We start from the raw sequence: 71644 nt of genomic DNA, 5'->3' as shown, positions 1-71644 counted from the left end.
CCAAACTAGACAGTTGGGTACACCTTCTATCACAGATCCAAAGGCAAGACATTTGTTGCTAAGAATGGATCCTTTCTAGAGAAGGAGTTTCTCTCGAAATAAGTGAGTGGGAGGAAAGTAGAAACTGATGAGGTAACTATACCTGCTCCCTTATTGGAAAGTAGTTCACCACAGAAATTTGTTCCTGTGACTCCTACACCAATTAGTGAGGAAGCTAATGATGATGATCATGTAACTTCAGATCAAGTTACTACCGAACCTCGTAGGTCAACCAGAGTGAGATCAGCACCAGAGTGGTACGGTAATCCTGTTATGGAGGTCATGTTACTTGACCATGACGAACCTACGAACTATGAGGAAGCGATGATGAGCCCAGATTCCGCGAAACGGCTTGAGGCCATGAAATCTGAGATGGGATCCATGTATGAGAACAAAGTGTGGACTTTGATTGACTTGCCCGATGATCGGCAAGCCATAGAAAATAAATGGATCTTCCAGAGTAAGACGGACGCTGATAGTAGTGTTACTATCTGCAAATCTAGACTTGTCGAAAAAGGTTTTGACAAAGTTCAAGATGTTGACTACGATGAGATTTTCTCACTCGTAGCGATGCTTAAGTCTGTCCGAATCATGTTAGCAAATTGCCACATTTTATGAAATCTGGCAAATGGATGTCAAAACTACATTCCTTAATGGATTTCTTAAAGAAGAGTTCTATATGATGCAACCAGAAGGTTTTGTCGATCCTAAAGGTGCTAACAAAAAGTGCAAGCTCCAGCGATCCATCTGTGGACTAGTGCAAGCATCTCGGAGTTGGAATATATGCTTTGATGAGTTGATCAAAGCATATAGTTTTATACAGACTTGCGGTGAAGCCTGTATTTGCAAGAAAGTGAGTGGGAGCACTACAGCATTTCTGATAAGTATATGTGAATGACATATTGTTGATTGGAAATAATGTAGAATTTTCTGGAAAGCATAAAGGAGTATTTGAAAGGAGTTTTTCAAAGAAAGACCTCGGTAAAGCTGCTTACATATTGAGCATCAAGATCTATAAAGACAGATCAAGACGCTTGATAAGTTCTTTCAATGAGTACATACCTTGACAAGATTTTGAAGTAGCTCAATATGGAACAGTCAAAGAAGGAGTTGTTGCCTGTGTTGCAAGGTGTGAAGTTGAGTAAGACTCAAAACCCGACCACTGCAGAAAATAGAAAGAGAATGAAAAGTCATTCCCTATGCCTCAGTCATAGGTTCTATAAAGTATGCTATGCTGTGTACCAGACCTATTGTGTACCTCACCAGGAGTTTGGCAAGAGGGTACAATAGTGATCTAGGAGTAGATCACTGGACAGCGGTCAAAATTATCCTTAGTGGAATAAGGAAATATTTCTCGGTTATGGAGGTGATAAAAAGTTCATCGTAAAGAGTTATGTCGATGCAAGCTTTTGACACCGATCTGGATGACTCTAAGTCTCGATCTAGATACATATTGAAAGTCGGAGCTATTAGCTAGAGTAGCTCCGTGCAGAGCATTGTAGACATAGAAATTTGCAAAATACATACGGATCTGAATGTGACAGACCCGTTGATTAAAATTATCTCACAAGCAAAACATGATCACACCTTAATATTCTTTGGGTGTTAATCACATAGCAATGTGAACTAGATTACTGACTCTAGTAAACCCTTTGGGTGTTGGTTACATGTTGATGTGAACTATGGGTGTTAACCACATAAAGATGTGAACTACGGGTGTTAAATCACATGGTGATATGAACTAGATTATTGACTCTAGTGCAAGTGGGAGACGGAAGGAAATATTCCCTAGAGGCAATAATAAAGTTATTATTTATTTCCTTAATTCATGATAAATGTTTATTATTCATGCTAGAATTGTATTAACCGGAAACATAATACATGTGTGAATACATAGACAAACAAAGTGTCACTAGTATGCCTCTACTTGACTAGCTCGTTGATCACAGATGGTTATGTTTCCTAACCATAGACATGAGTTGTCATTTGATAAACGGGATCACATCATTAGGAGAATGATGTGATTGACTTGACCCATTCCGTTAGCTTAGCACTTGATCGTTTTAGTTCACTGCTATTGCTTTCTTCATGACTTATACATGTTCCTATGACTATGAGATTATGCAACTCCCGATTACCGAAGGAACACTTTGTGTGCTACCAAATGTCACAACGTAACTGGGTGATTATAAAGGTGCTCTACAGGTGTCTCTGCTGGTACTTGTTGAGTTGGCATAGATCAAGGTTAGGATTTGTCACTCTGATTGTCGGAGAGGTATCTCTGGGCCCTCTCGGTAATGCACATCACTATAAGCCTTGCAAGCAATGTGACTAATGAGTTAGTTGCGGGATGATGCATTACGGAACGAGTAAAGAGACTTGTCGGTAACGAGATTGAGCTAGGTATTGAGATACCGATGATCGAATCTCGGGCAAGTAACATATCGATGACAAAAGGAACAACGTATGTTGTTATGCGGTTTGACCGATAAAGATCTTCGTAGAATATGTAGGAGCCAATATGAGCATCCAGGTTCCGCTATTGGTTAGTGACTGGAGACGTGTCTCGGTCATGTCTACATAGTTCTCGAACCCGTAGGGTCCGCACGCTTAACGTTCGGTGACGATTTGTATTATGAGTTTATGTGTTTTGATGTACCGAAGGTAGTTCGGAGTCCCGGATGAGATCGGGACATGACGAGGAGTCTCGAAATGGTCGAGACGTAAAGCTCGATATATTGTACGACTATATTCGGACATCGGAAAGGTTCCGAGTGATCCGGGTATTTTTCGGAGTACCGGAGAGTTACGGGAATTCGCCGGGGAGTATATGGGCCTTATTGGGCTTTAGGGGAAAGAGAGATGGGAGGCTGCGCGCCCCCCCAAGGCCTAGTCCGAATTTGACTAGGGGGAGGGGCGGCTCCCCCTCCTTCTTTCTCTTCTCTTTTCCCTTTCCTTCCCTCCTACTCCTACTACATGGAAGGGGGGAATCCTACTCCCGGAGGGAGTAGGACTCCCCAAGGAGCGCCATAGAGAGGGTCGGCCCCTCCCCTCCTCCACTCCTTTATATAAGGGGGAGGGGGGCACCCCATAGACACAACAATTGATCATTGATCTCTTAGCCGTGTGCGGTGCCCCCCTCCACCATAATCCACCTCGGTCATATCGTAGCGGTGCTTAGGCGAAGCCCTGCGTCGATAGCATCATCATCACTGTCATCACGCTGTCGTGCTGACGGAACTCTCCCTCGAAGCTCTGCTGGATCGAAGAACGCGGGACGTCACCGAGCTGAATGTGTGCTGAACGCGGAGGTGCCGTACGTTCGGTACTGAGGATCGGTCGATCGGGAAGACGTACGACTACAACAACCGTGTTGTCATAACGCTTCCGCTTACGGTCTACGAGGGTACGTAGACGACACTATCCCCTCTCGTTGCTATGCATTACCATGATCTTGTGTGTGCGTAGGAAATTTTTTGAAAGTACTACGTTCCCCAACAGCTAAGGTAGGTATTTCCCCTTAGTGATGAGACCAAGGTTATCGAACCAGTAGGAGAACCACGCAACACCACCTACACAGCTCCTGCACACAAAGAATAAATACTTGCAACCCAACATAAGAGAGGGGTTTTCAATCCCTCACGGGTAAAAACATAAGTAAAATTGTAGTAGATTGGATAAATAGATCTCGTGGGAACGCGAGATAAAATAAATAAATAAAAATTGCAGCAAGGTATTTTTGTATTTTTGGTTTAATAGATCTGAAAATAAAAGCAAATGAAAATAGATCGCAAAACCAAATATAATAGAGAAGAGACCCGGGGGCCGTAGATATCACTAGTGGCTTCTCTCGAGAAAAATAGCATACGGTGGGTAAACAAATTACTGTTGGGCAATTGATAGAACTTCAAATAATTATGACGATATCCAGACAATGATCATTATATAGGCATCACGTCTAAGATTAGTAGACCGACTCCTGCCTGCATCTACTACTATTACTCCACACATCGACTGCTATCCAGCATGCATCTAGTGTATTAAGTTCAGGGAGAAACGGAGTAATGCAATAAGAACGATGAAATAATGTAGACAAGATCTATTTATGTAGAAATAGACCCCATCTTGTTATACTTAATAGCAACGACACATACGTGTCGGTTCCCCTTCTGTCACTGGGATCAAGCACCGTAAGATCGATACCCATCACAAAGCACCTCTTCCCATGGCACGAAAATTCGATCTAGTTTGCCTAACTAAACCAAAGATTCGAAGAAGAAATACGAGGCTCTAAGAAATCATGCATATAAGAGATGAAAAGACTCAAATAACTTTCATGGATAAAAACATAGATCTGATCATAAACTCAAAGTTCATCGGATCCCAACAAACACACCACAAAAAGAGTTACATCAAATAGATCTTCAAGAGACCATTGTATTGAGAATCAAATGAGAGAGCGGAAGCTATCTAGCTACTAACTACTGACCCGTAGGTCCACAATGAACTACTCACACATCATCGGAGAGGCACCAATAAGGATGATGAACCCCTCCTTGATGGTGTCTAGATTGGATCTGTGGTTTCTGGAACTTGCAGCGGCTGGAATTGATTTTCGTCGAATCCCCTAGGGTTTCTAGAATATTGGGGTATTTATAGAGCAAAGAGGCGGTGCGGGAGGCCACCGAGGTGGGAACAACCCACCTGGGCGCGCCTGGGCCCCCTGGCGCGCCCTAGTGGGTGGTGCTCCCCTTGGAGCTCCCCTCGGGTACTTCTTTGGCCCACCGGATGTCTTCTGCTCCAAAAAAATCTCCAAAAAGTTTCGCTACGTTTGGACTCTGTTTGATATGGATTTCTTGCGATGTAAAAGACAAGCAAAAAACAACAACTGACACTAGGCACTATGTCAATAGGTTAGTCCCAAAAAATGATATAAAATGATTGTAAAACATCCAAGAATGATAATATAACAGCATGAAACAATAAAAAAATTATAGATACGTTGGAGATGTATCAGCGTCCCCAAGCTTAATTCATGCTCGTCCTCGAGTAGGTAAATGATAAAAACAGAATTATTTATGTGGAATGATGCCTAACATGTTCATCACATATTCTTTTCTTTATAGCATGGACGTTTGGACTTTTATATGGTTCAAAGCAATAGTCTAGTTTTCACATGAGGACTTTAATACTCAAGCATATCAACAAGCAACCATGTCTTTCAAAATATCTATACCTACTAATAAAGCAAGGTGCGCTTCTCCGATTTTTTTCATCCGTTCACCAATATTAATTTTTTCTAAGATTTATTCTATCCGATGTGGTACTAATTTATGGTTGCTAGAACAAAAATAATTTTGTGGGAGACAGCTGGGCCGAACTGGTCCTGTGCTCATTTTTTTCGAGCTGGGCCGCAGTGGTACTAATCCACTTTGTCGCTTGTCAACCACGTTGGCCAAACTGGGCCTGATCCGCACTTCTTTTAAAGAACATCAATTGGAGTAGTAGCAAAAATATGTCTTGTGAGGGTTCGAACTCATGACCAGACCGTCCGTTCAAAAGGCTTCGGCCAACTGAGCTACAATAGTTGTGTTGTCAAAAAGAGTTCGATAATGTTTAAATAGTACCACCTCACATATTTTATTCAATCACATCAATTTATATACGTTGGCGACTTTCACAGGAATCAAGGAGCAACATTGATAATCAACAAATGGGCGGTTGACAATAAACGAATGGCATCATAGACTTTATGGATGGCAGGTCATATTAAACTAAATGGAAGAAGAATACGAAGAAAGGTCATGTGATGAAGGGAGAGACACTCTATATATATGGTGGGCTGATCAAAGGAATTCATTTAGACATAATGAGGGTAATTAAGGAGGGAAGAGAAATAGGAAGGCCACGTTGATGGGGGAGACAAGATCGGCCGATTAATGAGGCTAATTAAGGAGGGGAGGAAGAGGACTAGGAAGGCCAAAAAATGGGAAGACCACCTTGACATGGAAGGACATACCGCGATCAATAATGAAGGGGAAAAAAGCCCTAAAAACCCTTAAAAGCCCGTTAATAAAAATATGTATTTGTCTTCACGCAAAAATTGCTACAAGTAAAGCTAACTTCGAGCACCACTATGTTCAAAATAAATAAATTGGAGCACCACTATTACCTGCCCTTAAACCACAAATATCGTGGCAAAAGCCCCAACTGTCCAAGGAGGAGAGAGCCACGGCTCCTTATATACTGCTTGGCTAATTAACCTTTAATAGGGAGAGCTAATTAAAAGGATTCTTGTGACATGCATATACATAATTAAAGGAGGCACACACATGATGCTCATTTAAACGGGATTACCTGTGTCAATAAAATTCCCTGATCCGGCATACGTGATTTTGTTTTTGCATCTTGATCAGTTCTCTTCAACCAACAAAGGTACATATACATTGAATTGGACTTTAACTGGCTAGCCCTCATTTTGGTGTTCACTCAGTAGTAAAGCACGGCTGAAATGTCAAACAATGGATACATTAATTACAGTTTTTACAAAGATGGTTTACTTGAAAGAACAACAATTCTTCATGTTAGTTATGTGGGTCATAAATAAAATCATCACTTATATTTTAGTCCATACATTTGTTCAAGAGAAATCATAATGATTGGATTACGACTGCTCGAGTGTGATAAATTTTTCTCCCGTTGCAACGCACGGGCCATTTTCCTAGTCAACACTAAAGCAAGTTATCCCTAGCCCATTATGCTCAATCATTGATCCATTCATGAAACACACTCGCATATTAGCTACACCCAATGCTCAAGTATGATCATAGTGCCCATTAGTTGGTGCTTTATAAGAGAAGATGGAGACTCAAAATAAAAATAATAATTGCATAAAGTAAAAGAAAGGCCCTTCGCAGAGGGAAGTAGGGACTTGTAGAGGTGCCAGAGGTCAAAACGAAAAATATAGAGATAAAACATTTTGGGTGGCATGCTTTTCCTGTCAACGAAAACAATCGAGTAGTTCCCAATACTTTCCATGTTAGGGATATATCATAGGCGGTTCCCAAACAGAAAATAAAGTTTATTCCTTTTTCCACCATACTTTCACTTTCCATGGCTAGCCGTATCCACGGGTGCCTTCCATACCAACACTTTTCCAAGGAATTTATTATTTCACAACATAAAGTAAATTCTTTTTTTTTCATTTCGGGACTGGGATCCCTAATACCTTTGTCGTACTCTCGTGCAATGACAAGTGAATAAACACTCATCTTGAGAATAACACATCTAGCATGGAAATATATTAGCCACCCCCTACCATTTCATGAGCGGTACGAACACAAAAGAGAAGTTATTTTGAAAATTAGAGATGACACATACAAATTTGCTTAGAACGGCACGGAAATACCTCATATAGGTAGCTATGGTGGAATCATATGGCAAAACTGGGTTTAAGGATATTGGATGCACAAGTAGTGATCATACTTAGTGCAAATGAAGGCTAGCAAAAGATTGAGAAGCATCCAACCAAGAAACGAAAAATCTCGTAAGCGAGCATTAAGCATAACTAACACCGAATAATGCACCACAAGTAGGATGTAATTTCAATGCATAACTATTGACTTTCGTGCTTGCATAGGGAATCACAAACCTTAACACCAATATTCTTACTAAAGCATAATTACTCATCAACATGACTCACATATCACTATCATCATATATCAAAACTATTACAAAGAATCAAGTTTATTTTGTCCAATGATCTTCATGAAAGTTTTTATTATATCCTCCTTGGATATCTATCACTTTGGAACTAGTTTCATATGTTGCTTTTGATAATCTCAAACAAATATAAGTGAAGAACATGAGCATCATATGTCTTTCTCTCAAATTAATTTAAGTGAAGCATGAGAGCATTTCTTCAAAAACAATAAAGCACACCATGCTCAAAAAGATATAAGTGAAGCACTAGAGCAATTCCATGGCTCTAAAAAAATTTAAGTGAAGCACAGAGAGCAATTCTAACAAGTCATGGAATAATTTTGGTTCTCTCAAATAGGTGTGTCCAGCAAGGATTTGACTAAAAATAAAAAGAAAACCAAGAAAAGACTCATATCATACAAGACGCTCCAGGAAAAATTCATAATATGTGACGAATAAAAATATAGCTCCGAGTAAAATACCGATGGTCGTTAGAAGAAAGAGGGGATGCCTCTCGGGGGCATCCCCAAGCTTAGTTGCTTGATACTTCTTGGTTATTATCTTGGGGTGCCATGGGCATCCCCAAGCTTAGCCTTTTGCTAATCCTTATTCCTTCATCCATCGCGATCTCACCAAAAACATGAAAACTTCAATCACACAAAACTCAACAAAACCTTCGTGAGATCCGTTAGTATAAGAAAGCAAATCACTACTATAAGTATTATTGCAAACCCATTCATATTTTATTTTTGCATTATATCTACTGTATTCCAACTTTTCTATGGAAAAAACTCTTCAAAGGGAACCATAGAATCATCAAAACAAGCACACAACGCAAAGAAACAGAATTTGTCAAAAACAGAACAGTCTGTAGCAATCTGAAAATTTCGAATACTTCTGTAACTCAAAAAATTCTGAAATTAGGACAAAGTGAGCAATTTGTATATTAATATTCTGAAAAAAATATTCAGTATTTTATCACGCTTCTGTAAAAAAATAAGAATTATTTTCGTGAGCGTAAAAGTTTATGTTTTTCAGCGAGATCAAATCAACTATCACTCAACATGATCCCAAAGGCTTTGCTTGGCAGAAACACTAACTAAAACATGAAAAACACAATCATGACAGTGGCATAATTTCACAAACACTCAATAAAAGAAATAAAAATAAAAAAAATAAATTTTATTCATTGGGTTGCCTCCCAACAAGCGCTATCGTTTTATGCCCCTAGCTAGGCATAATGCAAAGGATCTAAGTATTGTCATCTTTATTTTCCAACTCTTTAATCAAACACTTGGAATTCTTACAAGATTTAGCCTAAAAATTTTCAATGACAATACCCCTAGGGAGAAGTTTAAGGAACTCATTCTTGCACAAAGGATCTCTTATAACTTCAACAAAATCTGGGTGAATACTAATCATCTTAAGATCTCCTTTATTACTACTAGAAGTTGCACCTTTGTTCTTAGTAACTTGAGTAATTTTGCCAATTTTTATGGGAGTTTTTTCAATAGTTTTAGTGGAAACAAAAGCCATGCTTATATTACTAAAGATCTCTTCCAATTTATCAATCCGAGACGGGCTTTCTTCAAATCTTTCATGAATCACAGTTCCTTTTTCTGTTAGCAAGTTAAAAACCTCTCCCGCTTTTGACCCAATTTCAGTAGCAAAATTATCCATCTTTTTATCCAAGTTTTCAATGTTCCTCGGTAAGCATTTTCTTTTCAATAGCGTCTAATCTTTCCATAACATGCTCAAGGGTCAGAGTTGTTTCATTAATCATAAGAGGCGGTGAACCCACTAAATTTCTCATGGCATTAAAAGCATCAAGAGAGGGACACATCAAGAAATTCCCACCGGTAATCGTATCAAGGACGAATCTATACCAAGTGGTGATGCCCACATAAAAACAGCGAAGAAGAACAATGGTAGATTGCTTACGGGTAGATCTATTATGAGCATTGCAAATCCTATACCAAGCATCTTTTAAAGTCTCCCCTCCCCTTTGTTTAAAGTTAAGAACCTCGTTCTCGGGAGTGCATGAAATAGCGGAAGAACTATCCATAACGACAAAGAGTAGCAAACAAAATTGCACACAAAAACAAATCTGACGAGAAAAACGACGAACGAAAAAGAGGGCGAATAAAATGACAAATTTTCGTGAAGTGGGGGAGTGGCAAATGAGAGGCAAATGGAAAATAGTGTAAATTGCAAGGAGATGAGATTTGTGATTAGGAACTTGGTAGATGTTGATGATGTCTCCCTGGCAGCGGCGCCAGAAATTCCTTTTGATTGCGGCCTGAACTATACGTCGGTATTTCCCCAAAGAGAAAGGGATGATGCAACAAAGCTACGGTAGGTATTTCCCTCAGTGATGAGACCAAGGTTATCGAACCAGTTGGAGAAACACGCAATACCACATAAACAGCTCCTGCACACAAAGAACAAATACTTGCAACCCGACATAAGAGAGGGGCGTTGTCAATCCCTCACGGGTAAAAAGATAGGTAAAATTGTAGTAGATTGGACAAATAGATCTCACGGGAACGCGGGATAAAATAAATAAATAAAAATTGGAGCAAGGTATTTATGTATTTTTTGATTAATAGATCTGAAAATAAAAGCAAATGAAAATAGATCGCAAAGGAAAATATAATAAAAAAGAGACCCGGGGGCCGTAGATTTTACTAGTGGCTTCTCTCGAGAAAAATAGCATACGATGGGTAAACAAATTATTGTTGGGCAATTGATAGAATTTCAAATAATCATGACGATATCTAGGAAATGATCATTATATAGGCATCACGTCCAAGATTAGTAGACCGACTCCTGCCTGCATCTACTACTATTACTCCACACATCGACCGCTATCCAGCATGCATCGAGTGTATTAAGTTCATGGAGAAATGGAGTAATGCAATAAGAACGATGACATGATGTAGACAAGATCTATTTATGTAGAAATAGACCCCATCTTGTTATCCTTAATATCAATGATACATACGTGTCGGTTCCCCTTCTTTCACTGGGATCAAGCATGTAAGATCGAACCCATCACAAAGCACCTCTTCCCATGGCAAGAAAAATCAATCTAGTTGGCCTAACTATCCCAAATATTCGAAGAAGAAATACGAGGCTATAAGAAATCATGCATATAAGTTATCAAAAGACTCAAATAACTTTCATGGATAAAAAACATAGATCTGATCATAAACTCAAAGTTCATCGGATCCCAACAAACACACCGCAAAAAGAGTTACATCAAATAGATCTCCAAGAGACCATTGTATTGAGAATCAAATGAGAGAGAGAGGAAGCAATCTGGCTACTAACTACGGAGAAGCACCAATGAGGATGATGAACCCCTCCGTGATGGTGTCTAGATTGGATCTGTGGTTTTTGGAACTTGCGGCGGCTGGAATTGATTTTCGTCGACTCCCCTAGGGTTTCTGGAATATTGGGGTATTTATATAGCAAAGAGGTTGTGCGGGAGGCCACTGAGGTGGGCACAACCCACCTCGGCGCGCCTGGGCCCCCAGGAGCACCCTGGTGGGTTGTTCCCCCATAGGAGCTCCCCTCAAGTACTTCTTTGGCCCACTGGATGTCTTCTGGTACAAAAAAACTCCAAAAAGTTTCGGTGCGTTTGGACTGCGTTTGATATTGATTTCCTAAAAACAAGCAGAAAACAACTGGCACTGGGCACTATGTCAATAGGTTAGTCCCAAAAAATGACATAAAATGATTGTAAAACATCCAAGAATGATAATATAACAGCATGGAACAATAAAAAATTATAGATACGTTGGAGACGTATCAAGGAGCTATCTGAAACCCGCAAGATATGTGCTTCAGTATGTAGCATTGTCTGCTCTCAAGACCTTATTTTCACTCCAAATTTTCCATCACCAATTCAAATGGCTGATGTACAGGAAGATTAGTTGAATATAAGAACATTGTTGACAAATGGAATACGTGATACAAAAAAGGATGGCATGATATAATTCACATATATGATGCTTGGCTAAACAGCATGGCATTGCATAATTCACATACATAATGCCTTGCAATAAGATAGAATTGCATAATGCACATATATAATGCCTTGCAACAAGATGGCATTGCATAATTCACATATATATGGTAATTAGACACTAAACAGGTGGCATTCATACAAAGAATGTCTAAACTAAGCAAATGACATAGCAAGGCAAGACACCATATGCACGATATGAGCAAGATAATCATGCCAAGTTAAGAGCATACACCTTAGGGGGGGAATAGGACTGGTCATCTGTCTCTGAATCCTCCTCTGAGGAGCTATCTGTAACCACCAAGATATGTGTTTCGTGAGATAGCATTGTCTGCTCTGAAGACCTTGTTTTCACTCCAGATTTTTCCATCACCGTGTCAAATGGCTGATGCACAGGAAGAGTAGTTGAATGTACTTACATTGTTGACAAATGTACTACGTAATGAAAAAAGGATGGCATGATATAATTCACATATAAGATGACTGGCTAAGTAGGATGGCATTGCAAAATTCACATATATGATGTCGGGCTAAACAAGATGGTATTGCATAATTCACATATATGATATAGAAAGTAAACAGATGGCATTCACACAAAGCATGTCTAAACTAAGCAGATGACATTTTTAATGTATAAAGTAAGCAATCACTACAAAAAAAGACACAACCGTGACATTTTGGCCCGAACAAAAAGAAAATTATGTCATGCTTATGACACTTCTATGACAATAATTGTGACAAAACATGGTATCATCATAGATGTGGTGGGCTCCTACTTCTATGACAAAAAATGGGTTTTCGTCCTGGGCGGGCCGGAGACGCAGCTGCATGACATTCTTTGGGCCGTCCATGACGGAAAAAATCATGGTAGAAGCAAGGGCGAGGAAAATATCGGGGAGTTCCCGGTTACGGTGGGTGGGTGGTCGGGGCTGAGCGATGCACTGTGGTTTGCGCGTTTCTCTCATGTACGCGCGTGTGTGCGAGGCGTTGGGCTCTAACTGAGCCCGAGCGATCGCACTGCTAGCTACGTTACTAAACCAGAGCGATCGATCCCTAGGTTGTTAACTGAACCCAAGCGATTGATCCCTCGGCTGCTGACTGAGCCTGAGTGATTCCTTCGCTGCTGCTGCTAACTGAACCGAGCGATCGATCACTCCTGCTGCTTACTGAAGTCGATTGAGCCCGAGTGCGAGACGTAGCCAGCCGGTGTTGGGTTGCCTCTCGATGAGTAGTGAAAGTTGCTACCGTGCGCGTGGTACGTAGAACGAGTCGAGACATGGTGAGTTGAGCAGGTTGGTTGGCTATGGATGAACAGTTCTCGGTGGGGGTTGGATAAACAGGACCCCGTGGTAGTAGAGGCCATTGCATCTGGATGAACAGGACCCCGAGGAGGCCGCCGCACCCCAGTCGGTTGCGGTGGATGAACAGGACCCCATGGAGGCTGGATGAACAGTAGCCCGTGGATGAACAGTAGCTGGTGGAGGTTGGAGGAAGTCGACGGTGGATGAACAGTAGCAGGTGGAGGCTGGAGCGAGGCAGTAGACGGTGGATGAACAGGACCCCGTTTCGACCGTAGGCGCTCCAACAGAAGTCCGTTTCCTCCGTTTCGCGGTACGCCACACCCCTCCCGATCAACATGACCCTGTTTTGATCATAGGAAATCTAACAGAAGTTCGTTTCCTCCATTTTGCGGTATGCCAGACCCCTCCCGATGAACAAGATCTCGTTTCGACCGTGGCCGGTCGAACAAAAGGCCGTTTCCTCCATTCTGTGGTACGCCAGACCCTATTTCGGCTGTTCCGTCCAAGCCGGTTAGCTCCCGTTGAACATGACGGATTCTGACCCAGTTGGTTGCCTCCCGATGAACAGGATGTTGTTTGTCCGTTCCGACCCAACCGGTTTGCTGCCCGATGAACAGGACGCATTGCTGCCGTCCGTTGCCTCTCCATGTACACAAGCCCTGGCCGTCCGTATATATGCGCGAGTACGCGTGAGACCCCACCCGTATGTACGTATGTAGTCATATGTTTTTCCCTGTGGTTGTACGTACATGTACAGGATTTAGACGGGACTGCATGAACTACTATGTCGGGTTCTCTACAATGACACGTGCCGCTACTTACTCGGCCACGGTTCATACTTGCAGAGAGACCGATCGACCAGTATGTACGTACACGTTCACGACCAGACAGACAACGGTACGTATGCTTCGACCGGGTGGGTCCCTACGGTCAGGGAGGATAAGGACGCACTTCCTTGCGTGCAAAGATATAGCTGGTCGGTCCCAGCTATCAGGAGGAGGAATCTTTTTTTTCACTTCCTTGTGTTCGAACATGTAGCTGGTGGGTCCAGCTGTCAGTCTCACTGTCTAAAGTCCAGTTCCGATGGATGTCCTTTGTTGACCACGTTGACCACGCCGCGCCAAGAGCACCAAGGCGGTGGACGACGGCGAGGCCTAGGAAGGGAACGACGCGGAGCCGTGGAAGACGCGGCAGTGGATGCCCACGCGAAGGGGAGTACTTGGGTTGACTGCTTCGGCTGCGGTGTGAGGCTGCCGTCACCGGAGAATAAAAGGAGGTGTCGGTGAGTTTAGAGGGATGGCATGGCCAGTGGTGGCAACACAGCCGGACACGGGAGGCAGGAGCAGGCGACACGACCGGTGCTGGTTTGGGTGGCTGGAGCAAGAAGACCAGAGGTTGAAGAAGCACGATGGTCGTTGGATGGACATCGTACGGTCACTACAACTAGAATCGTTTATATTGACTAAGTTGACAAAGCCCTTGGTACGCGTCAACTTAGTAGGCCAACAGGTCAGCCTCTGAAACAGTGCGCCCCATATGTCAGGGGGAGGAATCATTTTTTCGCGTAATAAGGAGGCAGTTGCTTGCGTGCGGCCATGGACCATGGGGGTCCCTACTGTCAGCCTCTCCACGTACATCCCTATTCCGATGGCTTTCGTTTGTTGAATGTTGAGCACGTTGAGCACGCCGCGCCTAGAGCACCAATGCGGTGGATGACGGTGAGGCCTAGGAATGGAACGACCCGGAGCCGGCGAAGACACAGCAGTGGATGCCCACGCTGAGGCGAGTATGACGGTTGACTGGTTCGCCTGCGGCGTGAGAAGCTGCCGTCACTGGAGAATAACAGGAGGTGCTTCAGCCGGCGATGGTTTTGGGGGCTGGAGCAAGAGCAACTAGATAAGAGATTGAAGAAGCAGGATCAACTTTGGATGTCAATCCAACGACTACAGATGTCAGAATAATTTGTTGACTTTTTGTCTTAGACCATTAAATCGTTTTGTTCACTAAATGGACAACACCTTGCACAGGCTTCGTCTAGTGGGCCAACAAAGTCAGCTTCGAAAGATGTGGTGGAATGGAGCCCATTTATTTAGGGTTTTACAGCCCATTTCATTTTGTTTGCCACTACATCTATTTCCTAGGCTTTGACAAAAAAATAATGTCTTCCCTGGGCTGGGTAAAAAAATAATTGCCGATTTACTATTTATGATAATTTACCTCGCATTTGATTATTTATTCGAATACACCTATTTACTGGGCTGGGTGAAAAATAATATTGCGTACATGTAGCCCATTTATCATTTCTGATATTTTTACAAGCCATTTGAATTTAGTAGAAATGGACCCATTTTCTGGGATGGGTGAAAAAACAATGATGGTCTGGACTGAGCATTTCGAATAAAAATAATATTGAGATAGTAATATTATTCAAAAAAATTAAGTTGGGCTTGGTAATCTTATTATATAAAAAATGAACTAAGTTGTCATTTCTTTACTTTTTCTTCTTACAGAAAACCGAGTTGGTGATGATGGTGTGCGTGCCATCCTGCAATATAGACCGTCTGATCTACATCCGACGGATAGAAAGCAAACTATGGCAATTTTGCAAAAGCATACCCGCACCCCTCTCCACATTTTCAGATAAGGCCTTCCCTCGTTCATCTTTGTCTCCCACAAGATAAACAACTCGTATAAATGCATCTTGATGTTCCGTGTAATGCATGGGCCTTTTGCTATTTATTAAAAGAAACATAGGCTAGGCTGCGCTTATTTTAGGATCTTGTGTACAACTGTCGGCCCAGTTGCATTGTTGATATTCAATGAAAAGGCATGTGTAGTACACAGTACAACTTTACATAGCTACTCAGCCCACATTCAATGACGCCTAAAAAGGCCCAAACAAGGCTTCTGTACAACTTTTTGAAGTCACTGAGCTCAATTAATAACTTAAGAAAAAAAGCTAGAGTACAGTGGAACCTAATTAAAAGCTGTCACGAGCTAAGAAATAATTCCACGGGTCCCACTTGTGTGTGTGAGAGAGAGAGAGAAAGAGAAAGAGAGAAAGACCCATCGGTCGATGCTCGTAAATAAATCTTTTAGGTTTCAACCATATGCATTGCTGATGCTCAGTAGGGCTATCATAGCACATTGAACTTGCATACAAAAACTTCTCGCAGGAGGCACAATCAGCGTGGAAGCAGTGGATCGTTACGGGTAGGGCTATGTTCAAACCAACGAACTCGTACATAACCTTTCTGTTGGGTAACGTAGTAATTTTAAAAAATTCCTACGCACACGCAGGATCATGGTGGTGCATAGCAACAAGAGGGGAGAGTGTGTCCACGTACCCTCGTAGACCGAAAGCGGAAGCGTTAGAACAACGCGGTTGATGTAGTCGTACGTCTTCACGATCCGACCGATCCAAGTACCGAACGCACGGCACCTCTGAGTTCAGCACACGTTCAACTCGATGACGTCCTGCGAGCTCCGATCCAGCAGAGCTTCACCGGAGAGTTTCGTCAGCACGACTGTGTGATGACGATGATGATGATGCTACCGACGCAGGGCTTCACCTAAGCACCACTACAATATTATCGAGGTGGATTATGGTGGAGGGGGGCACCGCACACGGCTAAGAGATCAACAGATAAATTGTTGTGTCTATGGGGTGCCCCCCTCCTCCGTATATAAAGGGGGGAGGAGAGGGCCAGCCAAGGGAGAGGCGCCCCCAAGGGGGGCAATCCTACTCCAAGTAGGTTTGTCCCCCCCCCTTTCCTATTCCAAGAAGGAGAAGGGGAAGGAGGAGGTGGAGAGAAGGAAGGAGAAGGGGGGCCGCCGCCCCCTTCCCTTGTCCAATTCGGACTGGGGCAAGGGGGGCCGCGCGCCACCTCCTGGCTGCTCTCTCTCTTTTCCACTACGGCCCATAAGGCCCAATAGCTTCCCCGGGGGGTTCCGGTAACCCCCCGGTACTCCGGTATATGCCCGAAACCTCCCGGAACCCTTCCGGTGTCCAAACGTAGTCGTCCAATATATCGATCTTTACGTCTCGACCATTTCGAGACTCCTCGTTATGTCCGTGATCATATCCGGGACTCTGAACTACCTTCGGTACATAAAAACACAAAAACTCATAATACCGATCGTCACCGAACTTTAAGCGTGCGGACCCTACGGTTTCGAGAACTATATAGACATGACCGAGACACGTCTCCGGTCAATAAAAAATAGCGGAACCTGGATGCTCATATTGGCTCCCACATATTCTACGAAGATCTTTATTGGTCAAACCGCATAACAACATACGTTGTTCCCTTTGTCATCGGTATGTTACTTGCCCGAGATTCGATCGTCGGTATCTCAATACCTAGTTCAATCTCGTTACCGGCAAGTCTCTTTACTCATTCCGTAATACATCATCCCGCAACTAACTCATTAGTTGCAATGCTTGCAAGGCTTATAGTGATGTGTATTACCGAGAGGGCCCAGAGATACCTCTCCGACAATCGGAGTGACAAATCCTAATCTCGATCTATGTCAACTCAACAAGTACCTTCGGAGACACTTGTAGAGCACCTTTATAATCACCCAGTTACGTTGTGACGTTTGGTAGCACACAAAGTGTTCCTCCGGTATTCGGGAGTTGCATAGTCTCGTAGTCATAGGAACATGTATAAGTCATGAAGAAAGCAATAGCAACATACTAAACGATCAAGTGCTAAGCTAACGGAATGGGTCAAGTCAATCACATCATTCTCTAATGATGTGATCCCGTTAATCAAATGACAACTCATGTCTATGGTTAGGAAACATAACCATCTTTGATTAACGAGCTAGTCAAGTAGAGGCATACTAGTGACACTCTGTTTTTCTATGTATTCACACATGTACTAAGTTTCCGGTTAATACAATTCTAGCATGAATAATAAACATTTATCATGTTTTAAGGAAATAAATAATAACTTTATTATTGCCTCTAGGGCATATTTCCTTCACTTTCATCGTAATTATCAATGAGGGGGAAATATCTTGAATGTTGTGCAAAGAAAACAGATAGACAACACAATAAGTTCTGCTAGCACATTAAGTTGACGTATAGCCTTTTCTAGAAAAAAATTCAGGTACAAAAATAGAACATGTCACAATCAAATGTACTGGCACATCAGTGCTTCACATTGATAGCTCAGATTTAACTAGTATCTGAGAAGATTCAGTTGTTACCTCAAATTAGAGCACATCAGTGCAGCCTTTTCTCCCAAAGAAGCAGTGGCCTCGGCCACACGATGGAGTAGGCCCTGTGCCATCCATTATTTCGAGCAACACGGGGAAAGTCTGACGTTGACTCCTATAATGGACGTCGTCGACGTACCCTGGCCCCGGCGTCGGCGGCAGGACTTCGATTGATGGATTGACCACTTCTTCGACATGCACGAACACTCGATACAGGTACATCCCTAACGTGGTCCGCGGCGGCCTTGCTGGCGACGAATAGTGCAACCCTGGTTCCTGCACCGATATCCCAACACCAATCACCTTCAGTATGGTGGACGACTTCTTCATCCATGCCACAACCGTCAGAGCCCAGCTGTCTGGAGGAACAAAAATACTTATGAGCTCACCTCCTAGGTCGTTGATAAGCTCATTCATGGACTCGCTGTTCCAAGCACGTCGAGGCATGTCATGGAAGGTAAGCTTTGTTAAAAAATCAAGCTCAGAGGGCACCGAGCTGTGACGCCCCCGATTTGACCGTACACTAATCATGCACGCAAATGTGTACGATCAAGATCAGGGACTCACGGGAAGATATCACAACACAACTCTACAACAAAAATAAGTCATACAAGCATTATAATACAAGCCAGGGGCCTCGAGGGCTCGAATACAAGTGCTCGATCATAGACGAGTCAGCGGAAGCAACAATATCTGAGTACAGACATAAGTTAAACAAGTTTGCCTTAAGAAGGCTAGCACAAAAGTAGCAACGATCGAAAAGGCAAGGCCTCCTGCCTGGGACCTCCTAACTACTCCTCGAAGCCGAACTCCATGTAGAATCATCCTCGGGGTCTCTAGCTCCTGGACTCCAGCATCTGGTTGCGACAATCAGGTACAGAAAGGGGAAAAGAGGGAGAAAAGCAACCGTGAGTACTCATCCAAAGTACTCGCAAGCAAGGAGCTACACTACATATGCATGGGTATATGTGTAAAGGGGCATATCAGTGGACTGAACTGCAGAATGCCAGAATAAAAGGGGGATAGCTAGTCCTGTCGAAGACTACGCTTCTGGTCATCTCCATCTTGCAGCATGTAGAAGAGAGTAGATTGAAGTCCTCCAAGTAGCATCGCATAGCATAATCCTACCCGGCGATCCCCTCCGCATCGCCCTGTTAGAGAGCGATCACCGGGTTGTATCTGGCACTTGGAAGGGTGTATTTTATTCAGTATCCAGTTCTAGTTGTCATAAGGTCAAGGTACAACTCCGGGTCGTCCTTTTACCGAGGGACATGGCTATTCGAATAGATAAACTTCCCTGCAGGGGTGCACCACATAACCCAACACGCTCGATCCCATTTGGCCGGACACACTTTTCTGGGTCATGCCCGGCCTCGTAAGATCAACACGTCGCAGCCCCACCTAGGCTCAACAGAGAGGTCAGCACGCCGGTCTAAACCTATGCGCGCAGGGGTCTGGGCCCATCGCCCTATGCACACCTGCACGTTGCGTACGCGGCCGGAAGCAGACCTAGCCCCCTTAATACAAGCGCGAGCTTACGGTCCAATGCGGCGCGCGCCACTCAGTTGTTGACGTCAAAAGAGCTTCGGCTGATACCACGACGTCGGGATACCCATAACTACTCCCACGTAGATGGTTAGTGCGTATAGACCAAATGGCCAGACTCAGATCAAATACCAAGATCTCGTTAAGCGTGTTAAGTATCTGCGAATGCCGACCAGGGCCAGGCCCACCTCTCTCCTAGGTGGTCTCAACCTGCCCTGTCGCTCCGCCACAAAGTAACAGTCGGGGGCCGTCAGGAACCCAGGCCCACCTCTACCGGGGTGGAGCCACCTGTCCTTTCAGCCCCCTCATCAGAATCACTTGCGGGTACTCCTCGAGCCGACCCGACTTTAGTCACCACATGTGTCATGAATATAATGTATATAGTATATACCCGTGATCACCTCCCAAAGTGATCACGGCCCAGTAGTATAGCATGGCAGACGGACAAGAGTGTAGGGCCACTGATGGAACACTAGCATCCTATACTAAGCAGTAGGATAGCAGGTAAGGGTAACAACTGTAGCAACGATGACAGGCTATGCATCAGGATAGGATTAACGGAAAGCAGTAACATGCTACACTACTCTAATGCAAGCAGTATAGAGAAGAATAGGCGATATCTGGTGATCAAGGGGGGGGGCTTGCCTGGTTGCTCTGGCAAGGAGGAGGGGTCGTCAACTCCGTAGTCGAACTGGGTAGCAGCAGCGTCGGTCTCGTAGTCTACCGGAGAAGGAGAGGGGGGAGAAACAGTAAATACGGAGCAAACATAGCATCACAAAGCATAACGTGGTAATACGACGTGTCGGGTGTGACCTAACGTATGTCTACACGAATAGGCGAAGGGGGAAATTCAACCGGGAATGTTTTCCCGGTTCTGGACCTGTGCCAGACAGATGACCGGAGGGGGAAAGTTCCATGTTCAGCATGCTAGAGGCATGTGACAAATGAACGGACCGCGTATTCGGATTCGTTGGATTTTTCTGAGCAACTTTCATATAGAAAACATTTTCATCCGAGCTACAGATTATTTTATATGATTTTTGAAAGATTTAACAATATTCTGGAATTATTTATATTAACAGAAAAGGAATATGACGTCAGCATTGCGTGGGGATGACGTCAGCAGTCAACAGACTCGCTGACCAGGGTCAAACCGGGCCTGTGGGTCCAGTGGGACCCACATGTCAGCCTCTGTTAGTCTAATAGTAATTTAAACTAAACTAACAGTCTAATTAGAGGGGTGGGCCCCATATGTCAGTGAGTGTTTAGGCTAGTATAGTTACTTGTTTTTATAAAAACGTTTATTAAACTAATTATCAGAGCGGGGGCCCACATGTCTGTGACAGAAGCTGGCCCAGTCAGTGTTGACCTTAGTCAACTGGTCAAAGTGGGGCACCTGGGCCCACCAGTCAGTGGCTGGGGCCTGCCCAGTCAGCAGTTGACTAAGTCAACAGGGCAGCCGGGCCCCAGGGGCCCACGGGTCAGCGACACAGGGGCGGGGGCCACTGAGCCACGTCGGCGTCGGCGCCGGAGAGAGCTCCGGCGACCAAATCGCGCGGTGGCGCGCGTCGGGGATGGTCGGAAATCGCCGTCCGGCGGCCAAAACAACGGCGGTTGGTTGCGTTCGAACGGGAGCAAGGTTCCGCGTCGATCTACGGCACGAGCGCGAGCTGAAAAGGCCGGTGTCGTGCGCTAGGTCGTCGCCGGCGGACAACGGAGTCGGTTGTCAGTGGAACCGGAGTTGCACAGCACGGGGAGGCGCGCTAGTGGTGGCTCAGGCTCACACGAGCTCTAGGAGCTCGATGCGAGGTTCAGCCGCACGTGACAGTGGCGATGGCCACGGAGGCGAGCTCGTCGGCGGCGATGCGTGCTAGTACCAGTGGAGCGGCGGCTACGGGCGAACGGGGTGCCGCAGGGAGGGGGGAAGGAAACAGAGGCTCACTGGGAGCCTGCAGGTGTGCAATCATGGGCTCGGGGGAGGCTCGATGGAGCGAATCGACGACGGCCGGGGTCGGGGCAGAGGAGGAAGAAGAGGTCGCGGTAGTGCTGCGGGGCTGTCCTGGTCCGCGTGGCTCGGCGGGGAGGATGAGGAGGTCGAGGCAGAGCCTTGGGGCACGTCGGCGAGGCGAAGGTCGGCCGGTGGCCGCGGTGGAGTGCGGTGAGCGGTGACGGAGAGGCGCGGCCCAGGCGGACGAGGAGGGGAGAGAGCGCAGGCGAGAGAGAGAGAGGGAGAGAGAGAGGGGAGTGGAGGTGCCCGAGGCGTCGCGGGAGGTGGAGGCCTTATCCTCTCGCGGCGATGCCGGCGAGGTGATCCGGCGGGGTCTTGCCCCTGTAGCGATGCGGTCGCTGGAACAGGGAAGACGACCGGGGAGGGGGAGTTGGGCTGGCTGGGCTGGGCTGGGCTAGCCGGCCAGCTGGGCCAGTGGGCCAAGGCCCTTGGGGAGCCGGGGGGTTTCCTTTTCTTTTGCTTTCTTTTTACTTTTTATTTATTTTTCTTTTCTGTTTTATTTCTAGTTTCTCTTTTATTTTGTTTTAGCAAAATACCAAAATGGCACCTAATTTGTTGTTACCAAATATGCCACGGCCACATTAACTTGCTACCCAAACTAAAATAGTTTCATAATTATTTAATATTTAAAAGTATTTAAATAATAGTTTTCCCTGATGTTTTATCCATCTAATAGTATTTAAATATTTTATAACGGTTTGGTTTCTCCACCATAATTGCCTATGCATTATTTGGTTCAATCCGAACATTTTAGTTTTAATTGTTGAAAACTTTAATTGTTTTGACTTTAATTCATACTTGAATTTGAATCAGTTTCTAACTAACGCGAGATTAGCAATAGTAATTGAGGTGACGTGGCATTATTAGCAGAGGTTACTGTAGCTTGATTATCCGGGCGTCACAATTCTCCTCCACTACAAGAAATCTCGTCCCGAGATTTAGGAGGGGAGTAAGGGGGGAAGGGATTGGGTCACGAAAAAAAAATCTAACGGATCTTCTCGGTCTTGGTTGTTCTTCTCGAAGAGGTCGATCCATTACTTGAGGTCTTCATTTCTCTGCTTCAGTCCATCATGATGAAGCCGACATCCTTTCCTTGGGAATTCCATCGATCTTACGAAAGAAATAAAGGGTGGGTATTCCGGGGGAACGAACCTCTGGAAGGATGACTATCTGGTTGATAACATCGGGGAAGGTGGCGGAAAGTAACTCTCGAATGGAAATTAAAGACAATATCGAGAGCAAAGTAAGGAGGTATCGTGGGGAAGTTTCGAGCGGGCAGGCAATCGTTCGATGCCTGAAGGGTTCAGAGCAACGGGAATAAGTATTGTGTCTGATACCAAAATTGATGATCTCACGAAAGGTGGCACGTGAACTACATACGAAGCCAAGCGTGAGGAATAACCTTGGGAACAGGGGTGTACAAGAGAGTCAGGTTTCGATCCTGTGGAACTATGGGTTATGGGCCCACCATGTGGTTGTTTTTTTTATAAGAGCAGTGACATCTTGCACGGTCATGATAGCAAGGCATGTCAGAGGGTAGCCTGTCAGTTATATGTCAGCAACATCGTCGGTACCAAGGGCGAGGGACGAAGAGAACCATTTTCCTGCTCGTTGAAACGAGGCGGACCATTAGGCAGAGTTCTCGTCCATCGGTGGCTACCGGGATGTCATCAACAATAGTAACAGGGTCTTGCTGACAGATTTGTACACCGAGGTGTTTACATAAGCAGGAGAATATTACTGCTTAGATCATATAGAACTCAAGAAGGGTTAAACAAAAGAATGGAAAGGAAAATATCATTATCAGATTAAACAGAACAATGGAAAGGAAAATGTGTTTAAACACATATTTCAAGGGTATATTCTCCCCAAGGATAAGCAGAGCATGATATCCATGTCGGGATATAACGTAGAAAACCCTTTAGGAAAGAGGAGAGAAATTTCATGACATTACCCATACAACGGTGTTTGGATAAATGATAAAAGAAAGTTTAGCATGGTGCTTCAAAGGTTCCTGTTGAAAATCGGAGTACCATAGACATGCTTCGAGATAGCATTGACATGGTCAACAGGTGAAGATCAGACTTTGGAAACAAAAAGGATCCATCAGGAACAACTTATAGAATAAGTCTTATAATTTCCTCATGGAAGAATAGCTAACCTTGCTAAAAGGGAAAACTTATAACAATAGGTCCTCCCGCCAGGTGTGCTGGGTATCATCACCTTACCGGGTCATAAATAGGCCAATGTTATAACTCTTGGAAATATGTTCCAACCATCATATCTGACCGAGATTCAGATCTGATTGGTGTCAGGATACCTCAGACTCAGGATGTCTGAGAAGAAAAGTGCAACACAAATAGATGGGATGACATAGTAAGATTCTCGGGAAATGAACTATGAAAGCAAGTTCCGAAACAAGAGTTCATCATTAAACCAAGGAGAGGATGAGGGGGTGGCTGATGGACTCAGCGACAATTCCTCGAGATTTCCAAAACGAGGGATTTCCACACTTAAGTGAACAAGGAGATAACATTTGTCAGATCAAATGATATAGTGAGGTATGCTCGAGGAAAACATACTCAATTAAACATTGGTTGAAAGGTGCACCCGAAATATGGGCTTAGGTAGAATGATCAATGTTAGAACGGTGATTCGATAACCAATGGTCTAAGAATGAAATATCGACCATTAACTTCAAGGCAATAGGGTTGCTAGAAGTTTTGAAGTCGCACATCATAGTTCAATTGTCGGTTTTCCGGTTAGAAACAACACGGGGATCAGAAAACAAATGGAGATGGCGAGAAGTATTACTATATCAAGAATTCTCAAGAGGTGGAGAAATTCTCACAATATCCTTGACATAAAAGATGGTAATACTCCAAGGTAGAACATAACATAAGCTGGTTAGCAAGGAGCTCCATAACATGATCAAGTTTGTGATGAAAGGAATGTAAGGATGTTGTCGATGGTAACTCAAATTACCAAGGAACGAGGATGGCACTTATCATCAAGAATTCCATTGATATCCTGGAAGGAGTCAAAATGTTGATGATGATCACGACATTTTGTTGTCGAGGGGATCCACGAAGAAGCAATTTATCAGCGACTGCATCAAGCAAAAGGACTGATGCAACAAAATATTATTGGAGCCACAGATACTACACAAACTCGGGGTCAAGTTTGTTGTTCGAGGTGAAACGATATGGCGAGGAAAATCGACGTAAGCTTAGCTCATCGTCGAAAGTGGTGCTCCGGGAATAAGGACCAGGTAGCACAGTTAAAATCATCAAGATAATGATATAGCCAAACATGCTAGGAATGGCGTGATCGGGTACAAACCCGTACTTAAAGAAGATTACTAAGAGTTGTTGAACCGTAGTGCGGTCTCGGTTCAGTTATCGGTGTCTTTGCGTGATTAATAATTCAAAGCCCGTGAAAAATTGGAATCAGTGAGAATGTAGCACTTGATGAAGAACTCATAAGAAGTTATGCAGTTCCATGATAATCTCGAGATACCAGGGGGTAATACTCGACGACAGATCAAGGTAAAGGTTGGACTAGGGTATTGCTTTGCAGAAGACAAGTGCTTAAACTTGCACGAGAAATGGTGCTTAAAGGAGAACATGGTCGGAACCACGATTGCAAAAGGCCAGATCCCAGATATAAGATGAACTTATACCAAGGTAATAATTAATTTAAGAGAAGCTTTTAATGATAAGATCTACATCGTGTCCATGGGCATGAACACAGGGTTCAAGGTCGACTCCCACTTGTTCAACGCATAACCTTTCATTTACCTCTCGTATTTCGAGAATGACATTAGTTGTTGAAAGTTTTTACCTGATGCAATACCAGATAAGTATGACCCGTGAAATCTTTCGGGTTCACACGGATTAGGGAAGGCGTAGGTTCAACCCATCGGGGCATCGTAGAAAGATATACTACAAACTTTAGGAGTAAATAACACAAGCTCAAAAGTAGAGCATGGTTGACAAAGCAGAGGATACAATTTACCAAAGGCATTATGTATCCGAGGAAAAGCTCACAGGCTTATTGAATATGAAGGACGCTGTCGGATAAAATCCAACAAAGGATCTGGTGGTCCACACGGGATCTGACGTGAGCCACGGTACTCCACTAGAGGAAGAAGAATGCTAGGAGATCAGATTGAAGAAACAACTGACTAACTCAAAGCTCAAAGGCAAAGGAATTATGATTTCCAAATCAAGGGATCCGAAGCAATGCTCTGATTAGGGATGGATATGTTGAATAGCCTTAGGGATACAATCGACAGTAATTTGATTAGTCGAGAACCAGCTCCTGTTCAAATGACATCTGAGCCGGAAGGATGAATTCTAGGATTCGACTGAGGAATGCGAGCATTCGCAACAAATTGAATCAACGGACTCAAAATGATAATGACAAGAGATGCCAATAAGATTATAGACTTATGGGATTAACCATAATGCAAGCAAGTAAGAATTTCAAGAGCAATAGGCTACTCAGGATTTCGGAAGTCCAAATAGTATTTTGAAGACTTTTGTGAAATACATGAATCAACTGGGGATGAGCAAATATCCGGTGAGTGCTAGAAATTATCCATAGTGGTATTCATGTGGCAAAGAACAGCAAGGCAGTAAGCTCAAAGGATTCTCGGAGCAGCAAAGAGAATTTCGGGGTATCTTGTAATAACAAGATCAACTGGGAAGCATTGTAGGAATGTCGAGTATACGTGGTTATCCACAGGGGTTTATCGATGGAAGGGAATTGCAAAAGCAATGAACACAAGTTCTCGGGTTATCAGCGGAGAGTATCTTCAGGGTCTTCATGTGCAGCAGACGATCATCAGTAATAAGGGACTCTCCGGGTGAAAGCGATAACGAGATCCTAATTTTAGATTTAGCAAAATTCACTTAAACTGAATAGAAGAGAGATCGGAGTCCCAGAGTATTGACAAGGAGTAAAAGATCCTAATACCACCCAATGGCGACGTGGGCCCGTAAGCCACACAACCATGTTAGTAAAAGTTTTTCACTGACTAGACTCGACTTCGGCCAAGGAGTTGGAAAGGGGGATTCCTACAGGCAGTCGGCTCTGATACCAACTTGTGACGCCCCCGATTTGACCGTACACTAATCATGCACGCAAATGTGTACGATCAAGATCAGGGACTCACGGGAAGATATCACAACACAACTCTACAACAAAAATAAGTCATACAAGCATTATAATACAAGCCAGGGGCCTCGAGGGCTCGAATACAAGTGCTCGATCATAGACGAGTCAGCGGAAGCAACAATATCTGAGTACAGACATAAGTTAAACAAGTTTGCCTTAAGAAGGCTAGCACAAAAGTAGCAACGATCGAAAAGGCAAGGCCTCCTGCCTGGGACCTCCTAACTACTCCTCGAAGCCGAACTCCATGTAGAATCATCCTCGGGGTCTCTAGCTCCTGGACTCCAGCATCTGGTTGCGACAATCAGGTACAGAAAGGGGAAAAGAGGGAGAAAAGCAACCGTGAGTACTCATCCAAAGTACTCGCAAGCAAGGAGCTACACTACATATGCATGGGTATATGTGTAAAGGGGCATATCAGTGGACTGAACTGCAGAATGCCAGAATAAAAGGGGATAGCTAGTCCTGTCGAAGACTACGCTTCTGGTCATCTCCATCTTGCAGCATGTAGAAGAGAGTAGATTGAAGTCCTCCAAGTAGCATCGCATAGCATAATCCTACCCGGCGATCCCCTCCGCATCGCCCTGTTAGAGAGCGATCACCGGGTTGTATCTGGCACTTGGAAGGGTGTATTTTATTCAGTATCCAGTTCTAGTTGTCATAAGGTCAAGGTACAACTCCGGGTCGTCCTTTTACCGAGGGACACGGCTATTCGAATAGATAAACTTCCCTGCAGGGGTGCACCACATAACCCAACACGCTCGATCCCATTTGGCCGGACACACTTTTCTGGGTCATGCCCGGCCTCGTAAGATCAACACGTCGCAGCCCCACCTAGGCTCAACAGAGAGGTCAGCACGCCGGTCTAAACCTATGCGCGCAGGGGTCTGGGCCCATCGCCCTATGCACACCTGCACGTTGCGTACGCGGCCGGAAGCAGACCTAGCCCCCTTAATACAAGCGCGAGCTTACGGTCCAATGCGGCGCGCGCCACTCAGTTGCTGACGTCAAAAGAGCTTCGGCTGATACCACGACGTCGGGATACCCATAACTACTCCCACGTAGATGGTTAGTGCGTATAGACCAAATGGCCAGACTCAGATCAAATACCAAGATCTCGTTAAGCGTGTTAAGTATCTGCGAATGCCGACCAGGGCCAGGCCCACCTCTCTCCTAGGTGGTCTCAACCTGCCCTGTCGCTCCGCCACAAAGTAACAGTCGGGGGCCGTCAGGAACCCAGGCCCACCTCTACCAGGGTGGAGCCACCTGTCCTTTCAGCCCCCTCATCAGAATCACTTGCGGGTACTCCTCGAGCCGACCCGACTTTAGTCACCACATGTGTCATGTATATAATGTATATAGTATATACCCGTGATCACCTCCCAAAGTGATCACGGCCCAGTAGTATAGCATGGCAGACGGACAAGAGTGTAGGGCCACTGATGGAACACTAGCATCCTATACTAAGCAGTAGGATAGCAGGTAAGGGTAACAACTGTAGCAACGATGACAGGCTATGCATCAGGATAGGATTAACGGAAAGCAGTAACATGCTACACTACTCTAATGCAAGCAGTATAGAGAAGAATAGGCGATATCTGGTGATCAAGGGGGGGCTTGCCTGGTTGCTCTGGCAAGGAGGAGGGGTCGTCAACTCCGTAGTCGAACTGGGTAGCAGCAGCGTCGGTCTCGTAGTCTACCGGAGAAGGAGAGGGGGGAGAAACAGTAAATACGGAGCAAACATAGCATCACAAAGCATAACGTGGTAATACGACGTGTCGGGTGTGACCTAACGTATGTCTACACGAATAGGCGAAGGGGGAAATTCAACCGGGAATGTTTTCCCGGTTCTGGACCTGTGCCAGACAGATGACCGGAGGGGGAAAGTTCCATGTTCAGCATGCTAGAGGCATGTGACAAATGAACGGACCGCGTATTCGGATTCGTTGGATTTTTCTGAGCAACTTTCATATAGAAAACATTTTCATCCGAGCTACGGATTATTTTATATGATTTTTGAAAGATTTAACAATATTCTGGAATTATTTATATTAACAGAAAAGGAATATGACGTCAGCATTGCGTGGGGATGACGTCAGCAGTCAACAGACTCGCTGACCAGGGTCAAACCGGGCCTGTGGGTCCAGTGGGACCCACATGTCAGCCTATGTTAGTCTAACAGTAATTTAAACTAAACTAACAGTCTAAGTAGAGGGGTGGGCCCCATATGTCAGTGAGTGTTTAGGCTAGTATAGTTACTTGTTTTTATAAAAACGTTTATTAAACTAATTATCAGAGCGGGGGCCCACATGTCTGTGACAGAAGCTAGCCCAGTCAGTGTTGACCTCAGTCAACTGGTCAAAGTGGGGCACCTGGGCCCACCAATCAGTGGCTGGGGCCTGCCCAGTCAGCAGTTGACTAAGTCAACAGGGCAGCCTGGCCCCAGGGGCCCACGGGTCAGCGACACAGGGGCGGGGGCCACTGAGCCACGTCGGCGTCGGCGCCGGAGAGAGCTCCGGCGACCAAATCGCGCGGTGGCGCGCGTCGGGGATGGTCGGAAATCGCCGTCCGGCGGCCAAAACGACGGCGGTTGGTTGCGTTCGAACGGGAGCAAGGTTCTGCGTCGATCTACAGCACGAGCGCGAGCTGAAAAGGCCGGTGCCGTGCGCTAGGTCGTCGCCGGCGGACAACGGAGTCGGTTGTCAGTGGAACCGGAGTTGCACAGCACTAGGAGGCGCGCTAGTGGTGGCTCAGGCTCACACGAGCTCTAGGAGCTCGATGCGAGGTTCAGCCGCACGTGACAGTGGCGATGGCCACGGAGGCGAGCTCGTCGGCGGCGATGCGTGCTAGTACCAGTGGAGCGGCGGCTACGGGCGAACGGGGTGCCGCAGGGAGGGGGGAAGGAAACAGAGGCTCACTGGGAGCCTGCAGGTGTGCAATCATGGGCTCGGGGGAGGCTCGATGGAGCGAATCGACGACGGCCGGGGTCGGGGCAGAGGAGGAAGAAGAGGTCGCGGTGGTGCTGCGGGGCTGTCCCGGTCCGCGTGGCTCAGCGGGGAGGATGAGGAGGTCGAGGCAGAGCCTTGGGGCACGTCGGCGAGGCGAAGGTCGGCCGGTGGCCGCGGTGGAGTGCGGTGAGCGGTGACGGAGAGGCGCGGCCCAGGCGGACGAGGAGGGGAGAGAGCGCAGGCGAGAGAGAGAGAGGGAGAGAGAGAGAGGGGAGTGGAGGTGCCCGAGGCGTCGCGGGAGGTGGAGGCCTTATCCTCTCGCGGCGATGCCGGCGAGGTGATCCGGCGGGGTCTCGCCCCTGTAGCGATGCGGTCGCTGGAACAGGGAAGACGACCGGGGAGGGGGAGTTGGGCTGGCTGGGCTGGGCTGGGCTAGCCGGCCAGCTGGGCCAGTGGGCCAAGGCCCTTGGGGAGCCGGGGGGTTTCCTTTTCTTTTGCTTTCTCTTTACTTTTTATTTATTTTTCTTTTCTGTTTTATTTCTAGTTTCTCTTTTATTTTGTTTTAGCAAAATACCAAAATGGCACCTAATTTGTTGTTACCAAATATGCCACGGCCACATTAACTTGCTACCCAAACTAAAATAGTTTCATAATTATTTAATATTTAAAAGTATTTAAATAATAGTTTTCCCTGATGTTTTATCCATCTAATAGTATTTAAATATTTTATAAAGGTTTGGTTTCTCCACCATAATTGCCTATGCATTATTTGGTTCAATCCGAACATTTTAGTTTTAATTGTTGAAAACTTTAATTGTTTTGACTTTAATTCATACTTGAATTTGAATCAGTTTCTAACTAACGCGAGATTAGCAATAGTAATTGAGGTGACGTGGCATTATTAGCAGAGGTTACTGTAGCTTGATTATCCGGGCGTCACACGAGCCCCATCCTGGGTGCCACCGATCAAAGCTCACCAGTGCGCCATCGTAGAACAAAAGCCGGGAAGATTCGAACACACGACTGCAGTCGAAAGTTGTCCGGAACCTGAGGAAGAAATCAGCCGGTGGCGGACAGACTTCGATGAGCAAGTCACTTATTTGGATGTCGTGCACAATGCCAAGAGCTTTGACAAGGTCGTCCGACGAGACGAGAGGTCAGTCGTCGTTGATGGTTACCATCAGCACTTTGCCGGCAAACTGGTCGTCAAGCGCCGACATGCCACTGTTGAGCGACAACACGCAACGCCCGAAGGCAGGACAGACCCCAGGATCTCCGGCTCGGAGATCCATGCTGACCGGCGACATGATAGTGCACATGAGTACAGAGAGTACAAGAGGGGGATTTGGGGGAACTGGAGTAGGAATCGAGATTCCAGATGTGGGGGCGGGAGTTTGGGGATGAAAAGGTAGCATGAATTTCGAACACGCACCAATATGCTCTCGGCGGGCAAGCGCATGAAAACACCGGTGGCGCCCACATGTCGGCCAAACAGTCATTTTTCTTTCTTTTTAAGAGTGCCCGGCCTGAGAGTCCTAATTGACCTGTTTGGCATTGCAGTACTACTCGGCCCATATTCAACGACACCTCACTGGCCCAAACAAGTGTACATCATCGAAAAGACACTAAGCTCAAATTATAACCTGAAAAAAGGAGATATACTCTGAACACTGGAGAATGGTAATGCCCTGATTTAGCCCTCCAGCTGTTCGAGACAATAAACATTTCGAAACAACGATATATACAACATTCAAACACTGACTAGTGACTAGGACTGACATAAACGGCAAGACATGATAGTTCATAAGAAGTCTTGCTACACCATCAAAATGCACACATCTGCAGCGCTCAAACTCTCGTGATCCAGACGAGAATGACATTCTAAAGAGAGGCAAATATTACATTGTAAGAGTGACATAGACAAGGATGAACACATGACAAGGAGTCTGCATAACAAAAGAGAACTACCCATCCAGAACAAGCAGCAAAGACAACAAGTCATTCGAAGAGGGATGATCCAACACCATCATAATTTGCAGCCCCGCTTCAGTCACCGGTGATTCGGAGACACCAGAACTCCACCCTTTCGACGCAACAGCCCAATTACCTATCAACTTGAAGGCTTGAACCACTTCACTGCCTGTCAGACTTGAGACATCCAAGGCAACTTAATCCAGATGCAGGCTGTATCGTTGACAATCAGGGGAGTTTGCTCCCAAAGTCCTAGGGCTCGCTGGGTAGACACAGTTTTCCCTAGCAAACAGAGCCTCTCTGCCATCATGGTCCTTGCCAACGTTGATCTCCTGGTTAATCGAATAATTGGGTCTGAGAAACAGAGAGTGGGAACCAAGGTTGTTTACCCGCCTCCAACTCAAAAATCCTGAAGGCCCCAACAAGCTGGTATCCTGCTCATAGACGTAATAGCCACTCTCCAGATACTCACGTATTTCACGGTGCTTGTACACAATGGGGTTTTTACAATATAACTTTTCCGGCTCATGTGTGTGAATGATCATCAGTCTTTTGTTGTCGTCTGATCGAGCGAGGAACCATTTGTGCTTCTCTAATTTTGGCAAAGGTGGTGTGATTACAAAGGGTAGTAACTGTAGGGACACGGCATCATATCAAAAAGGACACGCATTGTTAATGTCAGATCAGCATTGTTCAATGTATGAGTAGGATAATGCAAAAAACAGGATTGGTCTGTCCCTGGGAGGAAAATACAAGAAAATGTATACTGTGTTCAAAAATATAGAAGTGACATGCATGGTTATACTCATGTTATCTCGCAATCGATTATTCACAGGAAACTACCATGTCATGCATGTTATGTAATCATGTTCTATCCTCACGAACAAATTCTTCAAGGAAACTAACAGACCATGCATTGTTATATACTCATGTTCTGTGGGCAAAATTCTTGTGAGGATATTATTCTAGCCATTGATTGTTGAAGGGCGAATATAGGTATGTACACATGGTAAGCATTACAGGATTTCAATACTTCCAAATATAGAGTTCTCCATATGCACATTTACTTCCCTCATGTATGGTTAGATGAAACCAATAGTGTGATGCATGTTTCTTTATCATGAAAATGAGGAAACTAACATGGCTATTGATACACACTCACATTTAGTACTATATAGATTACTATAAAGTTAGGAGAATATCCTTATCTTCCTAACCGTTAGATTATTCAAGGGTACAAATTGGCTATAATGACATGGTCGCAATCGCATGAATTAACTCATTCCAAATATAGCTGACTGACTGCGTCTCTAATACATTCCATAGTTCTACTCAAATTCTTCTCAAACATGGGTCACAAAAAGTTTAAACGGTGTCATGGCGTTATCATTAACATCAGACGAAAACAACTTACACGCGTCGTCCCAGCAATACGTGGTGCCATTTGCTTTGTCAATCGCGTAGATGATGCCATTGTGTTCAATAGCATTACAAAAGTGTGTATCATCTTTGATGATCCACTGCAAGGTGAGTTGTCTCCAGCTAAAGAAGGAACCAGCGGAAAGATAGGCGAGTCCGCGGTCGAACAAGGCAATTAGCTTGAAGTCTGCGTAATCTGCTTATAATGTGGGCACTTGGCAGATTACAATCTTCTGCAAAACAAGGTCCGTCCAACTGACGACGTAATCTAAATAACTTGGACCACGACGGTAAACCCTATATAATCCAACGTAGGAAGGATAATCTCATGGGAGGTGTGGAAGTTCATGAGAACCAACTTTTTCCGGTCTTCTTTGACGGCAGCTATCCAGTGGGAGTTCATGCTGACCGAGTACATACAGGCCAAGAAGTTTCAGGTGATGGTGACCGAATCAAAGTCGAGGGGCATGATGTACGGCGACCCATTACATACCTACGAAGAAGTTTCGGTTAATGAAGGTCGGATTGAAGTCGAGGGGCATCATGTTCGCCTCCGTATCATGGTGAGCAAATCTTGCAAGACGAGATAGCAACAAGCAGGGTGTCTTGAAAAGCCCAGGCCTCGCTTCGACGATGGCCGCGTGCATGTCCCTCGAGCATGCAGCCAGCCGCACGACACTCAACATATCCATACATGAACAACAGAGGTCGAGGATGTCACTGGGCAGATTGCTCCAGTCGCGGCTCATATGGATGCTGCACGGCTCACGTTCGGCCATGGAGGAGTTTGGAAGGTTGGGTTTTTGGGTGCTTCATTTACAGGGGAGAAGGCTCTCGGTGATGGAGCGGCTAGCGAGGGAATAGTGGTACTGGATGAGGCGAGTGAGGCGAGGGTACGTGGGGGTACTGTGAGATGATGAAGAGTGACCTCAGGATCTCCGACGAGATGGACATGCAGATGGAGTGGTTCTAGGGGAGAGGGAGACGAGGCGAGGCATGCTATACAGCGGCCGTGAAAGTGACTGCACAGTGCACAAGGTGAGGCTAACTTTAGTAACACGAACACGCCGTCTGGACTGGTGTCACCTCGGGGGCAGGGTCTTGTCACTTCACTGTAAGGACCGGATCAATAATATTTTGACCATCAAGTGTAGCACAGTTGTACTACTACTAGTACTGACATACGGAGTAGTATTGTATAGCGGAAACAGGTCTCACGTGCTAGCTTGCCTCTGGGTTCACTTCATCCTCCAGGTAGCATGCCTTTGGGTTCACTTCATCCTCCAAGTAGAACCAAATTCTCGAGCATGCAGAAGCGCGAAGGAGGGCTTTTTCTTTTTTAGGATAACCGCATATTCCTTAACAAGAAAAGGTTGTGTCTCGCAGGCACGCGCCAATATCAATCCGAACCAGCTACGACACATTTTTTTGCAAAGAGATGGATATGTTTTATATCTGTTCGTCCACCGAAGTAGGTTTTGCGTAGGTCCCACCTGTCAGGAGGGTGCAGAAATAAAAAGGAATCATAAAATGTTTCGCCATGGTAATTCGAAAGAGTGACCTCCACTAACAAGTGGCACATGTAGCGATAGAAGGATGGGCACGTACACGGACACTGACCACTCCTTAGTACGCTACCCGCATAGTTGAGACCGTAACCGACAACCCAAGGGTTGTTCAGGAGTGGGTCAACAATGTATCCAACTCCCTCCAAAAAGTGGAGATGAAGGTCGTTGGTCTGGACGCAGAGTACACGGAGCGTGCCAGGGGAAGATCCAACGCGCCGCTGTGCTTCAGCTGTGCCTCGAAGATGAAGTTTTGGTGTATCACATCATGCACGCGCCCTCCATACCAGGTGAGCTCCACGATTTCATGTCTCAGGAGGACATATACTTCTTTGGGGCAGCCATCGAAGGGGACAAAGAGAAGCGGGCGCCGTACACCTTGACTTGGAAAACATCACTGACCTACAAACTAGAATTCCTGTAGATGATTGTGATAAAGAAACACCATCCCTATTCGATGTAGCAAATTCTGTTCTCAGAACAAATCTTGAGAAGGGTGACGAGACACTGGGATTAAGATCGTCTGGATAGGAGAATTATCCCTTGACCTATGAGCGGATAAAATATGCTGCCCTCGATGCCCGTGTGAGTTTCGAGATAGCTGCAAGGTTGAAACAGCTTGTTGCGAAGCCGTCTCCCAAAGAAAATAGCTGCAAGAAGAAGGAGAAGAAGAAGAAGAAGAAGAAGAAGAAGAAGAAGAAGAAGAAGAGGGAGTATTTGCCGTCGCCCGTGGTATAGCTAGCCCTCAGCCCCTCCTCCCTTTGCTCGGCTTCGAGTGTGGCGAGCCGGTCGGCATGACGAGCGGTGGGAGAGGATGAAAAGGGAGTATTTGCACCAGGGTGTTGGGGCTGGACAGCGACAATGAGCTGCACAAATTCACCGACACAGCAAATATGCACACTACACAGCCCCCTCCACTTGTGATGAATTTTGAGGATAGCTTCAACCAACAAGTAAGCAGCGGAATAACACAAACAACATGCATATGTGACACAGGATTTAACGTGGAAAAACCTCCTCAACTTGAGGAGTAAAAACCCACAGCTGTGGACCGACCGGTCCATACAACTTCACTGAGAATGATGAGTACAAAGTATTCTCTAGAACCTCTAGAGAGATTAACAACACATTCTCCACGTTGCCAACCGTCAACAGCAATAACAGCCACAAGAGGCAAGAATTCAGGAAAGCAGGGTTTACACAGCTTCTGTACGCTTCAGTGTTTTGCAAACTGCTCTTAAACCACTGAACAAAAGAACACCAAATTTTGTAGACAAGTAGACACACGAGTTTCTGATATCCCCTTCAAATTTCAGCTCAATCGGTCATCGTTTGCCTACCCAAATTGTTCGTCTTCCAAAACTGCTCTGTTTTGAAACTACAGCAGTCAGAGCTGACAAAACCACTCTCAAATCTGATGCTACACTGACCCAACAGAAGGGCATTATAGATGGATGAACTATTTCCTCTCTTGCAAAAATTATATTTCCTCCCTATGTACATTGATATAGATAAACTATTTCACTGGTGTGCATGTCTTTGGAACAAGTGTACTCTGTGTACATAGTCCGCTGGACTATAATGAACTATTTATCCGCCTAGTTTTCTCTACTACTCCTCCTTGAAGTGATTGGTATGCAATGCATGTGTCAGTAGACATCACAGCTTGTCCATGGAAGTTGAACTACGGCGACGTTTCTACCACTGCCACACATGATTCCCACGACGCCGCTCCAACCCACAACCACGTCCCCAGACATGCGCCTCACCCCTCGCGGCCCCACCACTCCTCTGCCTTTGCGTGCATGACATGTGGGCTAGCTGAACTGCGGTGACCATCAACTTTCTACCACAGCTACACGCGATTCCCACGTCGCCGCTCGTACCCATGACACCACACGTCCCCCGACTTGCGCCTCACCCCTCTCGGTCCCACCGCCCCTCTCATTTTATTAGAATGACATGTGGGCCAGACGCATTTGGGATCCACATGTCATTGACTCAAAGACAGGTGCACTAAGCCGATGAAGCTAGGTCCCTTGGGCACCGAGAGGGAAACGTAACTCCTGCACCAGGCCTCGTGGTGCTCCCGCAGCACGAACTCGTGCCAAACTTGTAATTTATTTCTTACTACTACCAATGCGCCGGCCCGTGCGTTGCAAACTTGAAATGGATTCAAAGTAGTACAATAATACTTGTTCACAAACTTGAAATATAAACACTCTAGTTTTGATATACATATATCAGTAAAAATAAATTATGCTTCGTTCAAGACATATTCCTTGGGTTGTTTTGATGAGGTGAGCGGCGGGTGTGGCTGGTTTCAAGATAATAATAGATTTTGTAGCGTGGCACGGCATCCGGTGCACCTAAGCATCTAAAAAAAGTGGAGTGCACTCCAAAGATATTTACATGCTCCCATTTAGTGGAGTGCACTCTAAACACATTATCTATTTATTTTTCTCTAGCATTTCCTAGCCATGCAACCATGCCACATAAGCTAGTCATGCATGCAATCCATAAATTGCAATATACTCCAGCATGCAATGCCGCCACAACATCTATTTATGCCTATTAGTCATACTCCCTCCATTTCAGTTTACAAGTCCTACGCGTATACCTAGGTTGCCAATTTTATCACCCTAATATAAACTATATAACACAAAAATTATACCTTTTGAAAATAGAACATCTGAAGTTTATATTGGTATATTTTTTGTAATATATGACTTGTATTAGGTTGATCAAATTGACGACCTAGGGATACGTGCACGCCCTATAAGCTGAGAGAGAGGGAGTAGGTTGTTTTTTGCATTAGTCTTGATCCTTCACAGTTTGGTAGAGTTATGATAAATCCAAATATTAATGTTCCATAAAACTAAACTCCAAATGTCCGCTAGAGCCGAGGCAGAGGACGTACGACGGGGGCGGTGGAGGCGTCGTAAGAGGAGGAGAGCTCGAAGGATAATCTTGCACATCCACCCATAAGAAAAATTAGATCATGTTCATAAGCAGGCCATGGATATGGGCTTGCACCAAGCAGCGTGGAAGTTTGATAAATCAGTTAGGCCAGAAACAACTACCTACTTTAATTGTGTGGAAAAAATGGTTGGTCGTGAAAAAGAAATGAAGGAGTTGTTGGGAAAACTAGGAGTTCGTGGACTAAAGAGAGGAAGAACTTAAAGCAAAGCAAGAATGACAGAGTTTCCTGTGTTATCCATTGTTGGCATGGGAGGTGTCGGAAAGACAACAATGGCCCAACAAATCTGCAAGAATACAAATGTGAAGAATCACTTTGGCCCCATAATTTGGACATGTGCTTCAGATGACTTTGACACAAAAAGGTTAACGAAAGCGATTATAGAGGCTTCGGAGGAGATGCGTCATCTGATAATCTGAATGTTCTTATGGGTAAACTAGAAGGTCGTGTCAAGTCCAAAAAGTTTTTTGCTTGTCCTTGATGACATGTGGGATGATATCTTGAAGGATGACGTGGCAGGGTGGAAGAGCTTGTGCATGTTTGGAAAATGGCGTTGAAGGAAGTAGGATTTTGGTCACCACGAGATTTCCCGAGGTTGCCGAGCTAGTTGGCCCTATGAATAATTATGAATTAAATGGCTTAGAACCATTGGTATTCCGGGATTTCTTCAAATTCTGTGCATTTGTATCCACGAGTTCTTGCAACGACCAGGAGTCATTGGAGGGCATTGCTAAAGACATTGTTCCAAAGTTGAAGGGTTCCCCGTTAGCTGCCAACACATTGGGATGGAGCTGAGTACAACACATTGGGAAAATATAAAGGAAAGTGAACTCTGGCAATTAAAACAAACAGATACTGACATTCTGCCAGCCCTTCGACTGAGCTATATGTACCTACCGCAGAAACTGAAGAGATGCTTCTCAATCTGTGCAATGTTTCCCAAGGATCACAAATTTGGGAAGGATTTTCTAGCTGATATTTGGATTGCACACCGATATGTGGAGGGGCCCCAAGAAGCATCAATGTGCTTTGATGCCCTTGCAAATCGTTCATTCTTTCAGAAAGCATCACCACAGAGTGTTAAGTACTATGTAATTCATGATCTGATGCATGATACAGCACAGCTAGTCTCAAAGGATGAGTGCTTAATTATAAAGCATGCTAGTGACCTAGCTAAAGTTCCTTCAGATGTTCGTCATCTATCAATATTCACAAACGGAAATGTTCAGTGTTCTGAATTGAAGAGCATACGCGACAAGAAAAATTTGAGGTCCCTAGCATGCAATGAATCATATAGCAAAACAAAAGATTTTGAGCCTGTGATAAACTGTTGGTTCAGGGAGCTACGGAAAATCCGTGTATTGAGTTTTAAACTTTCCGGAGTACGACAACTACCTGAGAGCATGGGCAACTCAAAGCATCTGCGTTACCTTTCTTTACTTGGAAGTGTTACTTTCAGCACATTTCCATTATCAGTATGTCATCTGCATCATCTGAAAATTATAGACTCTGGCAGTTGTGTGATTGAAAAGTTTCCTGCAGGCTTCACTGACGTCCTCAGCTTAGAGAAGATCAATTCAAAGAGTTTTAGTTATAGCAAGGACCAGTCTGGCAAACTCTGCCTAAAATGGTCCCATCTGCTGAAAAGTCCTGAGGCGGTGATAATGGAAAACCAGATGGAAATGTTACCTCACTGGAATCTCCAACATTTGCAGGTAAAGTACTACCGAGGTGAATCTTGCCCTAGCTGGCTCCAGCCCAACCTCCTGCCAAGGTTACGTTCTCTTGAATTTATGAATTGTGTCAGTTTGAAGAGCATACCATTCTTTCTCCAGTTAGTTGGGTCACTTGGCAATACATCACGGTCAGATCGACAACATTAATCGTCTTGAAGAGTTAGTCATAACAGGATGTGGTCAAATCAATTGGCAAGGCTCGGTGGTCTTACCTACTTCTCTTAGCAAGATAGACCTTGAGAGACCGGGCTATTCCATGGATCGTTTCATGAGGGGCTTCCTTGACCTCACCTCCCTCACTTATTTGAAAATACATCGCTGCGACTCGTTGACAGCTATTCCCTTGCATGTGTGGAGAAGCAATCTTCCATCCCTGGAGGTACTAGATATCTATTTTTGCAATAACCTTACATCAATAGTCTCTGAAGCAAGTAGTAGCAGTAGCACCACCAATGGCGGTATTAAAGGATTGTCATCCCTTGCTAAGATACGTATTACATGGTGTCCGAAATTATTGAGCTTGCATGAATTCCTGCAGCCAGATTGTCTACCTGCCGTGAAGAACATTGAGGTTTCCTTTTGTAAAGAGTTGATATCCCCCTCTGTTGATAGGCTCGACGGGTTGCAGCAGTTGACAATTGAAGGTTCTGATAAGTGTAATATGGAGAGGGCAATGATATTACCATCCTCTCTTAAGAAGCTCAGCTTGAAGAATTGTCAGGGCATAGAATCCATCAACCTCGCCAATGGCCAGTCGGCAAGTTCTCCAGTGTTGGAGAAACTTGTCATTGTCAACTGTTCAGACCTCAAGTCCATTGGTGGTGCAGAAGCTGTTGATAAAATAAAGACATTGTGTATATGTGGGTGCAACGAGCTCAAGGAAATACGACAGCCACTCCGTCGCTGATATATATGTACAATGACGGGCAATTTAACTACTGTATGCACATCATTTGTTCTTCAGAGTTTATTGTTAGATAGCTGCATGTTAATCTCCCTATGTTGCTCCTGAAAAATAAAATAGATTTAGAATTTTCAGCTCATTAACCTTTTTCATTTGTCTAGCCTGGTTGGTACTTCTGATGATGAAATCATAAATTGGAACATGAAGAACGGCGCCACCTTCATTCAGAACACACGCTAGGGGAGCCCGTAATCTCATTTTCTTTAGGAGATGAAACCAGATCAGATGTATATCATGCTGGGTTGTTGGACGAGTGCGAGGAATACAAATTAAGGGCACTTTGATGCTCCAGGAGCTTGCTAGTATCATGTATATCAACTGTAGCAGCAGCGCAGTTGCTTGCTATGTTATGTATCAGCGCAGTTGCTTGCTATGTTATGTTCCGGTGGAGAAATTATATTTCCTGTTCCAATCCAACTTATTTACCGTATCTTCATCAACCTTACCAATTCGTTATTGTAAAATTATGTGCGACTCAGAACATAACAATTCCTGCTTGTTATTTACTTGTAGCAATATGTATCGAAGTATATTATTAAGACACAACACTCGTTCGTCTTTTGGTAGTTCTGTGGTTGCTCAAATGTAATGGCAATGTAAATTTGCAGTTAGAGAGATACTACCTCCGTACCAAAATATAAGACGTTTTTTAGGCTTAAATACCATATCATAACGTCTTATATTTTGATACAAAGATAATAGTACCCAAGTCTTTTCAAGGAGGACTACAAGGAGCCATGGAAAGAGGTTGAAGTTCATACTCTGAACATTTCAGCGCCATTGCAAGGACGTTGAAGCTGTTTGCGTTCAGTGAAACTGATAGTCGGAGCTGCCCTGTTACGTTATTCCAAGACTGAAGGGAAGGAGATCGAGCGCTACGGGTGGGGCCGGGGCCATTGGCCATTGAAACAACCCTCGGGCAAATCATCAAACCCCTAATAAAGTGTGGCAAATTATCTAATCATCCGTGGCTAGTGTTGCCAAAAACTACAACTTTCGCTGTTTTGCAGCTCGTGACAAAAAACTACCATTTGGGGGTAATTTTTCGCAGAGAACAACCAGGTTGCACTAGTTACCGTTTGGGCCGAAACTGATCGCGATTATGACAGGGATGGACCCCCTGTGCCTGTGCGGCTTTCTGCTGATGGCGCCTCTCATCAGACATGAGAGCTAGGCTGTCTGATCACCTGCGAGTCCTACTCCTGCTCTTTTTCATCTTCAACACAATGACTGCTGCTGCTGCTCTTTTATAGAACCTGTGGGACTTACCATTTTGCTGAAAGTATGTTCTCTAGCTGCGCTTTTCAACATAAAACTCACAATTTTGAAGAATGTGCCGACTTGGGAGATGATCATCTCAAATACAGTACATAGACAACCTTCTGCTTGTAAAATATCCAAGTCTTGGGAGCGCTTTTAGTTACAAGCCTTCGAGAAGGAGATCGAAAACTGAGGCTTCTAGAGACACTACTCCATCTAAGGAGACTAGCAGGATTTGACACTGATGAAACCCAAGGGTTTCAACTAAACATGACTCACACGAAAAGGCAGAGCAAGGTGAAGATATGGTGTGAGAGAACTGCAGGCAGCACTAACTTGTCTGATCTTCAGGATGCTATTCAACGAGGCATCAGGATCCTCTGCCAAGGCAAAGAAACGAAAGTATTCTGCAGCCCAGTCAAGTTCAAATGATGAACTTAGTTCTTCCTTCGATGATATCGGAAGATGCCTTCTAGTACCCCATTGTGTGTGTATCCTGCATTTCTATTACAACTTATCTACCGTATCTTCATGAACCTACCAATTCGTTATTGCAAAATTAATGTGCGACTCAGAACATGACAGTTCCAGCTTGTTATTTACTTGTAGTAATATGTATCGAAGTATATTATTAAGACACAGCACTCGTTCGTCTTTTGCTAATTCTGTGATTGTTCAATTGTAATGGCAAAGTAAATTTGTAGCTAGAGAGTTACTACCTCCATATCAAAATATAAGGTATTTTTAGACTAAAATAGCCTATCAAAACAACTCATATTTTGATACAGAAGTATAGTACCCAAGTCTTTTCAAGGAGGACTACAAGGAGCTGGCGGTACATCTTTTCGAGGAGGCCTTGGAAAGAGGTTGAAGGTCATCCTCTGATCATGTCAGCGCCGTTGCAACGACGTTGAAGCTGTTTGCGTTCAGTAAAACTGACAGTCGGAGCTGCCTCGTTATTCCAAGACTGGAGGAAAGGAGAGATCAAGCGCTGCCGCAGAAGAATCAATCAAGCAGATTGGGAGCATCGTTTTTGGAGCAGAGCTGGAAGACAGAGGCAGGAGGTGGAGCGGCTTCGTCTTGCACAATGAAACATGAAAAGGCAACATTTCACACATGCACAAGAACATGCAAAGACTGTCATCATGGCAAAGAGCAAACAATGGAGACTTTTCAGAGCAATTGCAATTGAATATGGAACATGGCAAACACTGCAATAGCATTGACAAAAATTAACAGATTAAATCCTCAATGATACCCACTTTTAGATAGTTCCATGTATGTTCAATCTGGCATTGCTATTCCAAGTGTAGATGTGAAAGATAAAATTATACTCCCTCCGTAAAGAAATATAAGAGCGATCAAAACGCTCTTATATATCTTTATAGAGGGAGTACTTCTATAAATTTAGAAGGCAAATGGCTGACATATGGCACCAGACACAAGTTCAAGATATGGTCAATCCATGGCACAGGTGTTTTGAAAAATGAAACCATTTTCAACATCATCTACTATCAATTAACAATAATTATTAGCAAAACAGCATTGAATAAACGGCCTTCTATGGAATGATGATGAGAATCCATGAGACAAGTTCAAACAGCAAACAGTTCCTTTCAAGACCCAAACAAGATTATTTCTAGTTTTCATATGGAGAATCACATGGCCATTTTCTATGTGCATATGACTATCTGATGGGCGAGGCTATGGGGCCGGTTGATCCCAAAAGTTACTATTCCATAGAAGTGAAATTTCATATAAAAACCTAGAGAGCAATGCAAACTTCAAAGAAAATAAAGCACTTCACCACACAGTTGTGCAGCCCTGCCCCCTGGCACCACCACTGGTCCAAAGAAATAGACAGTGGTAGACAATATCTTCTTACCGCTTGGCAACCACTTCGTCCTAAAAGGCTAAAACATCTAAAACTATTCTAAAAATTCATCTCCTGAACAAAATGACTAAAAGTCCCAAAGCAACTAATGGCACATGGTGCTAATCTTACAAAGCACTGGACTAAGAGGGGGGGGGGGGGGGGGGGGGGTTCATTTTTTCCAGAATCACATCCGTACAAATGTTTAAGTGTAGCTCGGAATGAGGAGTTTGGGAGTAGAACCCTCACCTGATATAGTGGTCGTGGCGGATGCTTTCGGAAGTGTTGACAAAGTCCCCCTCCTTGATAGCATTGGAACCATGGTCGACCAGTTGTTGTGCCTGATTTATTGTTTTCTCCTCCTCTACACACTCCTCACCAGGCTTCGACAGCAACAGATTTTGGTGGTTACCTCGGGGCACAGGAGTGTAGAAGGTGACAACTGGAACCACATTAAGGAAGCAACATTGATCGCACACCTTCCTCACCTGCTCAGATTGCAGCTCAATTGCGAAGAGGCCAGAAATTGTACTAACGATAATGGCATTAGCTCCCTCAGCAAAGCCCACCATTTGAGATTTGAGATGTCGATGCAAGTGTTGGATTACACCCAGCCCATCGTCCTCTGTGAGCACGAGATTATACAGGCAGTCGCAGTGGTTGTCCGGTGCAATGAACACAGTCAGGGAGTGGCTTGACAGATCATACTCCAGGATCGACCAACTCTCCTTGTAGTCGTATAAGACGAAGTAGAGCAGAGAGCTGCCAACCACAACGCATGAATATTGTATGCATCCCATTAACTTGTCGCGCGTCGAGGTCGGCTCGCCCCAGGCACCGGTCTCCGACGAGTACACGCACGCCGACGTGCCATACTCGCCGTGGTCCTCGTAGGGGAAGACGAAAAGCACGTGGAAAGGGCCCCCGAGGCAGCCGCGATGGTCGCATCCATCGGCCGCGCAGAGCACCGCCGCAGTCAAGTAGCGGCACTCCGACGCCGCGGGCACAGGCACGAGGTGCTGGGCGCCCGTGATTGGCTCCCACACGAGGAGTTCCCTGGCGTCGTGGCACTTGGGGAGGAAGAGGGCGCGGCCGTGGCGGCAGCCGATGGCCAGCCAGGAGCGGTGGTCCGGGGTGGCGAAGGAGAAGGGCGAGGCGGGGGGTGAAGAAGCGGGTTGGCTCGCTGGCCTGGTTGTGGAGGAGGCCGAGCATGGGGGAGGCGGCGGCGGAAGCCGGGGCCGGAGACGGCGCCGCTCCAGGCCTTGGAGACGAGGGAGGACCGGAGGTGGCAGGCGGGGTCGTCCGGCGGGAGGTGGAGGAGGATCTCCTCGACGAGCTCGTCCGGGAGCGCCGGCGGCGGCGGCGGCGCCATGGCGGTCGCTAGGTCTGGGTTGGGTGTGTGCGGTGCCATACGGTGGAGGGGAATGGTTCGGATCAACCAGTTCAGTTCGAGGAGATTGGACTCTGCCGTACAAACGAGATTATATTGATCAGATCAAAGGCCATTGGATCCTGAAGTTTGATAGTATTGTGAACTTCTCAGTTATTAGCTATATTGGGTGTTTTCTGTTTGCAATGAAAATTGTGGAACTCTTTGAATCGCCCGATTGATATCTCGCTCCGTCAACTGGCGGCGGTGTTGTAAAGAATCATCAGTGGCGGTGGCGGTGGCGGTGGTGTAGCTGCAAAGTAGCATCATGGAGGCACCGACGACACGGACAGTGGTCGGCATCGCCCTCTGACTTTTTTGCAGCATCGACGCAAAAAAATGTGGCGGTTATGAGCAGGCAGTGGCCGGCGTCATGCCTCGGCGGAGCTACACTTGTTGGGTCGCATCATTCGCTGTTGTGAGGTTACTGACGTTGGTGTCGTGGTTGAGGCGTCAGTGCTGCTGTCGTGCGGTTTACCTCGTTGCTGCAAAAGGTTGCGTTGTGTCGCGTCGCTATGCTTGTTGGATGTAGATCCAAAGACAAGAAGGTAAGATGCGCTCCACAGTACGGCTAATCAGGCAGCTGATCTTTCTATGAGATTAGCCGGCTGACGTCTAGCAGCCGTCATGAAAAATACCCAATAATAAATCTAGATATTTCTATTTACCAAACTCTAGTCGTGCCTCATTTTGCAACTTTTACTCAGACAACAGAACAAGATACCAAGATGTAAATCGAGAGGTCATTGTTGATGTCAAGTTATATATTGTGACCATGTTTATAAAATTTGATCATATTTATATATTGTTGATGTCAAGTTATATATTGTGATCATGTTTATAAAATTTGACTGTAATTATATATTGTTGATGACAGGTTATATATTGCAATCATGTATGCTTTTCTGATTTCATCTTGTTTATTAGCAGGACAAGCCCAAATATGATGGTGTAATGTTGGAATAGAATCCTTTATTACGGAACCAGCTAATGCATTTACGGGTTGTGCTGCATTTCCCGAATAGGCAGTAGGGATTGAATTTGCCAAGACCAATTCTAGCACATCTTGAGATTGGACACTCGAATCACCGGACCAATAATTTGTTCTCTTTAATTGAAAAAAGCAAGCATTGTCTTCCTCTTAACTAGTACTAGTTGCTCAAGGAGCATGGGTTTTTTACGCGGCTCTAATTTGCTTCTCTCTGTGTGCTCTGGTATATATTGCCTAGAATGTTGTTCATATTAATGTAGAAGTCCGACACACCTTAGACTTCCAACTTAACACATTTGATTACTAGTCTATATCTATACCTATACCAATATAAAAAGACCCAAATGGGCGGATCCAAACCATCTCGACCGTCAAATCATGTTATCTAGCGGTTCAAATCGCTCCAATGTTGAGCATCAAACACGTTTAACGCTCTAATTACCCACCACTGCCATTAGTTATAAACACGTTTTGACTCAACGCTATCCCTTGAAATCTGTCATGTAATTAATATCCTACCATGCCCGCAAAAAAGTAATTGATATCTTACCAAATACCAACGTGCAACAGATATATCTTACCTAATATAACGTGCAACTAATATCCTACCTAATATAAACGTGCGTTGCACGTACATAAGTTCTCTTACATGAATCACATCATATTTGCATGAAATCTCTTCAAGCCTTACTTGATGGAATGAAAAGAGATAGGTCCTGATGCAAGTTCAAGCCCTTTCATTGGATGCAAAGATTAAATCGTATGGTCCTGTTGCATTTGTGTTTGTGATGACAAAGGTATAGTCTCTCTTTTGTCTTCCATACCTTGCTTGACACAAGCTTTGGAGCTTTGAACATTTGCTTTGTTTGTGCCAAAGACACGCATTTTGCTTTATGGATCTGAACATGGCGGTGCAAATTTGATCATGTGGGCTCGTGCCTTATGGAGCAGCTTGTTTCATGAAGGACTAGAAGGGTTGGGTGTGCTTTGCTGTGAAGTTGGTGTTGTTGGGTTTCTTCAAAAAATAATCACTCTGTTTGAAAATATATGGTGTATTACTTTTTTAGAAAGTCAAACATTTTAGGTTCAATAAAATTTGTAGAGAAATATATCAAAATCCATAATATCAAATCGGTATTTTTAAATTCATCATGAAATGAATTTCCATATTTTTTTTGTTTAATATTGTTGATGTCGATATTTTTGCTCTAAACTTGGTCAAAGTTGAAGAAACTTGACTTTCTACAAAAATAACACCCCTTATATTTTGGAACTGATGGAATATTTAGTTTTGCGGGTGGTGGAGATGATAGTGTGTTTTATTTTTATTTATATAATGCGGTGATTTGGTGGGTCTTTCGTGGTGTGATTCTGAGTTATCCGCTAACCAACCTATATTTATGTGAGGAATTTTCAGTGTAGATGGTCGCAAGTACTACAATATCACGTGGTGGAGCTTCTTTTTTTTAGATGGAGGGAGGGTGCGCAAGATTGATACGTTTTTATAGCCGGGTGGCTGATGATTGATTTGAAAAATTATTGGCCCGGTCAAAATAGTAAACCAAATTCAAAACTGAACAGCCCAATCGAATGAAAGAGCTTCAAAATTAGTTAACAAAGTGAATTAAAAAAATTGAATGGGAGAGTTTGAGAAAGTGTTGACCCGGTCAAAATTGGTTGGCCCAATTCTAAATTGAATACGTCAACTAATTGTGAGGATTAAAAATTCAGGAAGCACAGTGTATAGTACTTCCTCCGTAAAGAAATATAAGAGCTTGACTGACAGAGCTTTGAGAAATTGTTGACCTGATTAAAATTAGGCGACCCAACTTTAGTTTTTCTTTTTTTAGAAACGGACCCAATTTTAGTTATAGTCCTCTATTGAATGTAAGCTCTTTAAAACTAAGAAGCTTACTGTTATAGAGGGTTATGTGATTTAACTTAATTCATCCCGGCATCAACTTTAAAATCGGAAAAGATAATGTTTGTCCAGTGTGTTCAGCTTATTTTTTTTTACACCTCAGAAATGGCAGCCAAAGATGAGATACGATAGATATCCTTTCAGTTGACAAATTCAGTGTCGGCAGCACATGGAATCCAGATTTGGGTGAATAAAACCATCCTGGAAAAAGGAATTCGTTCCATTTCATTTCCAAATTGAAATGGAAACAAAGGGTGCCATTTCTTCTTCTTGTTTTGGATAACTAGCCCTGGGGAAGCAAGTCGGCAGGGCATCCTGCACCGTGCATCCATGGCCGGATCCCACGGGGACCAGCGCCCGGAGCGACGCTTTTGTTTCTGCCCGTGGACGCGTACCCCCAACGGAGTAGGGTCGAAGGCTGCCGCGGCTTCACGGCCACTGCTTCCCTCTCTGTCTCCCTCTATACATATCCCTCCCACTGTGCGTATCTCACTGTGCTCTACTCTACTCTATCTTCTTGCTCTGCACTGCGCCACTACCTGGTCAGTCAAGAGAAGGAAAGATGCCTAGCGCGGGGCTGGAGGCGGGGTCGAACAAGGTGGACGTGGCCATCGACCTCGGGAACCCGCTGCTCAACCGCACCGTCGACGGCTTCCTCAAGATCGGCGCCGTATGCGCCCCCCCACCCTCCTCTTTCATCCAATGTCTGCATATTGCAATGTCTCTGATCCAATGTATGCGCGCAGGTCGGCGCCTGCAGGGTGGTCGCCGAGGACGCCTTCGACTGCATCCACAGGGGTAACAACCACGCACCCCGTCTCTCCTACTCTATCTAGTATATCAATCAACGGTGTTGTTAGCCACAAGATCTGGATTTATTTCTGTGGATGTTTGTGCAGTGTTTTTTTTTCAATTGAATTGGTTTGTTAAGTTAACTCATCAACTGATTCTCCCTCTCTCTCTAAAACAAACTCATCAACTTATGGAACCGTTCCCGGAAATAGATAAAAGGGGGATTTCCTTTTCTGGATGAAGGTCCACATGTTCGCAAAAAACAAGAGCAGCTTAGGTTCAGAGCGTGCCATATTTCAGTTAACACCTAGCCATATTCAGTTGTTTACAGCTAGCTCTCTGTTGTAATCCGGTGTTATAGGGCAGTATTTTTCACGCGTGTACGTACGGTAGGGCATACATCAGTTTGTGTTGGTGCTGTGCAGACAAAATGTGACACCAAATTGTCTTCGTTTCTTTGCAGGGGATATCTCGAAGCGCCAGCTTGAAGAGACGGTAAGCATCAATTTCCGATGCGCTAGGTTTTCTCTCACTTGGTCTTTTAAACACCCGTGCCTTGACGCCATCGCTGTCGTGTAGTTAGGGAGCATTATGCTGTACCATTTCCCCTGAGTTTTGCTACCGTCTGAGTGTCAAACAACTAGATGTTCCGCTCGTTGTCCAGGAAATCGTTAACTGGTAACCGCTTGGTCGGGTGGTGAGTAGGGGATTAATAGGCGAATCGGCCTGTTAACTGGCCGATTAACAGCTACTCAGTGACCCTTTGAGCAGGGATTACTTGGCTAGTTAACTAATTAAACAGCCAATTTTTCAAACATCTGTTCCACTATGTTCAGTACTTCAGGCTATTTCAGTAGCAGTACCTAGTTTCGAGCATACCCTCGTAGGATGCAAAGGATAATGTTTAAATGGAAGAAAGAGAGCTTAAATGAAAGTCTAATTAAGCCCCTGCACACTATTTTTGTATAATTGCTCTGTACTTGTGGATTACTGAAAATTCTGTGGCCTTATTTCTGCACCTGCGTTAAGGTTCAGGCAACTATCTGTCATCTATGGTCCACTGATGCGGTATTCTGGTTTTTTATGCAGCTGAAGAAAATGTGCAAGGAGGGTGCATATTGGGGTAACTAAGTAGACGAACATATCTCTATTGTCTTGTTTGGCTCGATAAAATGTGTTAACATGAATCGTTCATCCGTTCTTCTAATTCTCGCTGACAGATTCAGATGCTTTTTTTGTGACTAATCTGCAGGTGCTGTTGCTGGGGTGTATGTGGGCATGGAGTATGGAGTGGAAAGGGCCCGTGGTGACCGTGACTGGGTAATGATTCTCTGAAAATGGATCCTTCATGTTCCTTGCACTTAACTGAACCTTAGGTGGAGGGAAAATCTGCCTGCATGACTGCCTCCCCATCGCGAACAATATTATCTGCCTACTTGAAAATCTACATCTTTCTTTTGTTGAGTAAGATCTTGAGCTAATTACTTAATTAGTGTATAAGAGAAGATTTAGTCAGATCCATTTTTTTGGAAAAGGAGGCAAAACCCCCGGGCTCTGCATCAATAGATGCATGCAGCCATATTTAGTCAGATCCATGGCATCTCATAAATCATGATGATAATTTTAACTTCTGTCTCCACACCCTGTCCTAGGATTACGCAGGTCTAATGCTGTGCTAGCACGTTAGAAACCTTCTTACCAGTCAAAATACTATTTGCATCATAATCGATATTAATGTTGCATGTTTTGTGTCAGTCTTAGATTGGTTATTATAATCCGTCTCTTTTCCGGTGCTCCTGTAGAAAAATGCGTTGATCGGAGGCATTGCAACCGGCGCCTTGGTCTCTGCTGCGAGCAACAACAAAGGGAACAAGATCGCCCAGGACGCCATCACCGGAGGCGCCATCGCGACCGCCGTCGAGTTCATCAACTACCTCACCTAGCTGTGAGGCCATCCACATTCGCAGCGATGCTTTTATCGGACAAGACTGAATAAGAGCTTCTTGACTGAAGCCATCCGCCCTCTGTGTTTAATAATTGGAGCCGTTTCCTCCAATGTGTTCTTCCATCTTTTGTTGCCTGCCTCCTCATGTCCATGTTCTGAACAATTTATTTTCCTGCGTGGTTTGAATCCTTCAGTTATGATATGCTGTGTGCCGGCCTAGTTTGGTAGCATAGTTTATTCAAAGCCCTAGTAGGGATCACACAGATGCCCTGACTAACTGCATCGTTGATTCGGTCACTGGAATCTAATTAAGAAAGCTCATCGTTCAGCTAAATCATTCGAGGACTCCGTGGCCCAATGGATAAGGCGCTGGTCTACGAAACCTGGGTTCGATCCCCAGCGGAGTCGCTTGTTTTTTGTTCAGAAATGTTTATGTCCTCGTTACCGTAGATATTATTATGAACAACCCAAACTAAATGATAAATGGCAATGCTAAACTTTGCAACTTATTTAACTCTAAAAATGTAAACTAACAATTACCTCTGTTACAAGGTCAAAGCATGGACATTCGACCTTTTGTTTAGTACTTCCTTCATTTCTACTTCCTTGGCATATTAGATTTTGACCTAAGTCAAACTTTATAAAGTTTGACCAAGATTATAGAAAACAATCTAAACTTTCACAATAACAGATATATATGATGTGAAAATATATTCAATGGTATTGATTATTTTTTTTCAACAAAGGGATGGTATTGATTTGGATTGTGAATGTTAATATATTTTTTATGTAAATTTGGTCAAAGTTTACAAAGTTTGACTTGAGACAAAGCTTGTGCCTCCTCCACCATGCTCTACTCCCACAAAGGCTATGGTGAAGAAATCTCCTCTAAGAAGTGTTAGAGTCATCAACGTCAGTGCAGAAGCCTCGGAGTTCTCTTTTCTCATGCCACTCCTAAAATCGATGTGATTCTAGGCATGGTTTGGTTGTCACCAGGCAAAACCATCAGTCCATTGTTCGTTTCCGTTCATATTCCTTGGCTTACTTGTTTGCTCTCAGTGCCTCTCTGTTGCTCGAAGATGTCTCGTTGGTTTGTGTTTTCGTTTTCGTCGATGTCTTTCCCGAAGAATTTCTTGGTGATGTCTTTTCGTCTCACCAATGTTTCTTCGTTATTCTCCCGCTTAATAAACTATGTCTTCACGGACTCTCTCGATGAGTTCGTGATTATCTACCTTGACGACATCCTCATATTCTCAATCCTCCGGTTAAATCAAAGCCTTTTCAGATCTTCCGTGATGCCTCTCTTCAAGGATTTGGCAGTCTCCTCATGCAAGAATGTTAAATTGTTGCTTTTATCTCTCGTCGATGGAGTCCTCCTAAGAAGAATTACCCGAAGCGCGATCTAGAACTAGCAATTATTGTCCATACTCTCATATCTTGTCGGTATCTTTTGCTTGACTGGCGTTATGAAATCTTCATCGGCAACAAGAGCCCCAATATATCTTTTCTCAATTTAATCTCAATCTTCGTCAAAGGCGTTGTATGGAAACTATCTCAGATTTTGATCTTGGTATCTTTCATACTCCATGCAAGGCAAATGTCGTCATTGATGCTCTCAGCCGCAAAGCTTTTTTGTAATAGTCTCATTCTTCAGTCGTCTCATGCGTTGTATGGTTCATCTTATCATGAATTCAAGAGGGATTTTATAGTTGAGCTTCATGCTATTTTGGACAGTACCTCTTACCCATTTTAATTTGTGGTGACTTTAATCTGGTTAGACAAGACTCTAATAAGAGTAGTGGTTTGATTAACCCTCTAATCACTTTTGTATTTAATGATTGGATAAACAGATGGTGGCTGCTAGAGCTTCCTATCTCTAATAGGAACTTTACCTGGTCCAATAATCAAATTGATCATATTTTTGCTACCATTGATAGAACTGGGATGCACATTTCCCTCTTTCTTCACTTGTAACTTTTTCAAGGGTGGGCAGTGATCATACTCCCCTGATGTTGGATACTGGGGCTAGAAAGATCAATAGCCCTAAAATGTTTAGGTTTGAGAAATGACAGTTATCTCAACTTGATTTTGTTCATTTAGTTCATGATGTGTGGACTTTTGTCTCTGACACTACCTCTTCTGTTGATAATTCGCAATGCAAAACTAATGTTCTTAGAAAGAAAATTAAAGGCTGGAGTATAAATATTGAGGCTGCCATTAAGAAGAAAAGGAAGGCCCTCCTTATGGAGTTTGATATGTTAGATGTCCTATCTGAATATAGCCCACTTTCTACTACACACTATGATAGAATGAAAGACATTAAGACTGAATTAAGTGAGATTTGGAAAAAAGAGGAGTGCCTTATGGCAGAGATCCAAAGATAGAAAAATTCTTGAGGAAGATCGTAATAATACTTACTTCCATTCTTTGGCTAATCATAGACACCGTAAAAACCACCTCTCAGAATTGAATGGATCTCAGGGCCCTGTTACCTCTACTTCTGACATGCTTAATGTTGCAACTACTTTTCACAAAGACCTTTTCTCTTTAGAACCAAAACCTGATATCCATCTGGATTCTACTTTCGGCAATGAGAATGATTTAGTGACTGTGGAAGACAATGCCTTACTGGGAAAACCCTTTTCCAAGGAAGAAATACTACCATTGATGGCCTCTTTTTTTATCAAACTCTCTGGCACTTGATCAAAGATTATTTTATGTGGTTGGTGATGGATTTTGAAGCTGGTACCTTAGTTTTTTATCGTTTAAATTTTACTACTATTACTTTAATCCCTAAAGTTCCCAATGCAAAAGATATGAAAAACCCCAGACCTATTAGTCTAAGTAATTGTGCAGTGAAAATTGTCTCTAAAGCTATGACCACTAGAGTCTCTCCTATTTGTGACAAATTCATATCTCCTAACCAGATTGCTTTTATCAACGGTAGATTCATTTTAGAAAGTGTGGTCAAGGTGCATGAAGTGATTCATAAGATTCATAGGACTGGCACCAATGACTTGGTCCCGAAACTAGACTATTAGAAAGCCTATGATAAAGTGAGTTGGGATTTCCTTGTGAATGCTCACTTCTAGAGGTTTTGCGCAAAAATGAATTAATTGGATTTGTAGTTCTCTGCATCAAAGCTCATTTTGTGCTAGGAATGACACTAATGGACCCCGTTTTGCTTGAGGGAAGGGCTTGAACAAGGTGACCCTCTTTCTCCATAGCTTTTTAAATCTGGTGGATGATGTATTTTCTAAATTGCTTGCTAAAGTTGTGAATAAAAAATTGATAGCTAGTCTTCTACGTCATGTGGTCTCTGGTGGCGTTGTCAGCCTTCAATATGTTGATGACACCATCCTTTTGTTAGAGGCTTCTACTGAATATGCTAGAAATTTGAAATGGGTCCTTGCTTGTTTTGACAAACCTTATGGATTAAAGATTAACATCCATAAGAGTGACCTCTACACCATACACGTGGATGAAGAGATGTCAAAAATGCTTTGCTCAGATTTTCGCTGTCAGATGGGGCATTTCCCCTTTAATACCCGGGAGTCCCTCTTCATTATATAAAACCGAGGAGGGAAAATCTCTAGCCTAATATTGATAGGATTATTACAAACACTGCTAGATGGTTGAGTAGGAATTTATCCTATAGGGGCAAGTTAATTTTGCTCACTACTTGTATTGATAGCATCCCTAGCTATTGATGTCTAATGATGAAATTTCCTAAATGGCCAATTGATGTCATCACCTCACAAATGTCCCACTTCTTCTGAGGGAATTTAGGGAGGAACATAAATATCATCTTCAAATTGAGGGCTTATCTCTATGAGAAAAGAGTTTGGTGGGATGGGTGTCCCCAATTTGAGAGATTTTAATATGGTCTTAGCCCAGATGGTCCGGTCGCGTCCGTTTGGGAGTAAACGGACACAAATCGTGGCCCAACGCGCACAGAAGCAAATGGACAAACATTCGTTTTTTGTCCACCGCCGACGTATTTCTGGCCCAAATTTGTGCCGTGTTTGCATCGAAACGGTCAGCACGGAGACGGGCTGGACTCTCCGTGCTGGACGCGCGCCTTTGTCCTCCCCTAGCCCGCCCGTCGGGGACACAACACGCCCACTTTCCCTCTCATTCGCAAAACCCCCTGCGCTCCCCCTCCCCTCCCTCCTCCATGGCTGGCGCCCCGAAGAACCCGCAACCGGTGACCCGGCCGCCACCACCGTCCGTCCCGCGCCAAAGAGGAAGAAGAATCCGTGGTCAGAGCTCACGCCAGTGGAGGTCCCGCGCCTCGACATTGAATCGGCCAAGATGAGGGCCCAGCGGACTATTGCGGCGGAGTAGAAAGCCGCTGCCAACTTCACCGCCAAGACCGCGGTTGCGCAGCAGGCTGCGCAGCACAAGGCCGTCGTCGACCACAACGAGGCCATCGTCGCCAAGGCCACACAGGCAGCGACGACGTAGGCCCACGTCATGCTAGGGTTGTACCACTCGACCGACCATTCTCTGCGCCGCCGCCATGGCCGCGGCAAGCACAGATTCGTCGGTTGTTCGCCCTCCGCAGTACCATTCGTCGAGCTCCTCCATAACATCGGAGACGCCCGATTTTCGTCCACTGCGGCAGCATGCTCAGACCCTGTTCTCCACGTCGCCGGACAGCAGCGTGATCGCGTCGGCCACCTTCGGCGCCACGTCTGTCATCGACCTCAATGTCACGCCTGGGTGCAGTGCGCTGGCAAGTCGTCCATCAAGATGCAAAGGAAGCAGCCCCAGTCGATTCCTACGGCCCAGCTTGTTGGGTGCACGGCCAACGTATCGAGGAAAACGACGAGACGCCGCACCATAGCCCTACCAAACGGACAAAATCCGGACAAAACAGACGTCTGTTTAGCGTGGTGCGTTGGAGTTGGCCTTACTTGCTTCGTGGAGCAAAAGGTTCTTTGATGAGAGGGAAAGTGATTGGAAGAAACTTGTACGTTTTAATTTCTTTAGTGGTTCGTTGTTTTAAATATGTTGTTAACAAACCTAGTTTACTTTTGGCCAAACCTGGGAATGGTTCTCCATTCTGGAAAAGCATTGTAATCTGTGTGCAAAAGTTCTCTACAAATGGGTCCCTGGAATGGGGATAATGTGGCTTATCTTCTTGCTCTGTAAGAGTGACCTCTACACCATACACGTGGATGAAGAGATGTCAAAAATGCTTTGCTCAGATTTTTGCTGTCAGATGGGGCATTTCCCCTTTAATACCTGGGAGTCCCTCTTCATTATATAAAACCGAGGAGGGAAAATCTCTAGCCTATTATTGATAGGATTATTACAAACACTGCTAGATGGTTGAGTAGGAATTTATCCTATAGGGGCAAGTTAATTTTGCTCACTACTTGTATTGATAGCATCCCTAGCTATTGATGTCTAATGATGAAATTTCCTAAATGGCCAATTGATGCCATCACCTCACAAATGTCCCACTTCTTCTGAGGGAATTTAGGGAGGAACATAAATATCATCTTGCAAATTGAGGGCTTATCTCTATGAGAAAAGAGTTTGGTGGGATGGGTGTCCCCAATCTGAGAGATTTTAATATGGTCTTAGCCTAGATGGTCCGGTCGCGTCCGTTTGGGAGTAAACGGACACAAATCGTGGCCCAACGTGCACAGAAGCAAACGGATAAACATTCATTTTTTGTCCGCCGCCGACGTATTTCTGGCCCAAATTTGGGCCGTGTTTGCATCGAAACGGTCAACACGGAGACGGGCTGGACGCGCGCCTTTGTCCTCCCCTAGCCTGCCCGTCGGGGACACAACGCGCCCACTTTCCCTCTCATTCGCAAAACCCCTGCGCTCCCCCTCCCCTCCCTCCTCCATGGCTGGCGCCCCGAAGAACCCGCAACCGGTGACCCGGCCGCCACCACCGTCCGTCCCGCGCCAAAGAAGAAGAAGAATCCGTGGTCGGAGCTCACGCCAGCGGAGGTCCCGCGGCTCGACATTGAATCGGCCAAGATGAGGGCCCAGCGGACTATTGCGGCGGAGTAGAAAGCCGCTGCCAACTTCACCGCCAAGACCACGGTTGCGCAGCAGGCTGCGCAGCACAAGGCCGTCGTCGACCACAACGAGGCCATCGTCGCCAAGGCCACACAGGCAGCGACGACGTAGGCCCACGTCATGCTAGGGTTGTACCACTCGACCGACCATTCTCTGCGCCGCCGCCATGGCCGCGGCAAGCACAGATTCGTCGGTAGATCACCCACCGCAGTACCATTCGTCGAGCTCCTCCATAACATCGGAGACGCCCGATTTTCGTCCACTGCGGCAGCATGCTCAGACCCTGTTCTCCACGTCGCCGGACAGCAGCGTGATCGCGCCGGCCACCTTCGGCGCCACGTCTGTCATCGACCTCAATGTCACGCCTAAGTGTAGTGCGCTGGCAAGTCGTCCATCAAGATGCAAAGGAAGCAGCCCCGGTCGATTCCTACGGCTCAGCCTGCTTGACGAAATGCCAATCCCGACGCCGGCGGCCAACGACCCTGACTACAAATGATGCGTCCGCGTGTTGGGTGCACGGCCAACGTATCGAGGAAAACGACGAGACGCCGCACCATAGCCCTACCAAACGGACAAAATCCGGACAAAACAGACGTCTGTTTAGCGTGGTGCGTTGGAGTTGGCCTTACTTGCTTTGTGAAGCAAAAGGTTGTTTGATGAGAGGGAAAGTGATTGGAAGAAACTTGTACGTTTTAATTTCTTTAGTGGTTCGTTGTTTTAAATATGTTGTCAACAAACCTAGTTTACTTTTGGCCAAACCTGGGAATGGTTCTCCATTCTGGAAAAGCATTGTAATCTGTGTGCAAAAGTTCTCTACAAATGGGTCCCTGGAATGGGGATAATGTGGCTTATCTTCTTGCTCTGTATCTGTGTGCCAGAGTGCTAGACGAGAGAGAGAGAGGGAGGGACATCGGCCGAGAAGGTTCCGGAAGGATGCCTCGCGCGGGGTTGTCGGCGGGGTCGAGCAAGGTGGACGTGGCCATCGACCTCGGGAACCCGCTGCTCAACCGCACCGTCGACGGCTTCCTCAAGATCGGCGCCGTACGCACCCCCTTCCTCCCTCCTCTTTCATCCAATGTCTGTATATTGCAATGTGTCTGATCCAATGTATGCGTGCAGGTCGGCGCCTGCAGGGTGGCCGCCGAGGACGCCTTCGACTGCCTCCAAAGTGGTAACCACGCAGCCCATCTCTGATTTCTTCCGCCCCACAGATTCGTCCGGTTTCTTTCCTTTTGCGCTCAGAAAATCGCCTAGCTTGGGCGACGGTGTAGGGTAATTGATAGATCCATTCCCTGAGAAAATCAAGGATTTTTTTTTCTTCTTTTCTGAATGATGAAGGTAGAAACGCCCAGATTTTAGTTTGAACCAAATGTTTTTCACAGCATACAGTGGGACATAGTACATCAGTTTCTGTTGGTGCTGTGCAGACAAATGTGACATCAAATTATCTTCTTTTGCTTTGCAGGGAGTGTCTCGAAGCACAAGCTTGAGAAGACAGTAAGTACTGATTTCCACTGCGTTTGTTTTTCTCGCACTTAATTGTCCCGAGTCTTGCCACTATCTGAATGGCAAAACAACTAGAGATATCAGTACGTATTACACTAGTATATATGATGGTAGTGGCCTGATAGGCAGATGATATTATTCTACGTTGGAACTGACTAAATGTTCAGCAGTTCAGACTGGTTCAATATGGTTGCCTTGAACATACCTTCGTAGGATAAATAGAGAAAAAACAGCTGAACCAGAAGTCTAATGCCTTGAACCACTACTTATGCATAATTGCTCTCTACTTGTGGATTAGTGAAAAGTCAATGGCCTTGTTTCTGCACATGCGTTAAGTTAACTATCTATCTATCTATCATCTACAGTGCACTAATATGGTATTCTGGTCGTTTATGCAGCTGGAAAAAATGTGCAAGGAGGGCGCATATTGGGGTAACTAAGTACTCCCTCTGTAAACTAATGTAAGAGCGTTTAGATCACTATTTTAGTGATCTAAATGCTCTTATATTAGTTTACAGAGGGAGTAGAAGAGTATTACTCTGTTGTTTTATTTTGCTCAAACGAATGCATCGGCATCAATCGTTCATCCGTTCTTCTTATGTTCGCTGACAAATTTGGATGCTTCTTCTATTAATCTGCAGGTGCTGTTGCTGGAGTGTATGTAGGCATGGAGTATGGAGTGGAAAGGGTCCGCGGAGAGTATGACTGGGTAATGATTCTCTGAAAATGGATCTTTCATCCTTCTTGCACTTACCTGAACCTTAGGTGAAGGAATATCTATCTACATGGAGTATTTAACAAAAAACTACCACAATTCGTGAAACCGTGCCTAAAAACTACCACTTTACAAATTTGTGCGAAAAACTACCACTTTTGTTCTAATCTTTGCCTAAAAACTACCAAGTCAGAAAAGTGGCCGATTCAGATTGTTTAAGCGTGATTATAACATGCTGGGCCCACCCGTCGGGGCTGAAAAAGTCAACCCCGTTACTTTGACCGTTAGCATGTGGGGCCCACATGTCAGTTCTTTCTTCTTCCTCTAAAATTCACTATCTTCCTCTAAAATTCCCCATGGAGATCTCCAGTGGCTTTCAATGGCAGACGAATTGAGCTAGCTAGCTCTAATAGCCAGGCTCCAATCGACTTTTGCTTCGGACGAATCGAGCTAGCTAGCTCCAATTTCCTCGATGTAAAATCGCGGCCGAACATGCAGCCGGGCGGGAAGGGCGGAAGGACCAGCCGCAGAACTCCCGGCCTTGGCCATGGCACAGTCGTCGCAGATGACCACGGACCCGTCCGCCGTCACGACCCAGGACAGCTTGGCCGGAGGCGCGAATGCCAGCTTCGAGCACGGCGGCAGCCATGGCCAGGTCGCGGAGGCCAGCGCGTAGCCATGGCCAGCTCACCCGGAATGGAAGCTCGCGCGGAGGCCAGCTTCGAGCGCGGCGGTCGCCGGCGAGCTCGCCCAGCGACGCGGAGTCCAGCCAGCGCGGCGGCTCGCTTGCTCGGCGGTGCGGCGGCAGCTCGCCCATAGCCGGCCCGGCGACACTACGCATACAAAGTGTTTGTAGAAACGTCCCAGTGAACACATGGGTCCCATCTGTCATAACGGTCAACATAACGGTCGACCTAGCGGGGTTGACTATTATTATCATGTCAATGCTTACATGTGGGCCAGCCCTGTCATAATCACGCTTAAACGAGTCGAATCGGCCACATTTCTGACTTGGTAGTTTTTAGGCAAAGATTAGAACAAAAGTGGTAGTTTTCCGCACAAATTTGTAAAGTGGTAGTTTGTAGGCACGGTTTCACGAATTGTGGTAGTTTTTTGGTAAATACTCATCTACATGACTGCCTCTGCCCATTTTACGATGTAGATCATTTCTTTAGTTGACTAAGATTCTTGGCTAATTAGTGTATGAGAAGAACCAGTCAGATTCCTGGCATCTTATAAATCATGATGCTAGTTTTTACTTCTGTCTCCATGTAACTCTAATACTGTGCTAGCAGGTTAGATATCACACCCTGTCGTAAGCAATATTATTGTTGGCATGTTTTGAGTCAGTCTTAAGAATATCTATTAAACCCTCTCTTTTCCGGTACTACTCCTGTAGAAAAAAGCATTGGTTGGAGGCCACTCGATACTATCTGCTCACAAACAATATTATCTGCCCACATGATATCTAGATCCTTATCTTTAGTTGACTAAGATCCTTATTTTCAGTCAGTCTTGATAATATTATTAATCTCTCCCTTTTTCGGTACTCCTGCAGAAAAATGCGTTGATTGGAGGCATCGCAAGCGGCGCCCTGATCTCTGCTGCTAGCAACAACAAAGGGAACAAGATCGCCAAGGATGCCATCACCGGAGGTGCCATCGCAACCGCCATCGAGTTCATCAACTACCTCACCTAGCTGTGTGACCATATGCATGGCAATGTTTTTTTTATCAGCAAGACGAATAAGAACTTCTTGACTGAAGCCGCCGCCCCCCCCCCCCCCCCCCCCCCTCTGTGCTAATAATTGGAGCCGTTTCCTCCAATGTTCTTCCCTTTTTGGTTGCCCGCGTTCTCATGTCCATGTTGTGAACAGTTTATTTTCCTGTGAAGAAATCCTTTGTGCTGGCCTATTTTGTTAGCATAGTTTTTCAAAGCCCTCAGTAACGGCACCGTGGTTAGGTCAGTTGTATCTAACTAAGTAAGCTCAACGTTCGATGCAATCAATCAAGGACTCCGTGGCCCAATGGATAAGGCGCTGGTCTACGAAACCAGAGATTCTGGGTTCGATCCCCAGCGGAGTCGCTTCTTTTTTCACTCCTCCCTCCGTCCCAGGTAGTCCCATTATTTTTTGTTCAGAAATGTTTATGTCCTCATTACCGTATATATTATGAACAGCCTGAAACTAAATGATAATGTTAAATTTTGCTTGTTTTGTACTCCCTTTGTCGCTTGTTTTGATCAAATTTTATATGCAGACGAAAAAGAAACGGAGGGAGTATAAACAACCTTTTTTTTCTATGGGAAAAACAACCTGAAACTAATATTTTCGGTCAGGTTCTACCTATCTCTCTCATTCTATCATATCTCTAGTTCTATCCTGGGTGGCTGGCTATATACCCTGAAAACCCTTCCTCAATATATCATGCATTTTTCATTGCCGCCACTTCGCGATCCGAGGCGATCTTCATTTTCAGCCATGATCTGGTACTCCGCCGAGGGGAATTTTGTCTTCATCTTCATCAACATCAACCATCGCGTTCCAATATGAGTTATGAGTAGTCCACCACTATACTACGGATTTATGGCAGTAGCCAACATGTATCTCTCCCGTTTTTGGCTCCCTTCAAGATCTTAAACAACTTGAAACTAATATTTTGGGAGAAATGGTTTTATCTATCTTTCTCGTTCTATCCCGGGCAGCTCGCTATGATGAGTGATATTTTTACGCTTATCACACCATTGTTTAAACCGGATAATTTTTGGTATTTCTGAGAAAATCACTCTGACATTGCCACTAATGAATATTGAATAATGGATGCGAGATATCGTGAAATTCTTTGTTTAATTTGTTTCCATGGGAAAAGAGCCTAAACATGAAGATAAATCATCACAATGAAGGAAATAAGGAAAATGAAGAATGAATGGAAGGAATTGGAGACGCTGCCAAAGTCAACAGAACGCAAGACGACTCTGGTACCAACGGTCGTACCAGATGCCTGGAGCTTTAGGAGATCCAACCCTTCAACATTTATAAAGGGGTCAACCCAGAATTTCAACAGGATGGCGAGGAGAGCACTGTTCACGAAAAAGAAGCCATCTTCCAACCTAGTCGCAACCATTTTTAATCTCATCTCCGTAGCCAACACCATCACCGCAGATACTTATAATGGGCTAAGTTGGGACACCCCTGCAGGGTATTATCTTTCGAAAGCCGTGCCCGCCGTTATGTGGCAGATGGGAATTTGTTAATATCCGGTTGTAGAGAACTTGACACTTGACTTAATTAAAACGCATCAACCGCGTGTGTAGCCGTGATGGTCTCTTCTCGGCGGAGTCCGGGAAGTGAACACGGTTTCTGGGTTATGTTTGACGTAAGTAGGAGTTCAGGATCACTTCTTGATCATTGCTAGCTTCACGACCGTTCCGTTGCTCCTCTTCTCGCTCTTATTTGCGTATGTTAGCCACCATACATTGCTTAGTCGCTGCTGCAACCTCACCACTTATCCTTTCCTTACCCTTTAAGCTTTGCTAGTCTTGATACCCATGGTTATGGGATTGCCGAGTCCTCGTGGCTCACAGTTTACTACAACAATAGTTGCAGGTACAGGTTTTGTGATGATCATGACGCGAGAGCGATGTTTCTTGTTTTGGAGTTCTTCTTCTGCTTCTTCTTCGATCAGGGGATACGTTCCAGGTCGGCAGCCTGGGCTAGCAGGGTGGATGTCGTATGAGTTTCTGTTTGTATTTCATCCATAGTCGGATGTTGATCTTATGTATGATGTATCGGTGTATTCTTGGGGCGTTTGTGCCTTTTGTATGTTCTCTCCATCTATTATGTAATGTTGATGTAATGATATCCACCTTGCAAAAGCGTCTTCAAGATGCGCTTCTATCCTTGGTGGGACCTTCGAGTTTCCTTTAGGATAGGGTCGCATCTTGGGCGTGACAGGTTTGTAGTGGGTTATCAACTTTATTGTGTGTATAATACCGTGTTATTTGCACACAAAGTATCGGGAATATGTTTTTTAGCAACCCCCTCCCTTCGTGGTTTACCTAAGTATCAGGTATGCAGTGCTTCTATTACCATGATATTCACGCAAACGTTATCGAGGTTACATTTCCCAACAAATTTTCCCCGGGGTCCAAATTATCATGGTGTTTGTACCTAAGTTATCATGTATATGATGCGTTATTACCATGATGTTTATACAAAAAGTTACCGGGGTACATTTTTGTTAACTTTTTTCCTTCAAGTCAAAGTTATCATGGTGTTTGTGCCTAAGTTATCAGGGTTGCCATGCAGAAATTACCGTGTTGTTTACCGATGTATGTTTCAACCCAAAAAAATCCCTCATGTGAAGTTGCCATGATATTTACAACGAGACTACATGGGCAAGGTATACAACCCGTTGGTATATGGGAGACTACAAGACAACTTAAGAAAAACAAAAAACACAAGAAGAAAAATGTTTTTTTGGCTCATATGAAAGTGAAAAAAAGGTTAACTATCATATTTCAACTTATTGGTCAACAATCAAGACATGGTGTGTTGGTTAGTACATTGTTGCTGCCCCGACAGGGTCGTGGGTCTGAGTCCCACTTTAGATGATTACTTCTTCTTTTAGTCAACAACTTCCCTCTAGGTCGAAAAATTATCACACTTTGACTGAGTAAGTTATCGATATGTATATTACCATGTTATGTGTACAAAATTTACCAGGTATGTTTTCAACAACTTTTTTTCCTCCGAATCAAAAGTTATCGCGGTGTTTGTACGTAAGTTATCAGCTCCATGTGTGCAAATTATCATGTGGTTACACAGAAGTTATCGGTGGTATGTTTTTCAACAACCCTCTACTTTTTTGTGTCAAAAGTTACCGAGGTGGTCGTACAAAGGTTATCAGCTCCGCTGCATGTAAATTACCAGGGTTTGAAAATTAGATTTCTTGATACTAGTAATATTTTTAGTTTTTTTGTATTAAAAAGGATAGTGTTCATATAAAATGTATGCATAAGCGACTTAGTTGGCTAGAAATTCAGGTTCGAATACTATGCACCATGCACACACGCGAGATTGTTTTTTGCTCTTCTGGCCGGTGATCAAAGGTACAAAAAGGAAACTGAACAAAATTTAGTTACAAAACCGCGATAGCCCAGTTGGTTATTGAGTCGTGAACTTACCTATAGGTTGCAAGTTCGAATCTCAGCTTCTACACTTTTTTTTTGGAAAAGGGAAACATATGCAAGGAGTGGTCGAAAAAAAGAAAACTGCTGGAAGAAAAGGAAACTGAGAAATTGAATAGAAAAAGGAAACGAAGTTACATGCGCAGACTAATTAATGGGCGCTGATAGGCGCCGGCGCACCGGCCGAACAGTTGAGCCGGTCATCGCGCGATCGTCCGATTCAGCATATTTGACCCGTTCGATCTGGGTCTCACAACAGAAAAAAAAAGTTGCATCGTGCTTCGCTTTCGATCTCGGTTCCTCCTTCCTCGTGGGAACGCAGCGCTGCCGCCGCGGTTGGGCCGGTCATCGCGCGATCGTCCGATTCAGCATATTTGACCCGTTCGATCTGGGTCTCACAACAGAAAAAAAAAGTTGCATCGTGCTTCGCTTTCGATCTCGGTTCCTCCTTCCTCGTGGGAACGCAGCGCTGCCGCCGCGGCCTGTAGCAGGCGCTCGCGTCTCGCCGGTCCCCGCCCTTGCCGTCGGTCGCCGCCCCTCGCCGCCGGTTGCCGCCCCTCACCGTCGTCGTCGTCTCCTGTGTTTCTCGCTGACTCTGGAGCCATGCATGGATGTAGCAAAAAGCTCCGCTGGTCGTAGCAAAACGCGAAGGCGGTTGCAACAAAAAATGTCGGTTCCAGCAAAAAAACCTCAGCAGCAGAAAACCATGGCTCGGAGCCAACAGCGGTAGTAGCAAATCTTTGTGTTAGTTCCAGCAAAACAAAAACAGTGGAACCAAAAATGCAAAAATGGGGCCTTTGTGGAAGGATGTTCTAGCAAAATCAAAGACACCGATGGTAGCAAAAATTGAAACTGGTTGCAGCAAATTAAAACACCATTTGTAGAAGTAGCAAAATTGGGCGTTCTTCCAGCAAAAAGCGAATGCGACAGTTGTAGCAAAAATTAAAGCTGGCTCCAGCAAATCAAAACACCGGTTGTAGCAAAATGCAAAAAATGGCGTCGGTGCTAGCAAACCAAAGTGCCGATGGTAGCAAAAATTAGTGCTGGTTCCAGCACCGCCATGAGCCGGTTCCAGCAATGGGCGTCGTTGAAGTCGAACCACCGGTGGGCTCTCCTGTCCACGGCGCCGAAGGCTTCTCCCGTCCACAACACCGGTCGATGCCCCGTCGTAGCACCGGTGCTGAAGCTTCGCGGCAGTTGCCGTTGGACGGTCGTCGCAGCCCCGCCTGCTTGTGGCAGCTCTGGCGGCTTGAGGTGAAAGGAGAGGGAGAGGTGGGGAGCGCCGATGGTGAGGGAGGCGGAGGAAGGAGAGGGAGAGGTGGGCAGCACCGATGGGGAGGGAAGGTGGAGGAAGGAGAAGGAGTGGTGGGTAGCCGCGGTGGGGAATTGTGGCCAGAACGCTCTAGATCGAAGGAAGAAGATAAGGGAAAGGGGCAGAGCGGTGCGGGGCCCCACGAGACGCGGGTGCGTCCGACATAATTTTCAGCCGGCGCACCGGCTATAAACACTTACCCTAATTAATCGCCGAAATAAAAGGAAACGGCCGAAAAAAAGGAAACTGCCGCCCGCGATGTGTAGCAGCGGGCGCTCGATGCCCCCATCGCACGGAGATCGCGTCGTTCGGATCTGTACGCAAATACCGAACGTTTTGTCGTTAGATTTATCCTTTATTTTATTTTATCTTTTGCAGGGAAGTATGTATGGTGGATTTGGTTACAAGATGGAAGGAGGAGGGAACAGTTCGTCCTTGCCAGGGTGCTCCAGGTTCAGTTCGCGGGGTGATCTTCAGATGCCCAACTCCTTTCCCCAGCCAGCCCTATAAACGTCATTAGGAAGTTATCCAGACCGTTGCTTGCACATCGGACGGCTGGCTTCCTATGCGCGTGCCGACCGAGCGTCTCGGGGTCGGGGGTTCAGTTTCTGCCTCCTCTGTTCTGTTGGACTCTGCTCTTCAGCCTAAACATGCTCTGCTTCAGCTCTCTTCACCGCTGCATATAGGAGATGAGACATACTAGTATGGCCCAGTTCTTTATGCCAGAATCTGGGGATTCTCCCAAAATCCGACCCCTACCCAGCTTCTCCCAGAATCTTTGAGCCCCATTTGTTTTACAATTCTATCTAGTTAGGGTCTAATTAGACAGGATTGTAAAACAAATGGGGCTCAAAGATTCTGGGAGAAGCTGGGTAGGGGTCGGATTCTGGCAAAAGAACTGGGCCTATATAATAAACAGAAATGGCACCAATAATTATGAAGTGTGTGCTGCTGAGTCAGACCAAGCAAGGGGGTGAGATCAACTGTACAGTACGTGTTGGTGTTGGTGTTGGAGGCGATTCGCCTCACACTGTTCCAAATATCTACTCTACCACCCCGGAGTAGCAGTTGCGTGATGCTCCATCGAAGGCAATAATTGTGATGTGTACTAATAGTAGGAGTACAGTTTCCTTCCCGCGAGCAACTTGAGACGATGGGCATGGGACAGTGCTTGCCCGTGAGCCGTCCTCCTCCCTTCCTTTCTCTCACCTCTGCACTCGTCCAAAGCTTTTCTCTACCAGCAATGGCGTACGTTTTGATTCCACAGGCAACCCCCCGGCGAGTGGCGTGCAGCGTCCACTTGTCATATCAAAAGTAAAATGTTCGGTAGGAGCAAGTGGAGCGAGCGAGAGAGAGAGCAAGCGGCTCACGAGGCCGTCGGCAGCGGTGAACGAACGGCAGCAAATATCGCTGCTGGCAAACCAAATGAGCAGCGGGAAAGCAGACGAGACGCTGTTGCTGACAAGTGTTGTCCGCCTCTGCCTGCGATGCTCTGGCCTGTAGAAACTGTTGGAAGTGAGTGACATGATCTGATGATATAGACGACTAGGCTGGCACAGTGAAAGCCTTTGCGCGTGAGTGAATTATTGGCGCTTCAATGAGTGAGCGAGCGAGCGAGCCTTCCTGTGTTTAACCACTGTAGCTCTGCATGCCCAACCTGTCTGCTTATCTCCAGCTCCATCTGATCCAAACGTATTAGAGGCAGATCCCGTTTACCCGTGCCAAAAAAACTCGGTTTAAGGCATACTGCAAAACGATTTTTCGTATTTTTATGGCATGACTTTTGTTCCGGCAGAATAAATCCCGTAAAATATTTTATGGCACTGATAAATTCCATAAATATTTCTTGTCGGTGACAGCGCCGCCGTGGAGCAAGACGAGGACCACGGGGACGGAGACGACGAGCGGCTAGCTCGCGGTGGCGATAGCTGCAGCAATAGCTCACGAGCGACGGTAGCAGCGTGCGTGCGTGAGCTCTCGGACGGCGGTGCGGTGAGTTTTGGCCGGAATCGAGCTTGGGAAATCATGGCGCCGGCTGCAAGGAAAGCGGTTGGGGTTGAAATTTTCCTCCCGCCAAAGAAAAGGGATCCTATAAAACATGACAAAATCCCATAGATATAGAGAAATTGGGCTCGCTGGTGAGGGATCCTATAAAACATGGCGAAATCCCATAGATACAGAGAAATCGGGCTCGCGGATGAGGGATCTCACGAAAAGAATATTGCACAGTCAAATTTGAAGTATCTGTTCAAGCCGGATTTACGAGATGGATCCCGTAGCCCAACGGTTATTATAGCGGACGGTCCGGTTCGAGAGATCCGCGAGAGATGCTCTCGGTACTACTCGGTGCGTGCCGCTCGTGCTACTGATGTAGGGTGGCGCTCATCGTGCGTGCATGTTAGTGTGGCGTCGATCGAGTGCGCTCAGCGGCCGTCTACGTCTATTTCCAGTGGTATTTCTCTCGCACTTTATTTACCTATACAGTGATGGAATCGGAGGCGGGCAGAAAGAGAAGGCGCATGCGTACCGCCGGCGTCTACTGCTGCTACGACGTCGACCGACGTTGATGATGATTCCTCTTCCCGATTAAAGTTGGCGCGGTGGGGCAGCGCGCGCTCCCCGCCATCCTTTGCCGCCCCGCGCCCGGCCTATTTATAGGCCCCCTCCTCGCCTTCTTCCTCCTCACCAAGCAAGCACACCAGCCTCCTCAGTCCTCACAGCATCCTCTCAGTCCTTAGCTTCCTTCCCTCGCCGCCACCCACCAAGGAAAGGAGGATGTCTTGCTGCGGCGGCAACTGCGGGTGCGGCGCCGGCTGCAAGTGCGGCAACGGCTGCGGCGGGTACGTGCTGTGCTGTGCTGTGCTACGTACAGAAGGACGCCTGAGCTAAACTAACGTTTCAGAGTAGGTACTGATTTGCATGTGTGCGTTTACGTAGGTGCAAGATGTTCCCCGACGTGGAGGCCACCGCCGGCGCCGCCGCCATGGTCATGCCCACCGCCTCCCACAAGGGGTACGTATCGCGCCAACTAATTAACCGCGCTTGTTCAACTGAGAACATGCATATGGATCTCTGACTGACTGGTGGATGGACTGGCCTGACTCTGCTTGTGCAGGAGCTCCGGCGGGTTCGAGACGGCCGGGGAGACCGGCGGCTGCGACTGCACCACCTGCAAGTGCGGCACCGCGTGCGGCTGCTCCTGCTGCAGCTGCAACTGAGCCGGCGCCCAGGAGGCCGGCCGGCAGAGGCGAGCACGAGGATGAGGAGGACAAGCAAGCAAGCACCATCACCACCAGTTCACCACCACCCAGCGTATCATCACCAGCCGCCGCATGCGCTCGCGCGCGCGCGCGCTGAATAAAATAAAACCACCGTTCGTGTTCCGTAGTTCTGTATGCCCCTGTCGCGTGTGTTCGACCAGTACTGTCCTTCCTCATGCCTCCACTTCTAATGAATATATGGCGCCTCAACTTTGAATGATCTTTGTCTCTGTTCTCCAACTGTTTCTCAATCTGAACGCCTCTGCTAAGAACTTAATTACTGATCACTACGCAAGTTAAGGAAACTGCTGGCAAAAGAATGTGCAAATAAACAGGAAATGGAAAATCAGTTAGCTCCTCTGATCCAGCGATCCTGATCGATACGAATGTACAAACGAACGGATCTGGTTTGTGGGAGGAGTTCTTGCATGTTAATTGTTGGCTACCTGGAGATCGATCTCTTCGCTTGTTCAACCTTGATGAACTCTGAATGAACGGCAAGAACGAACGGATTGCATGCAGAAGAGATGAGGAGAGAACGCTGTGCCGAACAGCCGGTTGTGTACAGTTGCGATGCACGACGATCATGATCATGGTGGTGAGTAGGCGCTAGGAGCTAGGAGTGCATGCAGTGCGGTGAGGTGAGGACAAGTTAGCTGAGTCAGCGACGATTGGGATAAGGACATGGGCACGGGCGGTGGCGAGGGCGACGCCTCTCTAGCTAGGCCGAGGTACGTAGAGGTCACATGCAGTGTCGCACTCGCACGCCTACCTAACTCAGAGAACAAACAAAACACCAACGGAAAGTCCTTTTGAGAGAGCTTTCTTTCCTTCCTAATCATCCGACGGACGGACGTGCACGAGCACCACGGCCTCCCTCGACCCATCGATTGTTGTGCAGAATTTCTTTCTTGACAAACCCTTTTGTTTTCGGTAATGTTACCCGGCTGACGTTCGCCTGGAGGAGGGTGGCAAGCGAACACCGACGACAGTTTAAGCTGTGAAGAAATATCAAACGACAGCACGGAAAATGCCTTCTCTCGAGAAACTGCCGTGTCGCTCTGAAGAAACCGCCATCCCTGCACAACTAAAAATGCCATCTAGAATGTTCGCAAATGCCACCCTCCCCGACGAATGCTTGTCAGTTTTGAGCGTTCTTTGTTTTTCCCAACCGCTTCTTCTTCTTCTTCTTCTTCTTCTCCCTCTCAAAATAAGTGTCTCAGCTGTACTATAATTTTACACTAAAATTAGTATAAAGTTGAGACACTTATGTTGGGATGGAGGGAGTATCAAGTAAGTAGGTCAGAGCCTGAGAGGTCACATTTAGATACATTATAACCGAGCACTTTTCTAACCCTCTCAAGTAATCAGCGATTTAGGCCGTCAGATCCCATCTCTAAGTCGTTTGCTATGTGACCTCCGGACAGCTAATTACTTCACGTGGATTGCTATGTCTCTAATGACTTCCGGACAGCTAACCGAGCACTTTTATGACCGAGCATTTTTTTGGAAATTCTTCAGCTGATAATCTCTAATGACTTCCGGACAGCTAATTACTTCACGTGGATTGCTATGTCTTATCGTTTCATGTTTTGTCATCTACAGTATGTTTTTACGATTGCTCACATAACATGTTTTGGTGTTATTCATAACTTGGTGCTATTTGCTGCTGTATTTGACAGGTTAATTAGAACAGTATAGTAAAATGCACACGCAAAAAAAATATGCAGCCGTACTGTTCTAGAAGTGGGGGTGAAGCCTCAATATGTTCTGCTTTTATCCATAAATGAGCAAAGCTCAATAATCTTGCGGACATTTCTACATATGTATGTTGTGGATTTTCAAGACAGGTACAGGCTTTGAATCATTCCAAGCATCAGGTGAGTTTCATTCTAGAATAGTATTTCGAACAGAATATGAATCAAGCTGCAAGGAACTTCACTTCAAGAGATCTCGGATCCATGCCTAAAACTGAAACTTATCAGTTCTTGACAAACTAATGGTACTTATCAGATCCAAGGCTCACGTTTATGCCGCCTTCCATGTAGATGCAGCCTTTTCCTTCTGGGATGTTCATGTGCAGCTTTGTCTAACTTACAGTATTGAATTTTCATCCAGATTATCACCGATGGAACCACCAGCTAATAAAATGGGGAAGAAATGCCTCGTCTATTTGTTCATACCATGCAGGAATGGATAATAAAATAAGTTATTTACTCTTCAAGTTACACATAAATCTAAATAGTTCTCTTCTATTTTCTCCTTACCATGCACGTAAGAGTAGTTATTTACTCTTCAGTTACACATAGCATCTAAATAGTAGTAATTGATATCCTATAAAAACCTTAATTTGGACCCATCAACTGATAATCATGCAATCAGTTAACCTCGCTGCTCACACATGCCATCCCTCTGTTTATATACATGTTTGTAGCTAAAAAGTAGTGACTGACATCCTATAAATATGATTAATTTCGACCGGCCATTAACAATTCTGCAACCACAGTTAACCTCGCTGTTCACATGTCATCTCTCTGTTTATATACATGTTTGTAGCTAAAAAGTAGTAACTGACATCCTATAAATATGATTAATTCCCACCGGCCATTAACAATTCTGCAATCATTTAAACTGACTGCTACGTGTCATCCCTTTGTTTATATAGAACGTCTGCAGTAGATATTGGAACACTCAACAATTCCTACTCTTAGGTACCACGCCTACACTATCCTTATGTATATCTGTCTACTTTGCACTCAAACGTAGATGAATCAATCTGGGGATGAGTCTCATCCAAG

The 71644-nt window shown here is 45.3% G+C and overlaps 3 protein-coding genes, 1 non-coding gene and 2 pseudogenes across 4 annotated transcripts; 5 read left to right on the top strand and 1 right to left on the bottom strand.

Moving 5' to 3' along the window:
• The first annotated feature begins 29837 nt into the window (after positions 1-29837).
• LOC109751919 (putative disease resistance protein RGA1) lies at positions 29838-40629 on the top strand (annotated as a pseudogene).
• Positions 40630-42499: 1870 nt separating this feature from the next.
• Positions 42500-45244, bottom strand: LOC109751922 (uncharacterized; annotated as a pseudogene).
• A 3229-nt stretch (positions 45245-48473) lies between these two features.
• On the top strand, positions 48474-51022 carry LOC109751921 (outer envelope pore protein 16, chloroplastic). Its single transcript, XM_020310785.4, has 6 exons — positions 48474-48755; positions 48832-48883; positions 49341-49372; positions 49967-50000; positions 50130-50197; positions 50680-51022. Exons 1-6 carry the CDS (start codon positions 48648-48650, stop codon positions 50818-50820), a joined length of 435 nt encoding a protein of 144 aa, XP_020166374.1. The 5' UTR covers positions 48474-48647; the 3' UTR covers positions 50821-51022.
• A 6584-nt stretch (positions 51023-57606) lies between these two features.
• Positions 57607-61000, top strand: LOC109751920 (outer envelope pore protein 16, chloroplastic). Its single transcript, XM_020310784.4, has 6 exons — positions 57607-57907; positions 57986-58037; positions 58332-58363; positions 58771-58804; positions 59014-59081; positions 60646-61000. The coding sequence occupies exons 1-6, from the start codon at positions 57686-57688 to the stop codon at positions 60784-60786; spliced, it is 549 nt and encodes a 182-aa protein (XP_020166373.1). The 5' UTR covers positions 57607-57685; the 3' UTR covers positions 60787-61000.
• A 99-nt stretch (positions 61001-61099) lies between these two features.
• On the top strand, positions 61100-61172 carry TRNAR-ACG (transfer RNA arginine (anticodon ACG)). The gene has a single exon. It is a non-coding gene; the product is annotated as a tRNA-Arg (tRNA).
• A 7026-nt stretch (positions 61173-68198) lies between these two features.
• Positions 68199-69066, top strand: LOC109751924 (metallothionein-like protein 2C). Its single transcript, XM_020310788.3, has 3 exons — positions 68199-68426; positions 68524-68598; positions 68702-69066. The coding sequence occupies exons 1-3, from the start codon at positions 68362-68364 to the stop codon at positions 68802-68804; spliced, it is 243 nt and encodes an 80-aa protein (XP_020166377.1). The 5' UTR covers positions 68199-68361; the 3' UTR covers positions 68805-69066.
• The last annotated feature ends 2578 nt before the right edge of the window (positions 69067-71644 follow it).

This window comes from Aegilops tauschii, chromosome 1 (assembly GCF_002575655.3).
Source record: "Aegilops tauschii subsp. strangulata cultivar AL8/78 chromosome 1, Aet v6.0, whole genome shotgun sequence".
NCBI lineage: Eukaryota > Viridiplantae > Streptophyta > Magnoliopsida > Poales > Poaceae > Aegilops > Aegilops tauschii.
Note: the sequence above shows the minus strand (reverse complement) of the source record. Positions and strands in the feature narration are given on the sequence as shown.

Bases quoted from the DNA above. Each gene is read 5' to 3' on its own strand.
- LOC109751921 (XM_020310785.4), top strand. From the start codon at position 48,648: ATGCCTAGCGCGGGGCTGGAGGCGGGGTCGAACAAGGTGGACGTGGCC. The intron at 49,373-49,966 runs GTAAGCATCAAT...TTTTTTATGCAG, and splicing joins AGCGCCAGCTTGAAGAGACG to CTGAAGAAAATGTGCAAGGA. The intron at 50,198-50,679 runs GTAATGATTCTC...GTGCTCCTGTAG, and splicing joins CCCGTGGTGACCGTGACTGG to AAAAATGCGTTGATCGGAGG.
- LOC109751920 (XM_020310784.4), top strand. From the start codon at position 57,686: ATGGGTCCCTGGAATGGGGATAATGTGGCTTATCTTCTTGCTCTGTAT. The intron at 58,364-58,770 runs GTAAGTACTGAT...TCGTTTATGCAG, and splicing joins AGCACAAGCTTGAGAAGACA to CTGGAAAAAATGTGCAAGGA. The intron at 59,082-60,645 runs GTAATGATTCTC...GTACTCCTGCAG, and splicing joins TCCGCGGAGAGTATGACTGG to AAAAATGCGTTGATTGGAGG.
- LOC109751924 (XM_020310788.3), top strand. From the start codon at position 68,362: ATGTCTTGCTGCGGCGGCAACTGCGGGTGCGGCGCCGGCTGCAAGTGC. The intron at 68,427-68,523 runs GTACGTGCTGTG...GCGTTTACGTAG, and splicing joins TGCGGCAACGGCTGCGGCGG to GTGCAAGATGTTCCCCGACG. The intron at 68,599-68,701 runs GTACGTATCGCG...CTGCTTGTGCAG, and splicing joins CCCACCGCCTCCCACAAGGG to GAGCTCCGGCGGGTTCGAGA.